Below are 72,089 nucleotides of genomic sequence, written 5' to 3' on the forward strand. Positions count from 1 at the left end.
AGCAAAGACTAAACTAAACTGGGAACAAACTAACTACAGAACACGAACCTGGACATGAATGAGAGCGGGCGGAAACAGATGATGGTTGACTGCAGGGAAACACACAGATGAAACATGGTGGAAACACAGACGGACCAGCAACTACAATGACAGAGGACACGACTTAAATACACACAGAGAAACACAGGGGAATTACACACAGCTGGGATTAATCAACAAGACGAGACAGAGGCAAAACTGAACACACTCACATGAGACGCAGACCTTCACAATAAAACAGGAAACGAGAACACTACACCAAGACGCAGACCTGACACTGAGACAGACAGAATGACACATGGAACCTGAACTAAACTAAACGTGAGATACAACCGAGAACAAATCCTTAAACATGAATAAACAGAAACATAGAATTCTAATAATAATACTCATAGCGCCCAAAACCACAACAAACATTCAAAAATAAAGTAATCAATCAAAACTCAAAATACTGGGTCGAAACTGACCCAGAACCGTGACACACACAAAACAAAAGACTGGTTTGGCATCTCTGGGCAGTTGTTGGCTGCCACTGGATGAAAAGAGAACCTCCTTGTGATTGCTGCTGTCACCCATAGTTTGCATGGAAACACTAACTAACCACCAAGTGGAAGTGCAACCAACACGTCTCAAAAGGTACAACCTTTGAAATTTAAACTCAAATTTAAAAAAAAAACAACATAAAGAGAGAAAAACACAAAAGTTTAAAGTAGAGTATTGAATCACTTTATGTCTCTTCAAATGTGGAATTCTGTTAAAAAAAATCTAAGAGGTATTTCCTTGGATGGAAGATACTTCCAAACTATAATGAGAGAATTACAGCATGATAATGTACTTGTATTTGTATATGTAGTTGAATATGAAACAGTTTTTAGAGGACGGGGCTGCCCTGTTATTGCATCATGCACATGCACAGGATATTTAGTGTATATGATAGTGTGAGAACAACAGAAATGATGCTTTATGGTCGTAGAGGTCAATCGCGACCCATTTTAATTGAATTAAGTAAACAGTGTATCACCCATCATATAACAGCTGGGCAGTCCTGAGTGTTTATGTGGAAGTTATAATTAAAGCCAGAACGACGGTTTTCTCTTTAATCATAAAACAGTGGATACAAGCATCTCTCAGTCTAATTGTAGCAGAGTCTCTGCAGCAGTCTCACTCCAGAGAGAGATGAGAAAACTAAGTAACTGTGTTTCTGGCTGTGATTTTACCACTCCACTATTTATATCTACAGACACGGTGTTTCAGTCAGACAGCAAAGTGTCGCTCCAGGCTAGCTTCATAGCAATCTTCCGCTACTTCTCTCAGACTGTCATCTTCGTGTTGTTGGATTGATTTGTGGGATTGCATCATCAGGCTTATCCTGTTTTTCTGTGCTGTTTCCTCTGCTCACGCTCTCGCTGCAAGAAAATAAAAATACTCAACTTCTTTGTTTTGCTGGTGTCGTTATATTTACATTTAAAAAAAAAAGTTTTATCATGAAATTGTACTTTTCTTTAGCGCTCCTCCAGATGAACACACGGGTCGCGCTCCTACACGACATTCCTAGCTCTGGGTCGTTTTGACCGATTCCCCTAACTGTGCAGTTTGGCACAAAGCACACGCAACAAGACCCCGATTCTCATTTCACTCTCACCATCCCCCAATTAGACCGGAAATCCACAGACTCATTAGATCACCCAGGTTACAGAGTTATCTCATTTCCCTGCCGTCTCTTTCACACTAACAAGACAAACTCTGTTAATGCAGAGCTTCCAATTATTGCGAACGATGTGGCAGTGCTGGTAACACTGCAGCGAACAGCCTTTTGTCAGTAATTTGCAGCAGTCCTTCTTTGTGAAACGCTGACATGTAAGGCTGAATTCTTACTTAATAGAAACAGTTGTTATTCATCATGTTAAAGAGCATCATATCAGGTGTAAGTCAGGGTATTTAAGTTAATCCCTGCAATGGACCTTTAGTGACTTTTACACCTTTACCTATGACAGAGAGCACGACTCTGTGAAAGAAGCTGTTGGTCACGTGACCATTGGGCGAGTATTTTCAGCTATTGATGTTCAACTACTGTTGTGAACCTCTAACGTTGAATTGAATTGAATATCTTCTGAGGTGTCATGTCTAAAGAAGCCTTGCTGCCTACAGTGGCTTAAGGACTTGGTGGGAGGTCCCACTCCATGTGGGGGAACTTAAACAGTTATGCTAGCAGTGACAGTGAAACCTGGGGAAACAGGTAATGGCCTTCTCAGTCTGCACCTGAGTGCTGTTCAGCTGGATTTCTGTACTAAACAGAGTTCATAACAAACACTGTGCTTGAGCATCAGGGGCTCCAAAGCACACTTGGCCCAATGGCAACTTTGGGCCACAGGTGAATGATTGAAGAACTAGCCGAGATGTACTGTCGCGTAAAGCGGAGCGCAGATGTGACAGGAGCTGAAGCAGAAACCTGGAGCTTAAGAGGAGTTCTTTGTTACCATAAAGCAAGGACCTTAAAGGTTCTGGAAAACCAGGCAAGGAACTTGGAAAGGGGAAGCAGTTTTCTTCCCACATTGTTTACATACTGATATGGACAATGACAGCTTGTACTTACATTGTGCATATGACTCCATATGATCTCGACTGGGGATGTAGGTGGAGGCTGGAAGGAATACTGAGCAGTACTGAGCATTTCCTGAGTCCCACTGACACGCCCTTTGTAGATGTAGCTGAGTCTGGGGACGAGGTGGCTCAGTGAGGTAACTCAGGTAGGAGAGTCTGGCTGTATCCCAATTCAGGGTCTGCAGCCTTAATGGCCCACAAGGGCCGCGTACTCAAAGACCGCTAAGGCCGGAAGTGCGAGGCTTGTGAAATGGGACGGTCTAGCCTCCGTTGCGCTGCCCAGGTTGCCTAGCAACCATGATACTAACAGCTGGAAACGTGTCATACAGCTTTGTGTGACAGAAATGAAGGAGAAAATCTTTTGTTCATTTGTTTGTTTCTACATGAGCTTTGATCATTCTCTGTAAGATTAAGCTCAGCTATTGAACGGCGTATATTTTAAAGTAAAGGCTGTAAAACCAAGTTAGTACAAACGTCACTAATGTCACATAACTTTGCCGACATGTGGCCAACAGTAATGTTTAATGTTCTTCGTTATTAAACATTTGCACATAAATAAGTGACATAATATTCAGTACTTACTTAAAGTTTACTCTTCGGGGGCCCCTCATCCGCCGTTTTTTTTTCCGGCAAATTTATCCACACCCACCGCCAGGCTATGCATTCTGGGATATGTTGGGCCACGAAGTCTACACCGCCACAGCCTTAAAATTCAGGGAAATGAAGGACGCATTTGAGGGCCGCATTTCGAGCAGCCTTCGAATTGGGACAGCCTTCGTCGCTTCGCTGTGATGTAATCGGCCTTAAAATGCGGCCTTTAAGGCTGCAGAGCCTGAACAAGAGCAGGTGAGACACCCTGACAGGGACTAGAAAGAGAGAGCAGATTTCTCCTGTTTTGGCTTCCTGTTAAATCCAGAATTCAAAATCCTGCTCCTCACATACAAGGTCTTAAATAATCAGGCCTCATCTTATCTTAATGACCTTGTAGTACCATATCACCCTATTAGAGCACTTCGCTCTCGCTCTGCAGGCCTACTTGTTGTTCCTAGAGTATTTAAAAGTAGAATGGGAGGCAGAGCCTTCAGTTTTCAGGCCCCTCTTCTGTGGAACCAGCTTCCAGTTTGGATTCAGGAGACAGACACTATCTCTACTTTTAAGATTAGGCTTCAAACTTTCCTTTTTGCTAAAGCATATAGTTAGGGCTGGACCAGGTGACCCTGAATCCTCCCTTAGTTATGCTGCAATAGACGTAGGCTGCCGGGGGATTCCCATGATGCATTGAGTTTTTCCTTTCCAGTCACCTTTCTCGCTCACTATGTATTAACAGACCTCTCTGCATTGAATCATATCTGTTATTAACCTCTGTCTCTCTTCCACAGCATGTCTTTATCCTGTCTTCCTTCTCTCACCCCAACCAATCACAGCAGATGGCCCCGCCCCTCCCTGAGCCTGGTTCTGCTGGAGGTTTCTTCCTGTTAAAAGGGAGTTTTTCCTTCCCACTGTTGCCAAAGTGCTGCTCATAGGGGGTCATATGATTGTTGGGTTTTTCTCTGTATCTATGAAGCGCCTTGAGGCGACTTATGTTGTGATTTGGCGCTATATAAATAAAATTGAATTGAATTGAATTGAAATGGGATACAGCCAATGTCAAACCTCTGATCCAGAAGGAGCCTCCAACACAGGCAGTAATAAAATCTTATTATTTCTGTTGTTTTCTTAGTCATAGTTGTTATTTTTTATACATTACACAAAAAAAACTGAGCATGAGCCTCACAATCAGTGGGGAAATCTGTTGCATTCAGTCAGATCAGTGAGGAAAGCGTTCCAGATTAAGCTGAAAGTCGGCATTTTAAACGGGATTGTCTGATTTCCAACTCGGAAAATTGGGGCAGCCTCAAAAACTCCAAGTTAGCAATCCAAGAAGGCAGGAAGTAAACAGTAACTGTACAACGTTTAATCTGTTGTGCCTCTGTGGTGTCTTCCTGACACACTAAATAAACTATGCATGGATCAGGCTCTTTCTATGATTGGTCTGCAGCCGAGGTTTTAAGCACAAAAAACAAGTACTGTGCTGAATTGCTCGGTATTGCTAGTGATGCATGAATGACTCTACCTCGCAAGGAAGCAAAATAAATCCCGTTTTCCTTTCAGTCCTTATGATTGGAGCACGCTTCACTCAGAAGTGATGTCAGTTCTGAGTTCAGACGTGACTTCTGAGGGAACAGGAACACAGTGAAGTCAAACTCTTTTTACCTGGTGGACCACATCAGAGGCGGAGCCAGACATTTGAAACACCCGGGGCTTAGCCCTAAAGGGTAGTATGCATGTGGGATTTTTTATTTTATTTTATTTTTTTTTTTTTGGGGGGGGGGGGTGTTTAGAAATGACTGAAAAATTAATTGGCTCTGTTTTGAGTTAGGGAAAAATAAATATCACATATGCAGGACACCTTAAACTAGTTTTTTAATTAAGCAGCGAGGCAGAACAAAGTCAGGGCTGTATCAAGACACGAGGACTAATCCCCAATTCAACCAGACCCAGAACTGATCCGGAATTAAAACAGGACTACAACAGTTCAAAATCAGGACTACTGAGGACTTAACCAAGACAGAACCAGAATCAGAACTAGATGATAGCAGCACTAAAAATCATCATAGACCTGCACTACACTTATTTTTTAATTCTACCAAAGTACAATATTTAGATTGAGAAAAGTTTATATAATTATTTATCCTTGTTGTGCAAACAAGCTGCAAAACTTAATAAATGTAGAATTTGAAAAGTAACAAACCTAAAAAGAAACACGAGATACATGAGGACCTATGATACGGTGATACTTTTGGTAAACAACCATTTGACTAACATGTGTGTCTCACCTGCTCTTGTTCATCTGTTCTGTCCTCATTCTCCATCTCCCTCTCTGTTCCTCTCTCTCTCTTTGTGCTGACAATCATCAAATATACAGTTGAAACCACATATTTACTCTTCAGATAAAAACACTTTTTTAATTGTAACATCAAATCAGACTAAAAGTTTATTTTTTTTAGATTGATAAATATAAAAAAACATATTTGTTAACTTTAAGAGTAAAGAGAGAAACTGTCTGTATTTCTTAATTGTAAATGGCACCAAATTGTATTCAAACTGAGCCACACTTATGGAGCTCCACAGTTCTTTTCCTGGTGTTTGTTTTGGTTGACATTAGAGCAGGGCGATATGGCCAAAAATATTTATCACGATATATATTTGAAAATTTGCGATAACGATATAACTGACGATATAATTGATGCGAGACAAAATACAACTCCACAACATTACTAGCGCAAAAAGACAACCTTCCATTTATTTTCACTTAAACAAGAAGCTGGTTTTTATGTACATTAAAGCTTTATAAAAATGTAACAGTGCAAATGCAAATTCCTTGCTGAAAGTTTAACCAAAAGGCATTTCCAGTAGAAATGGGCTGACATATCCTGAGCATAACCATGTATAATATCCACTGAAGTTAAAAAGAGGTGCTTTGCAACATTAAACTGCAGTGTGCAGTACGTATTTTTCGGACCATAAGGTGCACGGGATTATAAGGCACATTAAGTGAAACAAAGCAGTCAGATAAATCAAACTTTATTAAACTCATTCTTCTTGCTTCCTCCACTTCTGTACCATTGATTCATTAATGTTGAATTCTCTGGCAGCTGCTCTATTCCCATGTTGTTGCAGTATATTAATGACTAACCTCGTATTGTGGATGGATTATCTCAGTTGTTCTCCTGACTGAAGTTTGGTCCGTTTACAGCATCCTGCCATGCGATTGCATTTGTTTCTAACCATGAAGAACCTTCACGTTAACTTTTATAAGTGGAAAAGTGTTAGTGTTCGTCCTCCAGCTTCACTGTTTATGTTATGCTAACATAGCTGTGTCGCTAGCGATCACGTAGCACATCATTATATAGCAGCTAGCCCAACTTCAGTAACCCTACAAACGTCACTGCTGTTTAGTTTCCTGTCTTCATTTATGTTGGAAGTGATAGCAGAGCTGTACGTTTGATTTTTTTCAGAAATCTCTCAGTCAGAACATGCTATATCATGCTTAGGTAACTAGCGAAACTAGCGAGCTAATTTCCGCTAGCTTCCTGCTAACTTCTAACTCCGTTAAATGTAATAACTTTTGTTTTCATGGATGCCTGGAAGTTAAACTTTATAGTTACACCTGGTAAAGCAGCAATGCTGATCGTTTTATTAAAGATGAAAGAATTTAGACAGTTTTTAACTCTAAGTGATGCTGCAGTGTTGTTTGACCTGAAGCATACGGAGTTTAGGACCCAGATTACTCCCAGATTTAAGAGCATCTTAGTCCGACAAATATGACAATAACAACGGCCGCTTGCATGTTCTGCAAAAAAATGTGCTTTGTTGTGTATCTGACGGACAAACACCAAACCAGTTCCACATCACTGAAGTTGCACCATTTTTACAAACCAATTCTGGTTCATCTGTTTCACTCAACAATCGGCCATGTGCGTATGAAAACAAAGGCACTGCGCATGCGCGTTTTACTCCCATTCTATCGCGATATTTCATTTTCCTATCGTTGCCTAACATTATACCGGTATTACCGTGAACGGTATAATATGGCCCAGCCCTAGTTGACATCTCTTGATGTTCCCATGTCACAGAAACAGGCTCTGTGTTTTGCCTTATATGCATCCACAGCTGTGCCACCAATTTACTCACATGGACTCTACGAACCAATCAGAAGCTTCTTCAGCTCAGAATGGAATCGTCTGGAGTTTCTTATTAATTAACAATAAACTTAGTGTATATGTGCTCCTAAATTTGATGAAAGTGATGATAAATAGAAGCTCTGTCTCTCTTTATTCTGACATTTAACTAATTCAAAAGATATTTCAATATTTATCCAAAACAAAACAAGTTTACTCTAAATGACGTTGTACAGTAAAAAAATGTTCTTGTGTTTTCCATAAAGTGTAAATATCTGGTTTCAGCTGTGAATACACACATGTAAGCTGAGACTCTCCAAAGAAACAGCATTGTTGTTGTTCGGCTTTTCATTTCGCCATTTGTTGATTCACTTGAAGAGCAATAACGTAATATTGGTCAAGTGATCAGTTTGATATCTTTCGTGATGCACCGTCATATTTACATTATTTGTATGGTACGAATGATTTGCTTTGGTACCTGGTCAAACTTAAGCTCTCCTTAGTATGGCTGGCTCCGTCTCTCCAACCTCCAACAGCGCACTCACAGGCGGCAGCTGCCCCGCCCCCTCGCTCAGTCGCTTAGTGCCTGAGCTCGGATCATACCAATATCAGGGGGGATTCACGCACAGTCGTAAATTCCCACAGTGTGCACTATGTGCTTCGAATATTGTGTGTACTTTTTGTTTTATACAGTTGTCAGCCAGACATCTAACTATGAAAAAATTACACCCCAAAATACCCCGGGCTTCTGACAAAACAACCCGGGCTTAAGCCCAGTAAGCCACCCCCACGCTCCGCCACTGGACCACATCAACCCAGTATCACAGCAAAATGTGACACCGGTCCACCGTGAAGTGTGAAATGGACAGGCGTGCAGAAGTTGCGCTACCAGCAGGAGGAAATAATATATTTAAAGCCACGAAGTCGGTATTGAGCAAAAACATATTAGTACACTCCAGGGTCAGATTACTGCAACAAACTGCAACTTCTACATTTCATGTTTTCAAGAGGCAAAGCGTGAACGGACACTGTGGACAAGCGTGTCTATTACACACTGTGTCAGGATATCGGGTTGAGCACGTACTTTCATTCACTGCGGTAAAGTGAGCCGTCATTTGTGAGCCGCGGTCAAGCCAGCCGCCTCCTATCCGCCGCATAAATTTCCTTGCGCTTTTACACCAGTCTTTACGGTAGCGCCTTTTCGCTTTACATCCTGATTGAAAGCCTAGACTCGCGCACACACGCACGCGCGTGAACAGTCACACGCACGCGCGCACACAAATTACAATGGAACAGCTCAATACAGCCATCGTGACAGTCTGGTTGCATATTCAAAAATTCATTAAAAATCATTCTTAAAAGTTGATGCCAAGCTTTCAACACAATCCTCTTCTCGGACACCTACTTTACCTCTGGGCCAGATTTACTGTAATATTACTCAGAAATCACAGTAAACTCATATTCAGTGCAATACAGTCAATGCACTACAATTATGTTTATTTCAAAAATTCATTAAAAGTCATCCTGAATAGTTGATGTCCAACTTTCAACACATCCCTCCTCTGGGACACCTACTGTACCTGTGTGCCAATTTTCATCCAGATTTACTGTAGAATTCCTCAGAAATTAAAGGGTACTTGTATTCAATGCAATACAGTCAATACAATAGAATTATGTCAATTTTCAGAAATTCATTAAAAATCATCCTGAGTAGTTGATGTCCAACTTTCAACACATCCCTCCTCTAGGACACCTACTGTACCTGTGTGCCAATTTTCATCCAGATTTACTGTAGAATTCCTCAGAAATTAAAGGGTACTTGTATTCAATGCAATACAGTCAATACAATAGAATTATGTCAATTTTCAGAAATTCATTAAAAATCATCCTGAGTAGTTGATGTCCAACTTTCAACACATCCCTCCTCTAGGACACCTACTGTACCTGTGTGCCAATTTTCATCCAGATTTACTGTAGAATTCCTCAGAAATTAAAGGGTACTTGTATTCAATGCAATACAGTCAATACAATAGAATTATGTCAATTTTCAGAAATTCATTAAAAATCATCCTGAGTAGTTGATGTCCAACTTTCAACACATCCCCCCTCTGGGACACCTACTGTACCTCTGTGCCAAGTTTCATCCAGATTTACTGTAGAATTCCTCAGAAATTGCAGGAAACATTTATTCAATCTAATACAGCCAATACACTACAATTGTGTCAATTTTCAAAAATTCATTAAAAATCATCCTGAGTAGTTGATGTCCAACTTTCAACACATCCCTCCTCTGGGACACCTACTGTACCTGTGTGCCAGGTTTCAGCCCGATTTACTGTAGAATTCCTCAGAAATTAAAGGGTACTTGTATTCAATGCAGTTGGCCAATACACTACAATTATGTCAATTTTCAAAAATTCATTAAAAATTATCCTGAGTAGTTGATGTCCAACTTTCAACACATTCCTCCTCAGGGACACCTACTGTACCTGTGTGCCAGGTTTCATCCAGATTCACTGTAAAATTCCTCAGAAATTAAAGGACATTTATATGCAATTCAATACAGCCAATACACTACAATTATGGAAATTTCAAAAATTCATTAAAAATCATCCATAATAGTTGAGATCCAACTTTCAACACTTTCTTACTCTGGGCGTCCTACTGTACCTCTGGGCCAAGTTACATCTCAATTCACTGTAATCTTTATCAAAAATTGAAAGAACAATTATATGTCAATGCTGGATGTGTGTCCTTTCTAAGTGACACTAAATAACAGAACTCAGGCACATCAGGGAATAATACAAATGGCGTATTTATTAAACAAAAACAACATACAAAATATCTCTAACCCATACTACATAACCTAAAAAGAAACAAAGGGACACTTAGAAGCACAAGGAAACAATACTGAAAGGGCAAGAGACACAGTCCAAACATAATCCACAACTAAAACGCCAAAAGAACAAGTCATCCCACATAGCAGACGGGTCTTGCCTGGATCTGGTGTCAAGCCGGCACTGCTGGCTGACTTCTGGCATGGTAAGATGGCACTGTTTATGTGATGGCATGCCACATTTGGCCTGATTGGGTGAATGTGACATGTTGTATAGAGCACTTTGAGTAATATGGGTGAGTAAAAAAGTGCTGTATAAGAATCAGTCCATTCACTGTCTGAACAGAGTTTCGTCATGTTACTTTTGCACTATTATGTTCCAGCACATGTTGTTATTACATGGCTTACATGGCTAAGGTACACATTAGGCTGACATCTGGGGCCAGAGCTGAAACTGTTCTGGGCCAGCACAGGGCCAGCAGTGTGTCTGCAACTGGCCTTGTGCTGGCTCATGTGTGGGCCACCTCTGGTAAACCAGATCTGGGCCACCATAGGGCCGTCATTCTTTGCGGTACGCAGGCCATGTGTAAGCACATTGTGTGGGACAGATCCAGGCCCTACCAATTTTGCTATGTGGGAGGAATTATGTAAAAATAGAAACATCATAAAAATGAAAATGAACATAAAGTAAAATGTACTGAAAAGAACATCAGTATGGCCATCATTATTTGCTTGGAAAGTCTAAAGTTCCATGGCTTTGAACAGCCAGAGAATGCAATGCCCAGCTTAGAGCGACTAAAAGTAACTTCTTTTAACATTCTGTCATTCTGCTTCTATATCAAACATCCACTAAAAATAGTCATTTGAAAAAAAATATTCGCCACTTTTCATCAGTTTGGGTTCCTCTGTTTATAGCAATTTTTAGAAAAGAACCCAATACCTTTGTCACTATACAGTTGTACAGTGAGATACAGAGCATCTCCTACTCATTGCAAACATGCTGGGAGGGTGGCTCTATCCGCCTTAGTGCAGCTGCTGTACCATACTGTGATGCAGTAAGTTAGTAGGCTCTCAATGGGCGAGTGGTGGAAGGGTGAGCTGTAGTCCACAAAGAGCATTCTGGCGTAGCTCTGCCGCTGTTCTAGGTGACTCAGCACCGAGTGGAGGGTGATGGCATCTTCTGTGAATCTGTTTGCACGGTATGCAAACTGGTGGGTGTCGAATTCTGGGGGGAGGTAATCCTTGGTGTGCTGAAGGACTAGTCTCTCAAAGCATTTCATGATTACCGGTGTGAGGGCCACAGGGCAATAATAGTTCAGGCTGGTGATGGGAGACTTCTTTGGTACTGGGATGATTGTGGCTGATTTTAGACAGGATGGGATGGCTGCTTCATCCAGTGAGAGGTTGAAGCTTCTGGTGGAGATGAGGGTGAGCTGGTGGGCACATGGTCTTAGCACTTTACCACTTATTCCGTCTGGACGCCTTCCTGGGGTTCACTGCTAGGAACACTCATCTGACATCGTGCTCCGTTACAGTGAATGGAGCGGTGCAGGAACCAGGTGAGGATGAGGATGGGAGCAGGGCTGAGGCAGATGAATGCTGCTGTTGTGGTGTTTCAAAGCGGGCAAAGAAGCTGTTTATGTCCTCTGCTAGCTGCACACTCAGGTTTTCTGTTTTCACAGTTCTGCCTCTGTGGTTTATGATGTCTATTATTCCATGCCATGTGTTGTTGCTGGACAGGTGGGACCCCTTTTCAGGTCAGCTCGAGCAGACCTGTACAGAGCTCTGTCAACAGACCTACAGGGAGTGCAGAATTATTAGGCAAGTTGTATTTTTGAGGAATAATTTTATTATTGAACAACAACCATGTTCTCAATGAACCCAAAAAACTCATTAATATCAAAGCTGAATGTTTTTGGAAGTAGTTTTTAGTTTGTTTTTAGTTTTAGTTATTTTAGGGGGATATCTGTGTGTGCAGGTGACTATTACTGTGCATAATTATTAGGCAACTTAACAAAAAACAAATATATACCCATTTCAATTATTTATTTTTACCAGTGAAACCAATATAACATCTCCACATTCACAAATATACATCTCAGAATCAGAATCAGAATCAGAATCGTGTTTATTGGCCAAGTATATGTGCAGACACATACAGGGAATTTGGTTCTGGTAGATGGTGGCTCTCAAGCACAGCAATGTAAATCTCACACACACACACACACACACACACACACACACACACACACACACACACACACACACACACACACACACACACACACAAGTGTCTATATATACACATTACACATACATACACAAAGCTATGTAAACCAACTATAAATAACGAATCTAACCTTATATACATAAAATACAGAAATGAATGAGGTGGAATGAATACTACAAAATGTACATAAGGTGCAGTTGCAGTCTGGCAGTGGGAGCAGTGTGACAGGTCAACTGTTAAGAAGGGAGATGGCGAGGGGAAAGAAACTGTTCCTGTGTCGGGTGGTCCTGGTCTGCAGGCTTCTGTACCGTCTGCCAGAGGGCAGCAGATCAAAAAGTCTGTGTGCAGGGTGTGAGGGGTCTGTGATGATTTTCCCTGCCCGTTTCCTGGTTCTTGAGAGGTACAGATCCTGGATGGAGGGCAGGGGGGCGCTGATGATCCTTTCTGCTGCCCGTACAGTCTGCTGCAGTCTGCTCCTGTCCTGTTTAGTGGCTGCTCCATACCAGACTGTGATGGAGGAGCACAGGACAGACTCAATGACCAGTGTAGAACTGGATCAGCAGCTCCTGTGGAAGACTGTACTTCCCCAGTTGTCTCAGGAAGTACATCCTCTGCTGGGTCTTTTTGAGGATGGAGTTGATGTTGGTCTCCCACTTCAGGTCCTGGGAGATGGTTGTACCCAGGAACTTGAAGATCTTCACAGTCGACACAGGGCTGTCTGATATGGTGAGGGGGAGCAGAGTTGAGGGATGTCTCCTGAAGTCCACTGTCATCTCTACAGTCTTAAGAGTGTTCAGCTCCAGATTGTGCTGACTGCACCAGAGTACCAGCCGCTCAACTTCCTGCCGGTATGCAGACTCATCACCATCTTGAATGAGGCCAATGACAGTGGTGTCATCTGCAAACTTTAGGAGTTTGACAGCAGAGTTATTGGAGGTGCAGTCGTTAGTGTAGAGGGAGAACAGTAGTGGTGAGAGGACACATCCTTGAGGGGCACCAATACTGAGGGACCGGGTTTCAGAGGTGATCTCCCCCAGCCTCACTTGTTGCTTTCTGTCTGTCAGGAAGCTGGTGATCCACTGACAGGTAGCTGGTGACACGCTGAGCTGGGAGAGTTTGGAGGAAAGAAGTTCAGGCACAATGGTGTTAAAAGCCGAACTAAAGTCCACAAACAGGACCCTGGCATAAGTTCCCGGGTGGTCAAGGTGTTGCAGGATGTAATGCAGCCCCATGTTCACTGCATCATCCACCGACCTGTTTGCCCGGTAGGCAAACTGCAGAGGGTCCAGCTGGTGGCCTGTAATGTCTTTCAGATGGGCTAACACCAGTCGTTCGAAGGATTTCATGACCACAGACGTCAAGGCGACAGGTCTGTAGTCATTCAGTCCTGTGATGGTGGGTTTCTTGGGAACAGGGATGATGGTGGAGCGTTTGAAGCAGGAGGGAACTTCACACAGCTCCAGGGATCTGTTGAAGATGCGAGTAAAGATGGGAGCCAGCTGTTCAGCACAGGTTTTGAGGCAGGAGGGTGAGACGCCATCTGGTCCGGGGGCTTTCCTGGGCTTCTGTTTCTGGAATAGTCGGCTCACATCCTGAGTGTGTATTCTTAGTTTCAGGGAGGAGGAAAGGGGGGTGAGAGGTGTGGTGGAGGTCGTTGAGTCTGGGTTGGAGAGGGTGGTGGTGGTCGTTGAGTCTGGATTGGGGAGGGTGGGGGTGGTCGTTGAGTCTTGATTGGGGAGGGGCAGGGTGAAGGGGGGAGAGGTGGAAGGTGTGTTGGGGGTCAATGTCTGAAGCAATGTCCCTGGGGAGGGGAGGGTGGGGCGTGGGAGTCTGTCCGTCTCAAACCTGCAATAGAAAGTGTTTAACTCGTTGGCCAGGTCTTTGTTTGCTTCAATAGTGGGTGGGGGGGCGTCTGTAGCTGGTGATTTCCTGCAGGCCCCTCCACACTGATGCAGGGTCGTTGGCTGAGAGCCGTTCTTCCAGCTTCTGGGAGTAGATCCTTTTAGCTGCTTTGATCTCCTTGGTCAGTGTGTTCCTGGCTTGCTTGTACAGGACCCTGTCACCACTTCTGTAGGCGTCCTCCTTGGCCTTGCGAAGATGTTGGAGTTTAGGAGTGAACCATGGTTTATTGTTGTTGTATGTGCAAAAGGTCTTTGTTGGCACACACGCGTCTTCACAGAAACTGATGTATGATGTCACAGTGTCCGTCAGCTCATCCAGCATCTCAGATGCAGCTTCAAAAACAGTCCAATCAGTGCAGTCGAAACAGTCCTGCAGTTCCTGCTTTGCTGTGTTAGTCCACTTCTTCACAGTTTTGACTACAGGTTTGGCACGTTTGAGTTTTTGCCTATAAACTGGAATAAGATGGACCATGCAGTGATCAGAATGTCCCAAAGCTGCCCGGGGCACAGAGCGATAGGCATCTTTTAGAGTGGTGTAGCAGTGATCCAGTATGATGTTGTCCCTGGTGGGGCAGACTATATGCTGTCTGTATTTAGGGAGTTCGTGGTTTAGGTTTGCTCTGTTAAAAGCCCCAAGAATAATTGTAAAGGAATCCGGGAATTTCCTCTCCAGGGTAGTAATCTGGTCAGCCAGCTCGCCCAGTGCGTTGTTCGCGTTGGCCTGTGGAGGGATGTAAACTCCGACCAGCATGAAGGAAGAAAACTCCCGCGGTGAATAAAAAGGTTTACAGTTGATGAGAAAACTTTCCAAGTGTGGGCTGCAGTGTTTCTGTAACACTGTGACATCAGTACACCAACCTTCATTAATGTAGAAGCAGACTCCACCACCCTTTGTTTTCCCTGAGAGCTCTGTTTCGCGGTCCGCCCGGTGAAGTTGGAAGCCCGGCAGATTTAAGACAGCGTCTGGGACTCGCTCACTGAGCCAGGTTTCAGTGAAGCAGAGGGCAGCAGAGCGTGCAAAGTCCTTGTTAGTCCGGTTTAAGAGCAGTAATTCGTCGACTTTGTTTGGAAGAGAGCGGAGATTCGCGAGGTGAATGGAGGGGAGTGCCGTGCGGAATCCTCGCCGACATTCAAAAACAAAACAACAACAAATCAGCGACCAATATAGCCACCTTTCTTTGCAAGGACACTCAAAAGCCTGCCATCCATGGATTCTGTCAGTGTTTTGATCTGTTCACCATCAACATTGCGTGCAGCAGCAACCACAGCCTCCCAGACACTGTTCAGAGAGGTGTACTGTTTTCCCTCCTTGTAAATCTCACATTTGATGATGGACCACAGGTTCTCAATGGGGTTCAGATCAGGTGAACAAGGTGGCCATGTCATTAGTTTTTCTTCTTTTATACCCTTTCTTGCAGCCACGCTGTGGAGTACTTGGACGCGTGTGATGGAGCATTGTCCTGCATGAAAATCATGTATTTCTTGAAGGATGCAGACTTCTTCCTGTACCACTGCTTGAAGAAGGTGTCTTCCAGAAACTGGCAGTAGGACTGGGAGTTGAGCTTGACTCCATCCTCAACCCGAAAAGGCCCCACAAGCTCATCTTTAATGATACCAGCCCAAACCAGTACTCCACCTCCACCTTGCTGGCGTCTGAGTCAGACTGGAGCTCTCTGCCCTTTACCAATCCAGCCACGGGCCCATCCATCTGGCCCATCAAGACTCACTCTCATTTCATCAGTCCATAAAACCTTAGAAAAACCAGTCTTGAGATATTTCTTGGCCCAGTCTTGACGTTTCAGCTTGTGTGTCTTGTTCAGTGGTGGTCGTCTTTCAGCCTTTCTTGCACTGAACATAAGTTCCCTGCAATTTCTGAAGAATATTACAGTAAATCTGGCTGAAACTTGGCCCAGACGTACAGCAGGTTTCCCGGAGGAGGGATGTGTTGAAAGTTGGACATCAACTACTCAGGATGATTTTTAATGAATTTTTGAAAAATGACATAATTCTATTGTACTGACTGTATTAGATTGAATAAATGTTTCCATTAATTTCTGAGGAATTCTACAGTAAATCTGGGTGAAACCTGGCACACAGGTACAGTAGGTGTCCCAGAGGGGGGATGTGTTGAAAGTTGGACCTCAACTACTCAGGATGATTTTTAATGAATTTCTGACATTTCCATAATTGTATTGACTGTATCGGGCTGCTACATTGTAATTTGTGCGCGCGCGGGTATAGTCTTTCAATCAGCACATAAAGCGAAAAGGCGCTACCGTAAAGACTGGTGTAAAAGCGCAAGGAAATTTATGCGGCGGATAGGAGGCGACTGGCTTGACCGCGGCTCACAAATGACGGCTCACTTTACCGCGGTCTTTCATTCTAAGCGGGCTGGATGAGTGAAACTCGCCTTTCAGTCTGGGAGAAGAATAAAAGGAAGTGCAATCCCAACAGGAGTCTGTTACCATGCTGTTTGAGCTCAAACTGAAAATAACAAACTGATGAAAAGTGAAAAACAGAAAGATTTCTGTCTGTTATCTATTACTTTTGAATGAGTCGTGGCAGGTTTATATCAGTGGGAAAAGCTGTAAATCTCATATATAGTCAATATTAGTTAAAAGTCCCTCACGTTTAACATAGTGTCCCAATTTTGGCATCAATTTTACATCCCTGCTGTAAAAGGTTCGTGTGGACTTCATTTCCCACAATCCATTGCTCTGGGTCATCGAAAAAGTATTCATGAGAAGACCGAATATTTTATTTAGAGAGCAATGCAGAAAGGCTTGTTATTTATAACCAGATGTTTACAATAAGGAACCGTGTGGCAGCTGTCTGTGAGGGGACGTTGGTGGAAACGCGCGTTTGGCCGCTATTTGTTTCGTGACGCGAACATCTGGCTGAGTTTTGGTTGTCCTGCTCCGGCCACGCGGAACTACAGTCACAAGTGAAACATGTCCCACGGCAGCTACAAACCTGTGGACCGTGTCATTTTTGACATGGATGGATTGTTATTAGGTCCTGAAACGCATTTTTATCTTCTTCTGGTGATGTGTTTTAAGTGCTGAAATCCATTCATTCACTCGAGTCGTGTTCGAGTCTGGTGAAGACCCGGTCCACCGCAGCCCGTGGAAAAACATTACTGATGTGTCGTGTAAAGTTTTTATATATGTGATGTTGAATTCGGCACAAATCTAAACCACCAGTCTGTGCTATCAACTTGTTTACCATAAAACAAACCAGTCTTTACACGAGTGTAAGTAAACTTGTGTTACCACTAAACGCAGACTCTGTAACTAAGTTACTTATACCTGGCAAATGATTCTGCCTAAGATGATACCGGCGTTTGGCCTGTTTTAAATGGGTTTTAATGAATGTTAAACACTGATAATGTCATCAGGTCAGATGTGCTCGTTTGTTTGTGTACCTGTAGGTTTGTGGTGAACACAATGTTCAGTGACATTTAAGTAAAAGCTGTTTATTTCCTCATTGTAGACACCGAGCGACTTTACACCGTGTCCTTCCAGGAAATATGTGACCGGTTTGGAAAGCAGTACACATGGGACGTGAAGACGTCAGTGATGGGGAAGAAGGCTCTGGATGCTGCCCAGATGATCCGTGATAGGCTGCAGCTCCCCATGACAGCTGAGGAGCTGCTTGCTGAAAGCAGACAAATACAAGAAAAGATCTTTCCCTCTGCTAAACTCATGCCAGGTAAATCTGACTTACCCTGACATTTGACATCAGTTACTGTGTTTTCCAGCTTTCTCTGAGCAGACAAACAGCAGTAAGATGCAGCTGTTTGTGCTAAGCTAAGGCTACTTTATTGTCTCCTGTAGGAGGAAACTGAGCGTCCAAACGGGACAATAGCAAACAGTAAAAACACACGTAATTTAAACTGCCTTTCACTGGGTATTGTGTAGGCTGTGGATCTTCAGGTAGGAGTGCTGCTCGTTCTGTGTGTGAATCATACCAGTGTGTGGAAGTGTTGTGACCGAAGGCTCCTCTCATCCAGTGTGATAGCTGCTGGACACCTGTAAACACCTGCATGAACATTAGAAGTCAGACACAGACGCGCATCCATCACGTGTCCATTTGTGTTACATTACACTGGCAGTTCATAATCACATACACCAACAACTCCCTGGATTTCATCCAGAAAGCCGTGTCATAATTAAATTATTGCAGACAGGATTTCATTTGTGCTGCTAATGCTACTAAACACAGGCTTAGTGAAACCTTTCACAGACGCTCCTTGTCTGCTCTTACAGGCTGGTGCTGCTGACGGTCATTGTTAAACAGGGAAACATCGCTTTAGTGGGCAGAGCTTAGTCCAGCTGCAGGTCAACACATGACAGATGTTCATGAGTGGATGAACAGCAGGGACTCTGCTAATCTTGGAGCTTTTTATACATGTCAGTAAGTAGTTTAGTTTGAGTGGACTCCAGTTTAGGTCTAGAGGTTTGATCTTCTGCCAACTGTATATGTGACCCCACAGTGACACAAGAAGAACTTTGATCACATGTTTTCTGCTTTGTGTGGATTAAACATGATATCCATTACTGGGCACGAGAGGCTTGAATCACAGCCAAACAGACTCTGACCAGTGGATGACTTCTCCCGTGTGTTCTTAGACCGGAGCCTATCACACTGCCCATGTTACACAAGAGCTTTAATGCATTTTTGTTTCAGTGTTGAATTAACTCTCACAGAGTTGGTTTCAACACTTTTTCAGGGTTTATAGAGCCAGATGTAAACGGACATGTTCAGAATAGTTAAATATTTAACACAATGCCAGTTTGTTATTTAACTCACAAAAATGTGTTAAAATAACACTAAAAGAAGACAAATAACTGCGCTCAGAGCTACTTTCTTGCTAGTTTCACTCCCCCAAGTGTCAACACTGAAAACTGTTAAAATTAATAAGAATTCCAATAAACAAATAAATTTCCAAATAAAAGTGTATTTTTGCCTGCAGTCATTAATACAGCTGAATGAAAACACCGTAAACGAAGGTATAAAATACAAAGTTTCACCTGAACACTGTTTGAATATCAAATGGTTTGTGAAATTTAAACTCAAATATTTTGAATCATACGACTTTCCTCACTTTGTACTGAGTGCATGACCATGGTCATCAACCTTTTCTCTGAGCAGTTTGTCACAAGAAAAAAGATTTTTTCCCAAAAGTATTTGGCAGAAAAGAGTCAAGACTGCAGCGAGGCAGCGTTATAATCAAAACTATCAACTTTAACTCGACTAGCTGAGAACAGCTCGTTTGATCTGGCATTCATTTCGTTTGATGGTGAAGGTTTCCCAGTGATAAGCTTTGGCCGTCTGATGCTTTTCAGCACGTGATCTGTTTCTGTTTTTAAAAGACTTCAGACCTCACACAGTCCACATGTGCCAGGTCTCTCTTGAAAATAAGGACTAATGTGGAATCAGGGCCAACAGCACACGGGTAATGGATCATTCAAGGATGCTTAGGTATCAAGTTTCTATGTGGTTACAAGTGTTTCAATAGTTTTGGTGCTCAGCAATCAAATGCTATAAATCTACTGACATACCTGCAGTCGGAGACGGGGAGAAAACGACGTTCATTATTTGAAGTAACAACACCAACAAATTCCAGTTTTCGTCTGCTGCAGGAATAATGTCACCAGACACAGTGGGATGTTCCCCACATGACACAAACCATTACCAGCTCTCTCCAAACTAAGTCCTGTTCTGTGTTGTGTGAGATATTCAAAAAGCAGTTTGATCATGCATTATATCAGATCAGTCGTTATTACAAACACGGACATACTTTTAATATTTCTTTTTAAACAATATAAAGACTTGAATTGTTTCTTGGAGAAATGCATGATCCTCTTAGGCTCATCCTACTGTTTGAGAATCACTGCTCTCAATCAAACGACAGAAATGATGTTTACTGCACGACTCATTAAAACCAGGAATTAGGTCCATTCCTAGATGATCTCCAGTGAGCTGTGAGAGTGTGCCATATACCTTAGCCCTCGGCTCTGTGCAGATCTCGCGTGTGGAAAAGTGATACCAGATGAATGTTATTCAAAACCAAATGAAATTTTGGGGCAAGTTTCGTACAATAAAATAAAGACGTCTGGAGCCAAGGGGATTGTTTCTCAGTCATCATAGTGTAGCTGAATTTGTAATGTGTGTGTTTTGACTGAAAACTAAAGCGGAGTTTTAAAATAACGTGCATCAGAAAAGTCAGGCTCTGATCTACACGCCTTTAAGAGCACACAGATGTCTGGATTTCTGCACATGAACCTCAGTCTTTCTGAAATACATATATACATATATATGTATTTTATACATATATAAAATACATATATAAAAGTCTGTATAAAAGTATCCCTTACAGGTACTTGATCATAAGTACTGGATTTCTGCTTTCACCTGTTGTCATTCTCACTCCCAGTGTTGTTTCAGCTGGGTCTGAGATGTAGGCAAATGTAGGCAAAGGCTGTGCAGCGGCACAAATATGAAAACAAAACCCTGAAACATACACACACGATTATCAACCAGGTGAGCCACCAGGATGGTAACTATTTGTCTTCTTGTGCCATGTGTTGTTTGGTACTCCTGTAGTACTCCAGTTGTACTCCTGTAGTACTCCTGTAGTACTCCTGTAGTACTCCTTCACCGCCACCTCCTAGCACAGATTCAACTAGCAACAAAAACATGGTATTAAAAGCTTTTCTGAGTGAAATGTTGGGAACTTCATGAAAAACCATCTTTCTTACAAGCTGTTTAGCTGATGTTGCGTCACGTGCACCCTCAGTTCGTTGTGTCTTGTTAGGAACCTCGTCTATGATTATAGTTGATGCACTTGAGCTGAAGCTCGAGTGCGACATCCCAGAGCAGGAGACGAGGAGCAATCGGAAAATTCTGAAGGAATAGAAAAACAATCAGAATAACTGTTAATGTTGGGATGCAGAGGGCCTGGTTACACCTGCCTTTGAAGCTCACTGTGACAGTCAGCACCACACTGCTTCGTCCAACAAGGTCTCTGAATATTTCCACATCAGCGTCTGTCCCTGTTGCATCCCTGTATATGACATCAGGGGGCAGGAAACATCTCTCAGTAACTGGAAAACAGTATAAATAAATTCATGTGCTCTTGAAGGCAGCACTTTTTATAGGTCACAGGTAAAAATTATCCATGTGAAACGCATTAAATCACCACTCAGTAACCATCAAACAGACACATTTCTTCCCCTGCACAACCTGAAGTCCAAATTTCAAACTTAAAAAGAAAAAATGACTGTTATGCTCTGCAGGGGAATACATGTTGGGAATATTTCTTAATTAACAAAACACTTTGTTAATTAATGTTTTAATGTTATCCTGTAAATTGGTGAACCAGTATATTATTCCTACATTAAGACTAATTCTGCAACGCATGTACCACCAGGTGTGGAGAAACTTGTGCGTCATCTGCAGAAGCACAAAATCCCCACTGCAGTGGCAACCAGCTCAGCCGGCGTGACGTTCAAATTGAAGACGAGTCAACACAAAGAGTTCTTCGCTGTCTTTGATCACATTGTCCTGGGTGACGATCCAGATGTGAAGAATGGCAAACCTCAGCCGGACTCCTTCCTGGTGTGTGCCGGCCGGTTCAATCCCCCAGCTCCTCCGGAGAAGGTGAGGAGTGCACCGTCTGTTCGTCATTCGCAGCATTCGAGATCAAAGTAACAAAAATCTATTTTGTAACATTTGTTTTTGTTTTTTCACAAAACTCTTCAAAAATAGGAACCAAAAGTTCTTTACGTTTATAATTAGATAGTGAAATATTATTTAAAATAATTAATATTAAAACAATGTTTCAAAAAATAGAGTTTTTTTTGTCCTCTTATTATAATTTTTAGTTGTCTTAGATTTTCATGTAATAGATAATAGCAACATGATTTTCTATTAATGAGATGATTTTTGTGTGCAGGTGAACGATATTTATTATCAGCAGGTGGAACAAAATCTTTACAGTTAGAAAAACATTCTTGTCTGCTTTGCCTCGAAATGTTTGATCCAGTGCGTTTATATAGTGTGTGTGTGTGTGTGTGTGTGTGTGTGTGTGTGTGTGTGTGTGTGTGTGTGTGTGTGTGTGTGTGTGTGTGTGTGTGTGTCCGCAGTGCTGCTAATACATTGAAAACACACAGACAGGCACTGATACTCACTAACTCGCTATTCTTCTCTTTAATGATCTTTAAAGATGTTTCTGGCACAAATATCTTTGTGTCTCATAAAGAGTTATTTCAGGATGTAGAACACGGTAACGAGCGAGAACAATCCACTGAAACGTCGTCACATCAGAGGATTTCCTGTACTGCAAGTTCTCAAATTCAAACTGAGAGACAAACTAAATAAATAAATGAATAAACAGTGGTTATCAACAGAAACCACTGTTGGGCTGCTTTGCAAAAAGAATTTACAAAGGATCACATCAAATGCTGAAACAGGGAGAACTGATATTTTCAAGCCTCCTTCCTGCAACACCTTTGTGTGAGGACACTGCTGTTGTGATTCGGTGCCGTGTAAATACAGTTAAATTCAATTGAGTTGAAAAATGCTAAAAATGAATGGTGCTACTGAGGAGACGTTGGCACAGGACGTGTGTGCTCAGCACAGTCCACTAACGCTGAGCTGATTCCACACACTGGATGAAAGTCATATGTAGAAAATATGATCCCAGAGATGAAAGATGCATCTTCAGTACTGCAGTAGAACTGCAGTCAACAGTAAGTCACACAATGTGAGTCTTTTATCTAGTTGTATTTAACTGCCAGTGTGTCAGCCAGGAGCTTTTTATTTGCAGCTAATGTGTTCCATTTGCAGTAATGCAGACAGGACCTAATGTCAGCCGCTCTCTGCACTGACAGGCACACACATCTTCTGCAGCACTTTGATCAAAAGTGGGAAGCTTTCAGGGTTCATGGGCTGTTTAAGATATATTTTCAGGCACTCTGGAAGCCATTTGCAGCGTTGAGTCAGTCAAAAATAGCTGCCAAATATCTCCCTAAAAGAACCAAATAACAGTGAGAGCTGACCTACTTTATGATAACACTCTCACTCTAGACCACACGTTAAATCTGCTGCTGATTATTACACCGATTCAATATGTGTTCAGGGATGTTCATTGTAGCTATGAACCCTTCATTTCATGTAGGTACAATATTACGTACATATTCATAAAAATTTATCTTGGAGAGTAAACCTAAGCAGCATTTTTAATCCTTCTCAGAAAGGCGCATGATAATGATCACAGAATATGTGCTCAGCTGAAGCGTGCATTGACTTACAGACACTGCTGGAGTAGCAGATAACCTCGAGGTTACATGAAGGCTTTTGCTGTTTGTATTAGCTAACTCGGCCAATCAGATGGTTCTGTGTCTCCTCTCTGATTAGCACTGGTTTTGGACAAATAGACAGAGACTGTTCCTACTGCTTTGACTGGTCCCAGAGACACAGTCACCTCTGTAAAATAGAAGAGGTGTTGGAGTACCAGGAGCCACCAGAGGTGGAACCTTGATCAGAGAGGTGACCACAGCCAAAACAATCACTCCAACACTTTCAGAGATGCAGGAACATGCCAGGCCTTTACACACGGAGTCCATATGGAACAAAAACCCTATTACAAAGACTTACCCAGAATACTGGACTCTGTAACTGCTGACTGGAGGGAACACTGGTGGAAGTAATGCGAGCTGAATGTCACCTTTGAACCCTGGAGCTTTCAGCACTGAGGAAATGCTCTTCCAACTTTTAGTTTACTTCAGTTTTTCCCTGTGGAAACAGGAGTCTTGTCTTTTTTGCTGGGTTGAATTTCCTGGTTGGGGAGGCTGTGTAATAGCATCTAGATTTCTGTCACAAGTTTTCATTTATCATGTTGAAATTACTACCCTTTGTCAGCATCTGCACGATGCTGTTCTTCACTTGTTTCTTCTAAAATCGCTCCCATGCTGTACGCGAGGATACTCAGTGGTAATTCTGCTGCTACACTTTAAAGCTGAGTCTAAACGGAGTTGTCCTTTGCTTGTGAATGGATTTTATTCAGATTTTTGCTTTGACTGTCGTGAATCAGACCAAGGATGTTGCCCTTTTCTAAGCCCTGCCTTCAACTAGCACATTTACTGTCTTCACTTTTGTTCAGGACAGCCAGGAACAAACGTTGAACTGGCAACATATCCTTGGAACATAAAGCCTGAAGAGGTTACTGCATTTTAATGTGGAAAGAATCTTTTATGTGAAATATTTCTTATTAACAGATGCCCACACGCATTACTCATCACATTCAACACTAATGCAAATAATTCTCCATTTGAATGATTTTCCTGGCTTTATAGAAATGACCAATAAATGACACCGTTGGCTTGGAAACATGAAAAGTGAAAATGAAACGAAAGCAACAACAAAACAAACATTTTCATTCTATGAAGTGAAATGTGGGTGCACTTTATGCATTTGTTGGTTGGCTACTGTAACCTGTAGCCACTTGTAACCACTCACTTCCGCTACATATTCTACTATGAAAACCTGAACTGTGTGCATACATGTCCTGTAGTTTATATATATGAAGATTTTACAACTGTGGTGTGCAATCAGCTTGTGATGTTGTTGCTCCCTGCTTTGAAGAATGAACCAGGTCTGCAACTGTTTGCAGTCAGTTGCAATAAGCCAGCAATGAGTGTCAGTCTGTGTCAGTTTGAGAGTAAATGGGGTCAAAATTACATGCAGTGTTTTTATCATGTTCGCGTTGTTGATTTGTGTAGAAGAGATGAATAGTGTATTGATAATGAACGTCAACAAGAGCTTTGCTGTGAGCATTTAGTTTGTGTTACGTTTGCAGCAACGTTGGCAGCAGGTAGGAGGAAAGTGGAGAGTAAATAACAAACTTCTAGCAGTGAGTCAGTGACATTGTTATTCAACCAGTTCTAAAAATAGCTGATGGGGATGGAATAGGCAACATGTAAAATGAGCGTGCCACGCTCCTTTGAGTGATTGTACCAGAGCACTATGGTCACCGTGTAGACGCCTCCAGGATGGAGGGCATTAAAGCCCCGAATCATCTCAAAGGCACACGACTCTCATTCGGACACATGTAGCCGATTACATGTGCGATCCAGACGTGGCTGCACATTGGCTGCTGTTGCCTGATTTGGTTTTGAAATGTATTTTGATGCAATCACTTTTGTGTTACAGTTTATTACTTGACGTCACCGTTTCTGACATGATTTATATTAAAAATAAAACAGAATTACTTTGGATTAATGTGGCAGCTTTATTGCCTTCATCAAAAGTTTTTATCTTATGTTGTCAGACAGAATTTCAAACCCGCAGCTGTGCCCGGCATAAGTGTTAACAGTGTTTGTGTTGTTTCACTCTGCAAATCATATCGTTTCCTGCTTTTATTTAATCAGCATTTCTCCTCATGACCCAGTTTTCACTGAACAGTGATATCTAGTTGCATTGCTTTTGTCTTTGCTTTATTCCAATAGGAGCCTCACACATTCCCACTGCAAGGAGTAAACAGTTTCCAGAAGTTGCTGCAGAAGAAGAAATGATGCAGTAAATTAATGAAATGTGCTTATTCCATAAATTATACAATATTTATTTAGGAAATGTGTAGTTTGCCAGTCTAATTGGCTATTCACGTGCTGAAGTAAGACACTTATTTATTAGCACTTGTGTGTAAACGGAGGTTGTAAACTAGTTTTCCACGTCACACATCAGATGTTCACGTTCTGCAGGTGCATCATCCATGAAGGTATAACTCTTAGCTTTAGTAAAACGTCGCAGCCATTTTAACAACACACCCTACATTTATAATTAGGTTGTGGATAATATGAAAACTACAGTGTAGACAAAACAGAAACCTTTCAGAAAGGTAGCAATAATGGGATTTACGGTCTAATTTTAAAGGGAAATTTGTGGCTTCCAATAGATGCATCGCTAACTCTTCTCCCTTTAAAGCATTTTGCTGCAAATAGGCCTGCCTGTGGCATGGTGCACCTGATTTTTTTAATCTGGAGCCAGCCACTGTTAGAGCTGGCATTTTTCTTGATGAGATATGAAACTGCGGCTCAGAGGGGAATCGACAGAGTGTTCAGTGGAATAACGAATGATGATGCGTCACTCCCTGGCTCCCACTCCGTGACAGAGGAGAGGAGGAGGGGTTAGCGGCAGAGACATGAGACAGAGGGAGAGAGTAGGAGGTAAACACAAGAAGCAGCAGTATGGTAATAGCACACATCCAATTATCAGCTCTTTCTGCCCTCCTCTCAGCTCTGATGGAAAAAGCACGTTCCTTTTAGGGCGCTGTAAAATGGGAAAATCGGACAAAAAGCAAGATCTCTATCAAACACGTGGACAGATACGGACTTGGTAATATAGACATTTGGTTTATCAGCTGTTGTATGTGTTTCCAATCCTCTGAGACACATGCTAGATAAAGGACAACGGTGTAGTTCGTCATATAGAGTTATAGGCATATAATGTTTAGTCAGTAACGTGGTGGGTAACTGTTCTCACTGTTTCAATATGGGAGTAAAAAAGCTGTAGTCCTGTTCAGAATGATTTTTAAAACATGTCCTACAGTGGAGTTTAATGGGATATTCCCAACACCGGAGGCAGAGAAAGCCTCACGCCCCCTCACGGTGAACACTGTAGCTCACAGCTGAGTAATGTGGTGTCGTGTCTGAGGTCACCAAAGTAAAAGAAAAAGCTGCGCTCTGTTTTCGATGGAAACAGAAACATTTTTCACAGCTGTGAAGTAACACGGCTGATGAAACAGGAGATGTTACCAAAGGTGTGCTCGGCAGCCGCAAGCTGATGAAACGTGAACGTGAGCTAGTTTAGCTCACACAGATAGAAAATTATTAATCGTTCAGGGGAGGCTTTGTCATCCAGATAATCAGACCGGGTTCAGTTAAGACATAAACTTTTTTATCTGGACAGTTGGTTCATTACTACTTTGGCAAAGCTTAGCGTTCACCCGTTATACCAGCACATCGTTCTCTGTAGAAGGGTGGCATGAAAATGTGCTTCAGTAGCAAGGTCATTTTTAAATTGCTAAGTGCTCATTGTTTCTGCAGTCAGAGCGTGCAGTCCCAAAGCATTGTAGATTTTACTGTTGATTCAACAGTGTGCGTGTCATCCAGCCTCCTGTTTTTGGGGTTGTAGATTCTGGTTGCGCTGGTCAGGTGGATTTTTGTATCGGTGAGATTGAAGCGAAACGCCATCAGGGTGAAGAGAACAACAACTGATCTGCACCGTCTCACAAGGATAAAGAAGGTCTTTGTTACCCTGTAGTTGAACACTTTTCCTGGAGAAATGCTCCGATCGTGTTTTCATCCTGCTGTAGAGCAATGGTGAAGCCTGAACACAGCTCCAAGAAAACCTGTTAAAAGAATAAATAAGGGCTGTCTTCTCCGAACATGCCTTGAAGCGAAAGATTTGGTGGTCTATAAAAAAATGTAATTACATTGAACTGAAGTGTCATGGACTTGGACCCACTACTTATCCAAGCTTGATTATGATGCTTTTCTTCACCCTTCAGTTAAACTGAAGATGGACAGATTTCCCTGAGGTAACATTAGATCTTTGGATCAGTGTTCAGGTTCCCAGGTAGAAATGTTTATTTACAGGTTATTGCTCAGAAATAAAACTTCTGTTGATTTGACGATATCCTTTCTTTAAGGAGACAGGTTGCTGCAAACTACACCAGCGAAAAGAACCACGCAGCGTAACAGAGCCATCACTGTAGGGCTCCAACATGTTGGTCGTTCCTTTGTCAGCCATCTGTACATCATACATGCATGTTTTGTCTTTTAGTGTCAGTCCTTAGCAGTATTGTCTCATCCCTGGTGTAAAAATCTTTAAAAGAACAATCAGTGACGAATAAGCGACTAAATAAACTACTGACTTTCTGACATTCTGAGGCCACTTTATCAGCTTTTGTGTTCACTTTTCATTTTTACTACAAAGATTATTTCTGAAAACATAGAAAAGCAAAAACCGTGTACAGTGTAGATGCATCCTTGTTCCGACACACCTGAATCTAATGAATGGTTTGTTATCAGGCCAAACGTGATGGCTGCTGAGGAGGGAATCCAACCATCGGATTCAGCTGTGTTGGAGTAGGGATGCGTCTAAAAGCTGCAGGACTGGAGCTGCACACCCCTGATTTAAAATATTAGGCAGACAGGATGAAGTGTGATTGCAGAGGAATGAAGGCAGCACATACTATATTAGCCAAATGGCACATTCTTGCTCAGTACGACATCCCATGTGTTCCACAGTTGTGTTACCTGTCAGTGGGTGACAGGTAACACAACTGATGCTCCGAGAACTCACTTGTAATTCAGTCTGTGTGTTTCTCACTGCAGCCGTCTTTCATCCTTTACTTTAATTCATCTCCCAGTGTGAAATATGACATGTAAAAACAATATTCTGATTTATTTATTCATGATATGATCAACAGAGTGTGAGTATATGTAAGAATGTTAGATAAAAGCACTGTATGAATGTGTGATTGGGTGAATGAACGTGGGTAGAGTTCTTAGATTGAGTAGAATGCTGCTTATATGAGTTCCTGTCTGTTTAGCAACAGGTAAACATCACAGAACGTTAAAAATAAATAAATAAAATAAACAGGGAGAATGCTTTTGCACATTGCACTACGCAGGTTAGATTTTCCTCTTGATCAATTAAACAGCATTTTGTATTTACTCAGATTGTCTTTAAAATTCAAAACAAAACAGAATATTACAATTTTGATTGATACGCTTGGAAAATGTGCTGAAAGCAAAAACAAAATCAGTCAGATGCTTTTTCCCAGCACGGTTTTTCCCTGGTTGGTCAAGCTGATGGAGTACTGTGGTGACAACGTTGGGCTAACGGGCGGGTGGCGTGGACACCTAAGTTTGTGAATGTGGTAACTGAAGAACGAGGTGACATAGGAAGCTCAAATTGATACCCTGGGTGTATCTACTAAAAAGCTTGGATGGGTTCGCCCTTGAGGTTCTTGAAGTCAGGCTGACGCGAGCTTTCGTGTTGTGCTGAGACAGGCTATTGGCTGCTAGTTGGATGGGATTGCTTCATTTAGCCATTCTGGGCTAAATGAAGACTACACTCGGCGACACACCCGCCGGGGGTCAAACTCTGGTAATTGGTGATTCTGTTCTCAGACATGTGAAGCTAGAGACACCGGCAACCATAGTCAGTTGTCTTCCAGGGGCCAGAGCAGGCGACATTGAAGGAAATTTAAAACTGCTGGCTAAGGGTAAACGTAAATTCAGTAAGATCATAATTCACGTCGGCAGTAATGACACCCGGTTACGCCAATCCGAGGTCACTAAAATCAATATTGAATCGATGTGTAACTTTGCTAAAACAATGTGGGACTCTGTAGTTTTCTCTGGTCCCCTCCCCAATCAGACCAGGAGTGACATGTTTAGCCGCATGTTCTGCTTAAATTGCTGGCTGTCTGAGTGGTGTCCCAGAAACGATGTGGGCTTCATAGATAATTGGCAAACCTTCTGGAGGAAACCTGGTCTTGTTAGGAGAGACGGCATCCATCCCACTTTGGATGGAGCAGCTCTCATTTCTAGAAATATGGACAAATTTATTAAACCCCCCAAAATATGACTATCCAGAGTTGGGACCAGGAAGCAGAGCTGCAGTCTTACACGCCTCTCTGCAGCTTCTCTCCTCCTGCTACCCCCCAAAAACCCATCTCCATAGAGACTGTGTCAGCTCCCAAACAGACAAAAACAAACTAAAAACCAGCAACAAACAACTTAAACATAAACAATTGCAAAGAAAGAACAATACAGTATCCACATCTGAACCAAAGAGTAAAACGGTGAAATGTGGATTATTAAATATTAGATCTCTCTCCTCCAAGTCTCTGTTAGTACATGACTTAATAATTGATCAACAGATTGATTTGCTCTGCCTTACAGAAACCTGGTTGCAGCAGGATTATTATGTTAGTTGACATTTGTGATATTATAACCCTGCTGTTTCTTTCTTTTACCACTCCCTTTTACAACATTTCCTTCCCCCCTCAAAGTTTTTGAGACATATTGTTGCCATCAAATTCAAAATGAGCTAATATTTATCATAAAACATTAAAATGTCTAAATATTAAATACTCGTTTTTTTTCTATTGCAAAAGAAATATGGGACTATGAGATTTGTAAATCATTGCATTATGGTTTCATTTAAATTTCCCATTGGAGACCAGATTGTTTGGAACTGGGGTGAATTGTTACTTCTAACCAACGCTGATCTGGACGGGCCATTGAATAGAGGCTTTTCCTTTTCATCAACGTCGTGTGTTGTGTTCGAATCCCTTTATAAATCCCAAACTGAAAATAAAAAGTAATAAAACATAACAAGTACAATTGCATTAAAGTACATTGTAATAATTTCCAAACAACATACATTTTCCTGGCTATTGTGATACCACTGTGATACCAAACAGTGCAGTGTGATTTTAGGAAGGCTTGGTCTGAGAAAAGAGAGTCAGGTACGGTTCTTTGGTGAATTCCCTTTTGGCCAGAGGAGCTTTGGATGTGTAGATAATGATGCTGCAACAACACAGCAACTATGATTGGAGTCTCACCTCCATACTTTTATTGGCTTTCACTCCTCAGAAACCATCAGGGCTTTGCAGGGATTCACATAAAGGATCAGCGCTGTGATCCACAGTGAGGAGCGAAAGATGTGGATTTCCAGCTGTTCATTCATCACGTAATTTATTTGTCTCTTGTTTGAATTTGACTTGGCCCCATGATCAGGTTCACTTATAAAACAGATGAGTGTGTTTTGATAGAGAAGGTGTGATGTTATAGTGATGCCTTCACTGTCCATAGTAAACTTCAGTGCTCATGCTTAGATGGTTTTTTTCTACTTGCTATAATCAAATTGTAAGTTTTTGGAATAAAATACAAATATTATGTCAGTTCATGGCGTAAAGTGCTGTGACGGCCGAGCCCACGCCGCAGCCCTTTGCATTTCTCTTATCTATTATAATACATGATTTGCTTAACTACACCTGGATACACCAGCCTGCCCTGGAAGGGTGGCTTTGACATTTTCAGGCACCCATGTTTGCTTAGTGATGGTTTCTTGATTTAATCTGTGGACTGTCCAAAGACGTTTCTTTCCCATTTGCAATCTCTTTAAATTCAGCACAGTAGTAAGTCCTCTGCTTTCAAAATTGTCTTAATTAATGTGTCTTTTTTTGCACACCAGTTTCACAGAGAACCTGTTAAACTGGTACTTTAATGCCCAGTCATGCCCATAATCCTACTCTTTCAGAAGGATTGCAATAAAACTGTAGTACTGCTTCTACACATCCATACTTTTCTGTTAAGTCAAAAAGGCCATGACATCTTCTCTCTCTACAATAAAGTATAAACTAGCAGCCTACAAAAACAAAAAAGGTTCAAATGCTTTAAAACAGGCATCTGTTCAGAAAACATCAGCAGTTCATTTAACGAGTTTAACGAAATGGTTTCTCTAAAACATTGATTTTGAATATAAAACTCAACCTATGAAAGTTTGACAGCTGAGACATCCTTAGCTTATGAAGCCAGCGTCTGTAGTCACTGAGCTCCCTGCAGTTACAGTGGTCAGGGAAAGGCATTAACCGCTGACACGTGCAGGAACGCACACTTGGATTCAAAGGTTTTCATACCACTTGTTAGTGAAGAGCATTCAGACACACAGCTGCAAACTGTTACAGCACAAATATATGATGACTACTGCGTGAAACATCAAAAGAAATAGTTTTGAATGGCAAACAGAAAAACAGTGAAATAATAATTTCATATTTTTATTTGAAATATTGTCTGACCTTGTTTTTAAGTTGTATTTTACCTTGTCAGCCATGATCTCTTCACACAGGAATGCAAATCCATGATCGTAACGATCTGCATTTTAATAGAAATTCTTCCTAGTTTTTGTTCTCCCCTTGTTGCCATGGGTCAAGTGGATTTTTTCTCTGATGCTTTATCTTCTTAATTTACAGTTTAAATTGATTTGTAACATCTGGCCTCGTGGATAAATGAAGCTACATAGCAATGAAATTTGTTTTCTAATCATATTGCCTAAAGCAAGCACGAGTACTGCTCGTAACACAGAACCCAGTGCAACTCCATAACTAACTTTTGCGTGAGAGGCATTCCCATTTAGATATACAAACTGGAGTCTATTAAACATATACACTTCAAAGCACTGCAGCACCATTCCTGTTATTCCCATGGCATGTTTGAATCTCTGTAGTAAAATATTGTGGCCAACAGTATTGACTGCTGTTGCACTGAGGGCAAGCATAGGGATGACTTCACTGTTAAAGGCCATGAGAACGTCATGGGTGACCTTCACTAACGCTGTTTCTGGGCTATAAAGAGAGGAGAGCAATTAAAACTGCTGTTCTTAATCATATTCCAATTGGAAAGCTGTCAATATGTTTTTTCAAATTGGTAACATTTTATTTGTGAAGAAATTCATAAAGTAAATTACTAGTTAAAGTTAATAGAACACATGGCTCAACAGTTTAGGTAGCTGGTTTACGTCGCTGCATGCATTACCTTAGTTGAAAAATGCAAAATGTAAATGAAGTATGAAGTATGAACATTAGGGCTGGGCCATATCAATACAGTAATGCCGGTATAATGTTGGGCAACGTTATGGGTAAAATAGAATATGGGTAAAACGCGCGTGCGCAGTGCCTTTGTTTTCATACGCACATGGCAGAAAAAGCATGGCGGCGACGCAGAATGAGAAGGATGAAAGCGGATCGTTGAATGAAACGATGAACCTGAACTGGTTCGTAAAAATGCTGCAGCTTCTGGTTTAGCTTTCGTCCGTCAGATACACAACAACATTTTTGGCAATGCATGCTAGCGGGCCGCGGTTATTACCGTGTTGTTTGGAAAATACGGCACACTTAAAATCATCCTTTGATTTTTCTGAAAGTCGACAGAGCCCCTTATAATCCCGTGTGCCTTATGTATGAACTCTGGTTGTGTCAGATGTTTCAGTACGACTTTGCTAAACTACGAAGCCGCACCGCTTGATGGATTGTCGGAGCATTACGGCTGTCGTAGGCGGAGCCTCTCGGAGTGATACGTACTGTGCTTCAACATAATGTTACCGTATTGTGTGTGTATAACCTCATGTTATACATGTCAGGTTAAGAGGAGTTTTTCCATCATGAGGTATGGATATTCCTGTTGTTTGGAAGTGATCTATGAATGAACCCTTAGGTTTTGTTTGTGAGGGGAAAACATTCTGCTATTTCAAGTTGTTTAATTTATTTGTACAGCATCAACAACAGTCGCCTCAAGCCGCTTTGTTTACTTGTGATCTCTTGCTGTGTGTCTTTTGGGTTATGTCCATACCCACTGCACTGTATTAGGATTATCAAGCAGCTTCCTGTATTTTAATAATGTGGTCAGACTGCATAAATGTACATTATGGTTATTTTCCTTGGAGGCTGTTTCTGCCATCGACGTTGTTTTTTACCCAAACAATCATTCAAACTTGGCCTCAGGGAGGCAGGATCCTCGGATCGACCTTTGGACCAATCAGTGTGACATTTGAGACACAATGCTAAAACATGCATTTGCACTTGGTCTTGTGTGCCATTGTGCGTATCTGTCCATCATCAGCACTGGCTTTATTTCTGCTCTCCTTAACAGAAATGATGAAATGGTAAACATCCTTGGCTCATATTGCTCTAGGCTTCATCATCATTTGAAAGATTCAATGGGCAATCTATCACTGTCACTTATTCACTCGCCACTGCAGGCAGCATACAAACACACACATAGGTCCTGTATGTTGCTGGAACGCGTTCATATATCTATTTGTAATCTATATGTAAGTGTGTCACCTTGTTTCACGTGTTTTTAACACCACTGTCATGTTGTATATGTCTTACTATCACACGCCTCTTGAGAAAAACACAACACCTCTCATCATCCTTATAAACAGGGACAATTACAACAGAATTAGATTAGGGTTAAAAAAGTCTTTCCATGAGGCCTGTTGTATTCCTCATTATGTTTCTGAAAATGTATAACAGTAACATGAAAAGGATAGCACATACGTCATTACACTGGTAATACTGAGTGTCTAGATGCCAGAAGCTTTGAAAACTAGAAGGTAATCCTAACATTTTATCTTTACAGTATGTTGTTTAAAAGTGAATTACCTGAAAATACTAACGTAGCATGTTATCATGGAGATACATCACATATGCTTAATATAATAACTATAATAAACATAATAGATTGATTTCCAGCTGGTTGGCTGCAAGCTACAGCTGGAAGACAGGCGACTCATTGGGGACTGCTGACCGTCTCTGGTCGTGTCAGACTCGTGTCTTCACCCAGCGATGCCCGTTTGCCTGTTAGCTCGAGAGTTAGCCAGAACTTCTGTCTCAGGAAAACCAGGACCATCACAGGTGGCCTGATAACGACTGTGTTGAGTCTGTTCCTTCCCGTTCCATGCAAGGCCACCTGGGTTGGCTGGCAGACTGTTTACTTAGCCTGGCAGGGTGAAGGACACTGTCTCAGCTGAACTCTGGACACGCACACACACATACATATACTGATATGCACACACTCATCCCCCTCCCTTTCAAAACGCCTTCGATGCTTGTTCCCTCCTGGGAACACGGCGGGTCAGAGCCCGCGCTGGAATGGTAGCGCTGGGCAGGATGGCTACTGTGTTTGCTTCGGATTACTCCTCACCCCCCACCCGACCCTGTGGCTGGTCACGTGCTCTATAATGTTGTGCTGTGGACATTTATCTGCTTTTTTGTGCAGAGGAGTTTTTTTGTTTCCTGTTCTCATGCTGTCCTCCCAGGAGCCCAGCATGAGTAGAGGTCTCTTTTTTTCCTCTTGTACTTTCCCATTGTAGTGTATATTTCAGTGTTTTTCTGTAACGCTACCGATCTCCGACCTGTATCCCCATGTGGTGTCTGTGTCGTGGGTGTAAGGTCGCGCGGGGGGAGGGGGTCCTATTTCACTGCAGGGCAACCTGCACGTGGCGAATAAAGCCTTGATTGATTGATTGATTGATTGATTGATTGATTGATTGATTGATTGATTGATTGACCCCTTGCATTCTGCCCATCACCTGCCCTCCGGAGGCGCCTCAGACCAGTTGTGTCTCACACGTCCAGACAAAAACATTTTCCTCCCCTCGGCCATTTGGACTGTTAACCCTTTAACACTCAGTTTTGCGTAACTATTTTTAAATCCCGGTAGCTCTGCAACTACTTAAGGTAGCGCAATAATTTTTTTGCATATGAAACCGGAGGAGTTGTACTTACATCTTATGCCATCAGCTTGTCCTCGGTCACAGTTTCCTTCCACATAAAGCTTTGCAAAAACTGCATAAAAAGCACTTGCAGCAACAAAAACATAATATTCCAGAAACACGCTTTGCCGATCTGATCAGCTGTTCGTAACACTTCCTACGTCCATCAGCGCGAACTATCGCATGTCCGCCATGACCTGCCTGAACAGAGCGTTCTCACTCCCGAGGCGTAACATGTCGACGTTTTGTCACGTCCCGCGGCGTTCCTGAGGAACGCGAAAGGAGACCTTCGGCGTTCTTATGGTACGCGGCGGGTTATGGCTGGAATCCAGTGCAATGACGCTCCCGCGGTAGTAGACGTTCCACCCCTGTATTCCAGCCCTAAACCTAACCTTATCCCTAGCCCTGACCATAACCTTATTCCTGACCTTAACCAGGACTTTAATGATGTTAAATAGCGTGTTTCTAAGCGATTTGAAGAAAAAGAGCGAACATATGTAGGTTCAGTCCAGACAGTTCTCATATTTCCTCTTTTTCCGAGGTCGTCATTTAGGAACGTGGTGGGTAGCCGAAAACGTAATATGGTGACGATTTGTCACCTAGCGTAAAATGTTACGCTTTGGGAGTGAGAACGGGTTGGCCTGAAACCAGAAGTGATGTCATTTTGAGGAAATGTAGTTTTTTTTTTTTTTTACCATCAGGGCCTTATGAGCCTATACTGGTGTTTTTAAAAGTTATGTTTGACTTTATGACTTTCTGTGTCGTTTCTGGGATGCTGAGGACTCATATTGCACTGCTGGAAATAGTTTATTTTGATGCATATGCTGTTTTTTTGCAAATTTGCAGTATAATATTTATTTTCGTTTTTCCTGCAGTATATAAAAATTAGTGTATTTCAAAAATAAAACTATGAAGACACTCAAAATAAATTTCCTGTGGTGGGAAACTATTTTGTGCAACTTTTTTGTATTTGCAGTTTTGAGGGATAAACCTCTTAAATTTCTCTAACTAGAAATATATGTTAAAAAAACAAAAACGATTTTCAATTTTATATGTAGTTTATTGCACTTTTTTGCAATTTATGTAATTACTATGCACTTAATGCAAACATATTATTAAAATTTGGACTATAATGGTTGTATTGATGTATAACAACTTGAAATGCTCCCAAAAAATGGCTCCACAGCATGTAAAAATATAAAATAAGCTCTGGCGGACTTGGTTCTATGGTAGGTCTTAAAGGGTTAACAAACCCTATCCCCCCACATCCCACCCCTGCCCAGCCACTCACCAATCTGACCCTCATCATTCAGGCCACTCACACATGGACTCATATTAGGGCTGCCACAAACGATTATTTTGATAGTCGACTAGTCACCGATTATTTATGCGATTAGTCAACTAATCAGATCATCATCCACTGGACGTAAAACTACAGCTTATTGCACCAGCAGCATATGCTCTTATATAACTATAATTAGCTTACAGCTTTAAGTGTTTAAGGTGCTAACTAAAAATAAAGACAAGATGATAGTTTATTAAATTTTAATGAAGTTTGCAGATTGTTTCGGTGAAGTTTAATAAACTCCTTGCTATCTAAAATATAACAGGACACCGGAGTATATTCTGGAGCATCTCACTGATAATCAGCTGTCTGCTTGACGTTTATTCAGCTGTGTAAAAACTATAACTTTAATCTCAGACAAACTGATTTACTCAGGAACAAATAAAATACTAAAAAAAAAAAAGCCAAACAATAACATTTTAAGTTATCTAAGTGACTCATATATATTTAACCTGAGTAGCGAAAGACGGCGGTGGGTTTGAAAACAATTTGCCGGGAGTCCGGTGTTCTCACCGCGCTAGTGACCTAGCCCCCGGCTAGCTATCGAGCTAGTGGGTAACAGACGTCTCCGAAAACGTCGGAGCGCTTTTGAAAATATGTGGTGTCCTGATAAACTGAGCAGATATTTGAGGTTTACACAGCTACATTCTCGGCTGAAAATATGTTAAACGTTTATTTTGTGACCCAGAAAGAATAATAAGAGTAATATTAAAACTAACTAGCTGCCGCCATTGTTGGAAACTGAGCTGGGCCGCGCTATGAATTCTGGGACACAGCTGCTTCTTCTTCTTCTTCTTCGGGGTTTAACGGTAGCTGGCATCCTTGTACATGCAGTGCTGCCATCTTCTGTTTCAGTCCGTTATTACACTCTTAAATCCTGCTACTTATTCCTGCGTCTTTTGGGATCTTACAAAGCTTCAAACGACGCGTCGACTATTAAATCAGTCGTCGACGATTTTGATAGTCGACGTAATCGTGACTAGTCGACAAATCGTGGCAGCCCTAACTCATATACATTTCTCCTGTTTGTCATTTATTCCTGCTCTCCTACATTTTTTTTGTACATGTGCAATGACAATAAAAGCCTATTCTATTCTATTCTATTTCCATCCACCGCTGTTCTGATCACGCCTGTGTATATCCTCCAGAGAACTGAGGAAAAAAGAATCCTGTCATTGAATTTTTTTTCCTGCCTCTTTGGAGCTAAAAGAGGACACTCAAACACATGACGTGTCAGTGGAGAGCCCGGGATGTCCTCCATTTAGTACATCAGGACTTAGTAGGGTAGCTCAAACAAGTCAAAAGATGTAAACCAAAAACAAATATCCATTAAAGAGGACATAAATGAATAGGCTTGGTTCTCTATATAGCCCTTGATGCTAAACCTGGCTCAGCCCTTAGCTTTCTAGTGTCATTAGCACTAAATTCATAAATATCCAGAGGCAGCACACATAATAGCGCTGGACTTTCATCATGTTGAGTCAAAGCAGTGCTGCTGAAATTCCACCAGCATATGAACTGTGCTACACACAGGAAAAACCTACTGGATAAAGTCTACTCCAAAATCAAATAGGGATACAGGAAGGGATGAGGATCGAGAACTGGTTCTTGTAGAGAACCGCTTCCCAGTAGTCCAATTCCTTGGATTCATTAGTTTGCCTGCCTATCGATCCCGCTTATCGGTTCTTGCACTCTCGCTACAATCAGCTGATTTCAGTTAATCAGAGGAGGAAAATAGTGACGCAGTCTGCAGCGTGGACATTAGTTTTATTATTATTGCACAAAAGGATGAGAGCGTGATGGTAAAGTGGAGACTGCTCCAGGACAGTAACAACTGCATCACACTGTTGACACAACTTGCACCTGCACAGACAGCATGCTAACACTAAGCTAGCCAAGAACCCAGAGTGATGTTAAAGCTGAGTAAATGCTGACCCCAGCACTGTGATAAAGGGAGCTGTGATTTGCAGTGAAGCTGCTGAACTTCAACAGGTAACAAACTGATGAGCAGTCAGGCTGCAGCCTGTTCATGTTTCTACAGTAGAATCACAATCACTTTCTTTTTGTGCTGGTTTTCATCTTTGCTTTGTGCTATCGGCTTTGTGTTCATTCCTATTGACTAAGAGGAAGATCACATGTGCCCTCATTGGAATAGGGTTTGGTGTTGGTGTGTGTAGCTGTAAATTTGGTTTGATGGTCTCTCTTCAAAGCTACAAAGCTGGAGGAGTAGGCTACATCTGTACTTTCCTAGCACTTCACAGACATAACACTGACAAAAACATCTGGGTGTATGCCAACCAGAGGTCAGGACCCTGCTTAGGAACAAAAACACTGCTTTTACTGTAGATCGAACTGATGTGGTACTCTGCAGTGCAGCCAGGATATATCTGGCATCATAAGTTGGATTATAGAAATAACTGTTTTCAACAAAAAACATCAGAAGTAGCCACATCACATAATGTGATTATGTGGAAGTCATAAATCACAAAGACAGGAGCTGTGGAAGGACTTCAGTGCCAAAAGCTGCACAAGGTTGATTGGATATAAAATCATCAGCACAAGTTTCGTGAGAACGGTTAGTAATGGGAATGGAAGAAATATACAATGACCATCAGTCGTCCTTGGTCTGGAGCTCCATGCACGATCTTGCCTCATGGAGTGAGGAAGATGGGGATCAGCCCAAAACTACACAGAGGGAGCTGTTTAATGATCTAAAGGCAGTCAAGATGGCAATCGATTTCCCTCAGCCAGAACACTGGAGATAGCAGATACTGCTATGGCAACCAAGGAGTGACTTAAGAAGCACATTAAGGTCATGGAGAGCGCCAGTGTCCAGACCTCGGTCCTATAGGAAACCTGTGGAAGGAGCTGAAGCTTCGAGATGCCAAGCAGCAGCCAAGAAAACAAAAGGATTTAAGAGTTTCTGTAAAGAGGAGACGACCAAAATCCCTCCTGAGATATGTGCAAACCTGGTGACCAACTACAAGAAACATCTTCTCGCTAACTGCCAACAAGCGTTTCTCTACCAAGTAGGGCTGCACGATTAATCGTTAGAAAATCGTGATCTCAATTCTAAGCAAAAAAATCGTGATTCTCATTTTATGCAAAATCCTGCAGCCCTACTACCAAGTACTGTCATATTTCGCTCAGCGATCGAATACTTATTTCACTAATGCCGTGGAAATAAATGTGTTTTATCTGGAGTTTTTGTTGATATCCTGTCAAATGTTTGTGTATGTGTGCGTCATCATATGTGCTGGTTTACAGGCGGCACTTTTTAATTAGTCCTATTTAACTTAAAATAACACTTTCCAAAAATAGATTTTCCAGACAAGCAGGAGAAAAGTAGGTTTCTCACACAGATCAGCACCCATTGAAAGCCTTCTTTATGGCTCATGGTTTCTATATTGTTTTGGCATTTTTTGCACATAGCACCTGTTGATGTTTAAATTTCAGACATACAAGTTACATAATATATTATATACTGGCATTATTGTTTGAAACATGAAGACATGAAAGTGATATAAAGCTTGATTCTATATTCATAAAGCGTATTAGGTTTGCAGTACAGTGTATCGCCTTCCCACTATTTCTACTATCTCTTTGCTTTGAATCTAAACATGCAATTTCAGTTCAATTCAGTTGTGTTTATATAGCACCGAAATACAACAACAATACAATAATACAGAGAAAATCACAACAGTCATATGACCCCCTATGAGCAAACATGTGGCGACAGTAGGAAAGAAAAACTCCCTTTTAACAGGAAGAAACCTTCTGCAGTGCCAGGTTCAGGAGGGGCGGGGCCATCTGCTGCAACAGGTTGGGGATGAGGATACAAAGACAGGACAACGACACGCTGTGGAAGAGCGCGAGGGATTAATAATAAGTAATAACTGAACACAGAGAGGTGTATAAAAGAGGAAACACTCAAGTGCTCTGTTGGGGTGATGCGGTACTGTAAGGTCATTAAGATGAGACGGGTGCTCCGTTGCACAGCAGGTAATTGAGGATGTTCCTCACAGCTCAGTAACCTGCTGTGCAATATAGGTGATGATCTGTATTAAATGACAAACTAAAAATATCTATGATTTCACATTATGGTCTTTTGTTTTAAGGTATTGCAAAATATATTGTTCCATATTTCTTCCATCATTACATCTCCATTTTATCACAGGCGAGAGCTGTTCGCACATTATTCCACTCGTGAGACCCCATGGCAGGCTTACACGCCTTAAACTCATAATGTTAAAAATGAACCTCTGTGTTAACGGCTAAAACTGCTGCTGCAGTGTAATATATTTTATATAATGTATATAATAATTTTACCTTTGGCCTTTAATCGTGTTTTCTTGAAGAACGTCTTATATGTTATATTTCTATACTTGTGTTTGAAATGCTCCAGAACAAGTTGAAGTACTGATTCAACTTCTTTACTCTAGTAAAAGTGGAAAAAGTACTCTAATACTAATAATCTAATACAAAGTACTCTAATTCTAATGAATGCATTCAGTTTGAATATTATTTAGGACACAAGCAGTAAAAGAGAGTTATGTTGCCAACATGGTAGAGGGTGACTTATCCTCTACACCTAAACAGACATGAGAGCAGTCAGGGGTGAAAGTGAGATTCAGCAAGTGGGGAAAATCCTCAGATCAGTTGTAGTGGCTCTGAATTGAATTGAATTCAACACGATGAAAGCAGATGTTTCATTTCCAGTTTACTGTATATTGTCTTCATACTAGAGCAGATACAGTTGGTATAACAAATTCAGTGAATTAATCTGTGTCGTCTGTATAAATGTAAATTAACTCTGCTACACTCTGCTAACCCAAAACTAACCACAGGTCATCAGGACTTCCTGATGCTTGTTTTAATCAGCTATCACGACCGTGGTATTAAATTGCTCCTTATTACACAGAAACTATGCACAGGTGTCATTACTATTTTTTAGGTTTGTTTTAAAAGGTTATTATTTGGTTATTAATGTGTTATTAAATAGAAACAGGCAGTTTTGCATTTTGCAGCTCAGGTATTTCAGTGGTAATAACACTGTATTATCTTCTTGTTCCTCCCTTGTTACCCTATTATTAACAATTTATTATGGAGTTGTATTTCCATATTATTACCCCCAGTTTGTGGGTTCTCATTATTCTATTACATAAATTTCAGGGCAGTATTACTCAGCTGTAACCGCTGTTGCTACCTTGATATTAATGGGTATTAAGTGGTTTTTACTTTGCTAATTGCATAGTAATAACATAGAAATTACCATATTATTATGTTCTTGTGTCTGCCGTGTTTCCCTACTCTGACCTCTTTATTATAAAGCTTTAATACAAAACTCCTACCAGTTTTAGTTTGTCAGCAATTCTCAAACCTACCGAAACATGACAGGTTGACATGACAGGACATGTTGTAGAAACATTATGTCATGTAGAAATGTTAGTCCTCTTTCCTTTTCTGGAGTGCTAGCTAGATGCTGATTACACAGTAGCAGTGTTGATGAGGGTTAGAGTCACCCAAATGGCAGCAGTGCAGTCCTATGTTATTTAAATTGCTTGATTTTTTTTTTAATTAAAACTGCAAAGATGCTATTGTTTTTGTTGCATTAGAATCTTGATTTTTCTCTGATTTCGGGGAAATAATTGTGCAGAGTAAAAATGGTAAATGGCCTGTATTTGTACAGCGCTTTTCTAGTCCGTAAAGCGCTTTACACAACCATCCACACACACATTCACACACTGGTGATGGCAGCTACATCGTAGCCACAGCTGCCCTGGGGCGCACTGACAGAGGCGAGGCTGCCGGACACTGGCGCCACCGGGCCCTCTGACCACCACCAGTAGGCAACGGGTGAAGTGTCTTGTCCAAGGACACAACGACCGAGACTGTCCAAGCCGGGGCTCGAACCGGCAACCTTCCGATTACAAGGCGAACGCCCAACTCTTGAGCCACGATCGTAATTGTGCAGCGTTCTTGAGGGTAAATGACGGCTAATCTGTAGCTGCCTCCACCAGTGTGTGAATGTGAGAGTGAATGAATAGTGGAATTGTACAGCGCTTTGAGGGTCCTGAAAAGCGCTGTATAAATGCGATCCATTATTATTATTTATTATTAATCTCTGGGTAGAAAGAAATTATATTTCAGGTTGTACGCACTGTTCACCTCAGTCGCATTAATCTTGTAGATGAGAGCCTTGTTTACTGAACTGTTGTCCATAGCCAGCAGCATAGACTGTAGCCAGTCAAGTTGCCTCCAAATCACAGCATGCAGGCATTTGCTGCTGTCACATTATTGCACCATGCTCCTCTAAAGGGGCAATGTGTTTGCATTAGAGGGCCAAATGTGTGTGAGCCTGTAACAAATGTCTGTGTATGAATCTGCCCACAGCAAACACACAGCTCTGCCTCACTGTACTTTGTCTTGACTCGTTCAGCAGTGTGTACTCGAGTACACAGTGAATCCAGATTGTGTTGGTTCTGCTGGTTCTTGCGTGTTTGGGAGCAGGCCCCAGGACAGGTTGTAAATCTTACATAGTACCTTTTGAAGAGCAGGACCAGTGGGCGCTGTGTCTCCTCATAACTCTGCTCATGGGGATCTTAAGTCAGGAGGCTGGGCGGAGTCAGTTGGAAGCTTTGAATTTGGATTCCCTGAAGATGGCCTTCGTGTGTAATTATGTATAATGTACATTGTTTTTCCTTTTTTTAACCTCTGGGAGTTCACCACTCACCTTTGTACCATTTGGACTTGATCAACTTGAACTTCAATAAATAACTGGAAACACTGGGGTGGTCCAAAACCTTTGACCAGTAGTGTATCTAACATGCATATAATCCTTTCAGTGGTTCTTTTTTCTTTTTGCTATTTCTGTTGATCCACAGATTTGTTTTGTGCAGCTCTAGAAATTTTTAGTTCATTTCTTTAACTTTTGACTTTTGTAATCCACCCAAGCTATTAGTCTGCTGTGCATCTGTGTCTGTTTTCATCCAGTTCAGCACAATCAGGAAGCAGATTTAAAGGTCATTGCATGAGCTCATTGGATAATTACCGTTTTTAATTGCTCTCAATCAAGGGAATTAGCAAGAGTGCTCTGGACTCTGAGTGTTTCCACCACCATTGTTCAAGATCCTTCAGTTTCAGGATTAGTGACATCACAGAAGTCAATTATGTTTTAAAGAGGCTTGAGGATGCCCCTTTGTTCAGCCTGAGCATTAGACTTGAAATGAACAAGAGTTTTTAAGGCTTCAGTAAAGCTTAGCGTTTGGTGACTCCTGTAGAGCTTAAGATTCATTAAACTGCAACTTCCTTTATTCACACTCAAGTGCTGTTTGGAGCCATAAGCCACAAAAAAGAAAAAATGGAATTGAAAGAGAAATTTGTGATAAAGAGAAAAAAGAAAGTACACCCTCTGTCAGTTGTAAAGATATAATAAAGAACTGTCCAGCCCATACCAGGTGTTAGAATGAAGGTAATACAACCTGAAAAACAACTCATGTCGCATTTCGCTATATTTGTTTATTCATCAAAGACTAAGCCAAAATGTAGAAGCACTGTGTGAATAAATCATAACCCCTATTTCAGGATAAAACGCATAAAACAACAAAACTCAGTTTAAACAGAGCATTTGGAGATGAAAAACAAAAACACAACAGCGCGATGTCATTGTGAGGCACCCACTCTTCATTAAACAGTGGTCCATTCTCTGGGAACGGAGGAGACCAAATGTTTGACTTTAGTGAATGAATGTTACTATTCACTTAAACCAGGAGCACTTTTTTATGCTTTTCCTACACAAGTGCTTTCTATCTAACATTCACACACATTCATACTGATGCATAATAGACATCGTCTATTTTTATGCTGCTGAAAGAGAACAACAGGAAACAGCGGGGCGAGAGGCAGTTAATTGTAGAAAATCACCAAAAAAGGAATCGTATCTAGCTGTCACTGACTAGCTGTCACTGATGCATGATAATATACTCTGCTTATGCATACAGGGTGTGTACAGCCCTTTAAAATAGTGTATTTCCACTTTGAGCTCTACCGCAGCGGTCCCCAACCTTTTTTGCGCCACGGACCAGTTTATGCCCGACAGTATTTTCCAGGACCGGCCTTTAAGGTGTCGCGGATAAATACAACAAAATAAAACCGGTACCGGTACCGAAAAAAAGATTTGTTCATAACACACGTGAAAAGACCCAGGAAAGAAGAAGTGGAGAGCAACTTAGGGTTAGTATCTTGGCCAAAGATATTTGGCATGCACACTGCACCAGCCAGGGATCCATAACTAGATAATCTGGTCTACCTCCTGATTTACAGCCAGCCTGATATTTCTAGAGTTCTGAGTCCTTTTGTGACCTCCTGGATGAGTTGTCAGTGTGCTTTTGGAGGATTTTTTATAGTCTGGCCACTCCTGAAAACATTTTGTGCATTATAGTTTTACAGCTGATCAAAAACAACAATACTTTTCCCCAAAACAGAAATCAAAGTTCCAAACATGAACTCAGTAATGAGGAGCTCCACCGTTATTGTTGATCACTTCAAAAATCCGTTGTGGCATGCTCAATGCAAGCCTTTCCATGAGGTGAGTGGGAACATTTCTCCAAGTGGTGAAGACGGCTACACGAAGGGCATCTTCTGTCTGGAACTGTTGTCCATTTTTGTAAACGTCCCTCACCATCCATCCCCAAAGGCTCTCAGTTGGATTTAGATCAGGGGAACACGCAGGATGGTCCAAAAGAGCGATGTTATTCCCCTGGAAGTCTTCAGCATACCAAGACATTTTGAACTATTTATTGTTCCCAACTTTGTGGGAACAGTTTTGGGATGGCTCCTTCCTGTTCCAAAGTGACTCAAGAATTCCCATAAACACACTCATTCATCCTAAATATTGTGGAAAAGCCTTACTTGAAGACTTTAAGCTGTAATAGCTGCAAAGGGTGGGCCAGCATCATAATAAACCCTATGGATTAAGAATGGGATGTCATATGTGTGTGGAGGCAGAAGAGCAAACAGTGCATCTCTGTGCCAAACTGAAAACTTTGTCTGTTGTTGCTGACATTTATTTTGACTAAAGGATGAATTTCTCAGATCCGTTTGCGTGCTATCAGAATTCCCTTTTTTCCGAAGAGTTACACAGAAAGTCTTGAGGGAATTTGATTATAGAAATATTCATTTGGATGAGTCAAGGACTAACAGTTGAAGGTGAAGATCAGTGCACCCTCACACAAAACACTTCTTTTTCTAATTCTGACAACGTTTTAGATAAATCTTGAACAAGATCAATTAACTGTGCTGATTGTACTGATTTTCTGCTGCAAGTCTGTGTTTACTGTTCACTTTACTGGTCAAGTGTCATGGGCTTAATTTCAGCTGCGTTTAAATAGTTCACCTCCAACATCACCGTATATTTTGGCATGGCAGTAGGCCAGGGGTGGGCAACTCCAGGCCTCGAAGGCCGGTGTCCTGCAGGTTTTAGATCTCACCTTGGGTCAACACACCTGAATCACACGACCAGGCCTCTGGAGAACTTCAGGACATGTTGAGGAGCTAATTTAGCCATTTAAATCAGCTGTGTTGGTTCAAGGACACATCTAAAACCTGCAGGGGCACCGGCCCCCGAGGCCTGGAGTTGCCCACCCCTGCAGTAGGTAGTTTGTTGTGTCTACATCTGCACAGATGTCATTCTGTTTCCAGCTAAATCTCTTTGAATAGTTGGGATTAAATATTCCTCCTAAACCTGACAGTGCTGCACTCTTACCACTGTTTGCTTCTCTCCTGTGATTATTGAACAGTGAAAGCAGAACGACCTCCCAGTGAAGGCTGCAGCTGCCACACTGTCCTTGCTGAACATGTGCATAAACCATTTTTTAAAGGCAGTTAGTCTGCGTGTTTTTTTAAAAAATGTTTTTACGTAACATCTTGTTTTGTGTGTTATTATTAATGCTTCAGCTATTATTACTATGTTCAGTTCCAGCCTGTTTGAAAAGAAAATGGAAAAAGAAGTTTCTTATATATTTCCTGTGGTAAATTCAGGAGATCTAGTTTATTTATTTGTTTGTATTTTGTCTTTTTTATATTGCTTAAAAATAAATTGTGTCCACAGTAGAAATTTCAACCTCTAGCTCTATGAGATGTGATCATAGATGCATTTGCTCCTGTGGGCTGTGTGTTGATAGTGTCCAATTCGTTAAAACAAATATACTGACTTACACAGGATTGTCTTGACTCCTGTGCGGCTGGTATTTTCACATACCACCCTAGAAGTCCTGTCAGGACCACTTGCATATATGCTCTGCAGTTGCACCATGGACATGCACAAACATCAGCTTTACTGTGAAACTGATGACGCTGTCAGAGCAGTTTGGTCATAGTGGATTCCACAGTGCATTAACTCAGCAGAACCGCTGCTGAGCATCACACGTCATCATGCAGCTGCCCACAGTGCAGTGAAAACCCACGATCTTTGTTTACCACTACCTCTAAACTGGGCTCCCACCTGACGGTGTCGTTTTCCTCACAGTTTGAAGGTGGTCATTCTGACAGACAGTAGCACAGCAGGCAGATTCTCAACCACTTGAGCACCATTGAGTCTGTCATGGACCCTGATATTGTTGTATAACCATCACATTTTCATAAAATAGGAAAAGATGAAGAACTTCTGGGTAATCCTTAGTGACATGAAATAAAAGCAATAAATTATTGTAGAGTCTGTAACTTAAAATCACCTTGTGGCTGTTGTGATTTGGCGCTATCTAAATAAAACTGAATCTACGGGGAGGTTGAGGGGGAGCACTGGCAGCTGCAGTATGTTTGAAGTTTTGGCCTGCATTATGGCTCATCAGGGTCATTATTCTTAAAATAAATGGATATTCTACCTGACAGGATTAAGCAGAGTCAAGCTACAGAGAAAAAATTAATTATACTTTTATATAATTATATAATTTTCTCTCATGTTTGTGCCATCTGAGGAGGTGAAATCCAGGTGAGTATATAGGATAATATCACTGTTTTTCTTTTCTCCTGTCTTTGCCCAGTGCTTGGTGTTTGAAGATGCTCCCAATGGTGTAAAGGCAGCACTGGCAGCAGGAATGCAGGTGGTCGCGATTCCCGATGACAACCTGGACCGCAGCCTTATCCAGGAGGCTACGCTGCGACTAAGGAGTATGGAGGAGTTTGAGCCGGAGCTCTTTGGCCTGCCAGCATATGACTGAAATGGCTCATACCCCAGCACGTAATTCAGGAAGCTAGTAACCATTGTTAATTGATTGGTTGTTAAACAATAACTTCATAAATGAGTAAACTATTAGTAAATGGATGGGCACCGTAAATCTGCAAATGTAAATCTGTATTACACCTACACATCTTACTTACTAAAAAGTTGAACCTGATGGTTCTAATCTTTGTTCCAAAGGGAACCGTTCAGCTTAGGGTGGTGGTGATGTAAACTACGTCATGTGACTCGTCTTATTATCGTACTCCTGTTATCGAAAGGCTCATTTGAACCGTACAAAAATCTAATAAAGAAAACATCAGCAGTTTGAGTTGAGCCATGTTCAGGTTCTTCACTGTCACCTGTAAAATACCCAGAGTAGCAGGCACATTGGCCCTTATTCAATGATGCACAATACAAACACACACGCACAAGTAATTGTCTTACATTCGTTAGGTGACTTTTTAATCTGATAATTTAATTTAATAATGAATGGTTAATATTAGCGTCGGTGCTGTTATCCCGAAGTATATATCCTCATATTATGAACTGTAGCTTCTCGGAGGAGTCACTGGAAAAGCTTCAGATGCAGGTCTGTCATTCTAACACAGTATCACCTTTTGTGGTCGTCTGGATGTGGACACATCGCGAAGTTGAAGTTGTTCTTGTCATACACTTCGTCTAAGATGCCTTTTTGAAATGTCAGAGACAATCCTCCTCTGCTCAGTGTGATCCAGTGAAGAGGCTGTGAGTCGTCCTCACTCCTGAACTGACTCCATCTGCTTGCAGAGCAGGCTTTAATGGGGGAACCCTGGAGCAGGCTGGAGGAGGCTGGTGCCGCAGCTCCTCAGTCTACTCCCATCGACTCCCCTTTCATAGCCTCACATCCTCAACAACAAGGTCGTCTCAGCTGTTTTTTTCTTCTGTGCTTGTTGCTTACAGAGTCGTCACTGTCTCTGGGCCTGAAATGTGATTGTTTCATTTTCTGTGTGTCTTCATTTCTTGTTTCCAGCAAGGCAAAGGTGTTTTTTTACATTTTGTTTCCAAAAGAATTATGCCTGAAAAATAATACCTGACTTCATTTTCTCCACCTTCCTTAAATGAATAAATAAATCCTATGACAAACCCAGAAGATAATACGTTTGCATTCGTTCCTAATCCCTAATAATTTTCTTCTTGACTTTGATTTCAGATTTAATTAGTTAATTGGTTATTTTCAGACTTGCATACATTTCTCAGCACAGCTTTTCAGAGCATAGAGTTCATGAACACATAGCAGCTGTGCGTCATTGCTAATTTATTTAGGCATTTAAAACATTTCATATAGCATCAGTTAACGTGTGAAATGCTGACGATAATCATGAGGACCAAGTGTGCACAATCACTGCAGGATTTAGAGCGGTGCTGCTGAAGGGAGGAGATTAAGTACAAGACAAAGCTCCTTACTGTTTACGGCTTCATATGAACGACCCACATTTTACCAAAGAGACCAAGATGAAAGAAACTACAGAGTATTTGTGCTCTATAAAAGTAGAGATGAGAGATGCTGCCACCTGCCAAAGCTAAACAGCTTTGAGAGGTGATAATAAAAAAGGCCCGTGGTGTTTCATCCACTGTAATGGGCAGCGGGGTTTGTGGGTCTGTAGGTCCAGCAGTGTTCAGTTTACTCGTCACGCCACATATCATCTCTCGCACACTTACCTACATAATGTAGCACTAGTACTGCATTTGTCTCTCTTTGTTTAAATGTCTCAATCATCACATTTAATTTTAAAGAAGAGCATTCTACAAAAAGACTGACATAGAGGATGCACTTAAACCCACTTTAGAGAACTCTGGATTTTAGGTATTGCAGAAAGAGTCCGTGGAAGTTGGATTTATGGATATCAGTGAGGGGATCTGGTGACTCTATGATGTTGTGGGGTGTTTTGCGTGGTTTTATCCCGTAAGAAGAAAAGGTGAATGCAAATCAATGGAAAAGCTGATCACATTCATCCTAACGAAACTACTCACAGGTGCATTGATGAGAATGTAAGAATCACCAGACCACAGTATAATTAAATGGCTGTGGTGTTCTTTCCTGCCATGGCCAGTGCGCACTGACTGGCACCAATCCTCCAACAGCGCCTTTCTGAGGAGCATGCCTTTGTATTCTAATACATGTTTGAAGATCCTGGTTTTCTGCTCTGGACTAATACTTTTTCAGATCCAGCATTTGTCACACAGCCATCTTTAGGTCTTTTGGCTACAGAGTGCTGTTATAAAGTCTGTATGAGCGCTCGAGGCAGAGCACAAACAAACAAGCGAAAACAGGCAAACAGCAAAGTGAGTTTCTACTATTTCCCATCTCTGCCAGTCACCCTCGCCTTTTATCGTTGCCACAAACCTTTTCGACTTCATTTCTGCCTGTGAGCGAAGAGGGCAGGAGAGAGCCTGGAAGAAGCGCAGAGATAGCTCGCTGACACGTTTCCCAGGCCCGTGTTGTCGTCTGTGCTCACCACTGATAGGCTGGCGTGGCTGTGGGACACATTCATCTTCAGTGTCAGGTTTTATATCCGGACTTTATCAGCACTTAGACAAGCAGCTTCTCCACAGGCAAAGTCAAATCACTGGACAGCAGAGAGACATTGTACAGATAACCTCATTTAAACATTTTTCTTCTTAGTGTGTGCCACGCAGTGACGCTCTCTGTGACTGAATATGGAAAGTACTGGATAGGCAGGCTCATCAGATTATGCCGGCAAGCCGTCCTATATTTTAGGACTTAGTTACTGAATGTCATATCTTTGAAGAAGCAGGGATGCATTTTTCTGGAAGATTTGGAAAGAACTCATATTTCTGTAATGGGATTTGAAGAGAGAAGAAGTTGCCACCTTGGTGGAAGAAGTGCTGGCTGTAACCTTTGGGAGCCTTGGACATCAACTCAAGGAGCAGTAGTGTAAATATTTAAATTCATTTGTCCCAGAAGTAATCAGAATCCAAAAGGTTTCATCCTAGCACACTGCACTACTTCTGTACATTGCCAAGTCCTTTTGTTAACAGTCCTCGAGGAAGCCTACTTTTAAAGATGTGAACAGAACAAATAGCTCTACTCTGTGCGAGAAAGCAGAACTTTTAGTTTTTAACCCTCAACACCCCACGCCAAAGCGTCTCTCAAGCCTGCCTATCATCAACAAACTGGCTGTGGCTAAACTGCCAAGAAGGCTAGCGCACATAAGAATGCCAACATCCAGTAATAGTGGCTCTGCTGGATGTCATTTTGTATTCTGTTGTCAAAATGTGCAACCGTACTCAAACCAAAAGGGATTTTATGGAAATGAAGATACTGAAGGTCTCTGACCGTGAGAGGGACTCTGCCTGGTTATAAGATGGGACTCAGTGTTTCCTCAGTGATGCAAATATAGCTCATGTTTTATTCAGCTTCAACTCGTGAAACAATGCAACTGATGACAGGAGCAGGTGATTTTGGGAAGAAGATTTATGAATGCAAAAATGTTTTTAATGCACAATTAATAATAGGCAATTATGGTAGTAAGGACTTCTTGGGTACTACTTTTCCTTGTACAGAAAACCTTCACATGAGCTTTCATATCGTCCTACATCTTTAAAAAGTCTTCCCATGTCTCATTTCCACCACATATGTAGTTTTAATAGTGGCTTTAAAGAGCAAACAGCAGATTTAGGACAAAGCTTTATAAAAAGACGTGACAAATAGTGTTAAACAATCTTTTGACTGACAATTAGAATTTTTAAAAAGCACTCGATACAACACAAACACGAGTACTAAGATCACTTGTGTCATTCAATGTTCCACTTTGACTGAAGTCATGGCCGCCATCTTCTGTGGCTGAATGCTGTGGAATCTGGGGATGATTTCATGTAAACCCAGCACAGTGATATATATGATTAAATGTCCTTGTGGGTTGGTGTTCGTTGGTAAAACATCAGGTCTCTGAAAAGCACAATTTCAGAACATAGGTGTCATATTAGAAATCATCAGTCAGGTTTAGCTGCCAACCTTTTTAACCATATGAATCCCAGTTTGTCTTGTCTTTGTTGTATTGGCACTGAGCATGCACACTTCCAAAAAGACGAGGGGACATCAATGCTCTACTTTTAGAGCCTGAACTTTCTTGGATTTTCACTCTGGACATTTTGGCCCCAACAGGTCTTAACGAAGAACTGGACATTCTTCTTTTTCTATAATTCCAAGTATTACAGTGTAACATAACTTTGATATTTTCTCTATATTTCTTATGGATTCATGTGTTTTAGTTCAGGGTCATGTTGTCGTTACTACAGCTAATAATGAAAGCGCCTCTTTAAGAGTTCGTCATGGAAATACCTGATGGCATTGTAAGATCTTTTAAATGTTTTTGGTATTGTACATTGTGTATACACATTTTTATGTCTTCATTGGATGCATTGTGGTTTCTGTTCTTTTTATTTAATTTTTATCATGATGATAAAGTGCTTATTACAAATTTTTAAAGGCCATAAAAAATGTAACAGTAAAATGCAACATTGTGGCAAACGAGAGATTAATGCTACAGGAAATCATTACATGGTGGTTTAATGCATGAAGCGGTAAAACAAACATTTTAAATCCAGTTGATTATTTTATCACTGAGAGTGCTCTCAGTGCTGCTGTTTGTTTTAAGCTATGAAACTTTAAACTGGATCCATTTAAACGTTAAAGCTTCCTGTCCCACAGCCTGAGAAACTGTTGCAGTTTGTGGCAAATCAAAGTGAAATCAGTTTGACTGATTGAGCAGGTAGTCTTAGTATGTTCCTGTTTTTCCAGCTGTGTAAAAATGACACTCAGATCAGAATCATGTAAAAACAACATTTTCTAAATCACCAAATTGCTTCATTTTTGTTCTTGTGATGATGCAGTGCACAGTTTGTGCTTCATTCAGTTGGTTGCTCCACAGAGATTGTCATGGTACGCAGAAAATGTACCAAGAATACGTGTTCATTTAAACTGATTTCACTTTGATCTGCAACAAACTGCAGTGATTTCCATCAATTAGACAGGACAGTTAGCCTTAATGCTTAAACAGATCCGGCCTAACCTTTCAGAGGTTTATAATGGAGCCCTCACCTTAAAAGCAGACGGCATGAGGGTGGGAATGGATGTTTGTATCTGTGCCTGTATGTCTGTGTCTATATGTCAGGTTGGGTATCAGACGCCACCTCTCTGGGGACATCTCAGGCCCTCCAAGGTATGGAGGCTTATCTCCCCCCACCACTCCCCCTGCCAGTGGCAGACGCCCTCAGACATCGTTGGTGATTCTTTGTGTCCGTGGATGGGCGTCCAGGTACACACCGGCTCACTCCTTGGTGGCTGCTCGGGCCACTTCGGAGGTGGGGTGCCCTTGGCCTCTCGGCCTGGGGCTCGGTCACTCAGGCACGGCTGGCTGCCGGCGGAGCTCACGGCGCGTCACTGCAACCCCCCCTGGCGTCTGCTCCAAGGCTGCTGAGTGAGCCCTCATCTGGGACTCTCTTTCTGGGACAGTGGCGCGGCTGCCCCTCTGTTGGTCTTCCTTGGTCTCTTGTGTTCTGGGGGCCTCTGGATGTCTGGAGTTTTGATCTCCTCCACACCTGCTTCACGCCCTGGAGGACGGGGCTGTGGCCCCCCACACCCTCTAGCAGATCATTACATGAAGGAACCTTTTAAAAACAAACGCATTCATGCTCACAGGTGTACACACGGGTGATCACACCCACAAACTACACCCTTTTTGGCTCCTACCTCAAAGCACACTGTGTTCTGTTGATCTTATGTGCTGCACAATAATGTTTAATATTTAGTATTTACTGTCATATTCCCATATATCATTGTGATGTTGTTTATTCTGTTGCTCTCTTTTTTTTGCTTGTTTTCTCTTTGTTCTTTCTCAACAGGTGATCCAGGTGATCGATCGATGTATTTTTTGTCTGTTTGTTTTGTTGGTTTTTGCCCTTTATCCCGTCCCTCTTCCTCGCTGTTTTTTCCCCTCTTTCTTTCTCCCTTTTCTTTCCCCAGTCAAGTCTGTCCTGTGTTCAGCAAATGAAAATAAAATAAACAATAAAAGCAAAGGTGAATCAAATGGACCAATATGGCGAGGCTGGGATGGTCCATTTGGTAAAGTAAAGCCGTTGGGCATCTTTCTTTGCCTTTAGACAAGAATTCTGATGAAAAAGAGCCAAACGGGACAGGCGGAAAAGAAAAAAGAAAAAAAAAGCAGGCAGCAACACAGAGATTTTAGTGATAAAATAATTTGCTGGAATTAAAAATTTTACTTCATCAGTCTGTGATACATCACCAGATTAACAGTCATCTCCTGTCCTATGTCCTTAATCACATGTGGTAATGACTCTGGAGGAAGTGGCTGTCAGGGCTAGTGCCTTGGCAGGCCGCATGAAGGACCCAAATGCAGGACTATGAGACTTAGAGGGATGAACTTAGGAAGGCAATTTTATTACGCTGTGGCACAAACTCAAAGGCACAGGGAGACACACAGTGACATGTGCTGTACAACACGACCATGGACAGAGGAAAAGACAGGGCTTAAACACACAAGGGAGTAATAAGGGGATGGAAAACAGGAGGGAAACACAGCTGGGACAAAACGAGACAGGGAGGAAGCAAAAGCACTGAGCACGTGACAGGAGACTGTCAAAGTAAAACGGGAACCACGAAGAGTTCAACTTGTTGCTGAGACATGGAGCAACATGTTACTGTCACATGTCTGAGACATGACTGACTGGGGAGAAAGAGGGAACGTGGAGCACAGAGAGTAACAAACTGCGCCATGGAGAATGGGGAATGACCACGGAGACAGAACTAAACACACACGGTGACCTATTAAGGGAGGGAAAGATGGAAACAGGCTAAATAAACAAGAACTCACAACCAGAAATACAAAGGATTAAACAGGAAGAACAAGGACGCTAAACAAAACTAAAACGAGAACATAAGAAAACTAGAAACACTGAGTCATCGACCCTGCACCATGACGGTGGCACTCATAGGGATCATATTCTGGGGAAGAAATCTACTTTACTGGATGCTGCAAAGACCATAACCATCCTCACGATTGCCCATGTTTATCCTGATCGCCCATGTTGGGGACAACGCACAACGTCGTTAGGGGAAGTGGACACTGGAGGGGAACAAGATGCTGATGCTGTTATGGCCCTGTCCATAATCTGTTTTGGTGGCTGTTGTTGTCTGTGCCTTTAAGTCTTTGCAGGTCCCGGAGTGGATGAGCTGACGGCTGCTGATTGGTCCCCTGGCCATGTGATCTTCATTCAAATCCCTCACCAGCAGTTGTCCCGGGGCAGCCACTGACAGCAGCAGCAGACCTGACCCTGGCCTCCAAAACCTGAGACTTTTGTGCCTGTGACTTTGTGCGACTTTTTTGGAGTTTTGTATATAGTGTGTACATTAGTTTTCATTGTAAATAGCCTTGTAAATAGCACTGCAACAGAAGGGGTGAGCTGCCTTATTGTTTTTCCTTGCACTGTTTTCTCCTGTTTATTTCAGTTAGGGAGTTAGGTGTAGCGCTTGTCTTTTGTTTGATATTTGATTTCACATAGGGTTGTAGATAACACCTCCTCCTGACTTAGCTTGTTTTGTTTGTTATTTTGGCCTTTGTTCACCCCGGAGCTTCATTTTTGCAGTGCAGAAAAATAAATCACGATTCACTAAGAAATTGGTTTCCCTTTGTGTATGGTTTTGGGGACCAGGGCGGGGCAATTCTTTCAAACTTGTGTTGCGTTCCTGTACCCCTAGACTGGGGCGTAACAATGCTCACAGTCGAGACAAGAGGACGAGACAAGCCCTGTGTGATGGAACGTTATCATACATGCAGCTCAGTCAAACGGCAGAATAAGCTAATGTTTGTCTTCCAACTAAATCCAGGCTTTGTTATCTTCAAAGCTTCCTTTTTTGATGCTACTGATGAGTTGCAATCTCATCAGTAGCATGTAGCGCTGTAGCATGTCAGAGTGATCACGGTCTTCTAGTCTTGTTTTTGCCACACTGTCCAGGAACCTAATTGTGTTTCTGTGAGTAAATTTGCTCTGTGATACATTAATAATACTGTGTGCTTTTAATTTGGTTCTGCACTGCTCTGCTCATTATTTATGATAGAGACTGATTCCTGACTTCATTTTTAATCGCACCTATTCCACCTTCCACTCGTTTCCACTTGTATGGCACAGTTACTGTTAAAGTGGCATGGAAAAATGATTCTGCTTCAGAATCACATTTTGCTGTATTAATATTGGGTTTTTTTAAGATTATTTCCTGTAGGAAGCTCACGGGTCAATAATGATGCATGAAGGGAAGAGAGAGCCATGAATGGTTTACATGGGTGTGTCTGTGAAGGAGAACAGTGACAAACTACCCAGAACATCAGCATCTCATTTCAACGACCCTCAGGGTCTCTTTTTGGGTTTCTCTCTCCTCATTTTAGGAGTGAATTATATGCATTAAAGGTTTTTTTGTAAAGCTCGTAGAATGTAGCCAAAAGAAGATGCTCCACTTCTTCCATTCCAGTAGAGCGCCATGAGCCCAGCAGCCCTCTGTCTCACAGAGATCGAACACAATGTAATATACATGTACCCAGCTGTGAGTAGTTTAAGGGGAAGCAAATGATGATGCAGTAAAAGTTTCTCTTGGCTCATAAAAAGAGCATCAAGCTTTGAGGCGAGCACATCAGGAGAGCTGGTCATAACTGAATCCCTGAAATAAGTATGTCTCCGCTCTGCACAACTACATTTCGATAGTACTGTACACACACAAAAATGCACAAAATCTCTATGGACCACAGTGTTTTCATCTCCAAAAACATCTGTAAACATTTCCTCTTTATTTGAACCAAGAGTCACCTGACACCAGTGTTGGTCAAGGTCACATCAGGCTTGTGAGTGTTGGTGGTAAAGCCCCATATGTGCACCTATCCTCTTGTAAGATGTCGAGAGCTGCTGTCAGGGGCTTCGTCACAGTGCAGTACTCTTTCAAGAATTGGTACTTCCATCAATTAAGGCACTTGATTCCCAGTTTTACACACAGGGGATTAAGTTCATTCAAGGTAAATGTGTTGGTTCTGGAAATGGCCTCGTACAGGGAATTCCACCTTGTGGATGTGGGTACACTTAGCTCCCTCCACCTGTTCAGAGGCTAATGTCCATCGATTAGCTTTAGTCCAAAGAACAGAGCATTTTGCAATGCTACTCCTACATACAGCCTTGGTGTCAACATCGCTTGTTGAAATCAGTTAATTGTGTGCGATGCACATCTGTAGTGTGGAGGGAGGCTAACCTGTCCATCAACAGATGTGGCTGAAAGAGCTTCTTTGACATCAGTAAAAGTCAGTTCCACATTCAGACTCCAAATCACAGGGCTGACATACTCTGAATGCTTTGGCAAAGTTGGATGCATTATTCGATACAGTGGCAACGACTCTGCTGTGCAGCCCATATGATGAATGGATTTCTTCAATCCTTGCTCCACTTACGTCACAGGTGTGGCTGCCTCCAAGTCTCTTGCATGCTAGGGCGGCTTTGTTGCGCTGTAAATTGGAATTAATCCAGTGAACTGTTACACCCATAAAACTTTTATTATTCACCGTCCAGATGTTAGCAGTGGTGGAAACAAAGTCCACCTCTTTGAGAGTTCATTATGTCGTATTCTCTCTCAAGATATCCTGCAAATGACTTTCTCTGGCAGCTTGTTATGGCCCATCTAGGGTTGGCCAGACCACAAAATAAGGGTGATCCATCCTCGTCAGACCCCGAGCAGCCACATCACACAATTGGTAAAGTTTGATAATGATTTATTTACAATAGGTTGATTCGTAAGATTATTTGACACAAAAGGAGCTGGTTAAAGTTTTGGGGTGGACCTAACGCCAAAGCAACAAACAAAAGGAGCCTGTCTCGAGGATTTACCAAACTTACCTAATCAAAATAATCAAACCAAATGACAGCAACTTGCCTCCCTAAGTATGAAAAACAGGAGAAAACTATTATCAAACAAAAAGGCAGTCCACCCTTACTCCTGTAGCAGGTGAACAGCATTGGGCATGTTACAGAAGGTCTGCTGGTTGGGATAACCTGAGGATGAATGGCTGGCCGTCCATGGCGCTGTCATCATATAAGCTGTCTCCAGCTGGTTAGCCAGTCCGTATGGTCCATCCTCTGGATCCACCAGTCAGGGAGGCGCCTGCACACTGAGATTTGCATATGACACAACATTACGGCCGCAGTCGTAGCACCGCTTTTAGTCGGTATTTTGTCTGCAATGCGTCGCAATGACTCTGAGCCTACAGTGGAAATCGGACACTGCGCTCCGTGTTATCTGTTGCTGATCTACACATGTGTTTGTTGCTACCACGGACGTGCCACGCTCATATTATCATGATGAGACACTCTCACAAACAAAATCACCTTTTAGCAACGCAGCCTGCTTACTTGAAAGTAACAGTAATCTAATTACTTTCTTTCCAATAGTAATCCTTTACTCGTTACTGGAAAAAGGAAATTGAATTACAGTAACGCGATATTTTTACTGTTTACTATTACTGCCTAACTCTGCCTGGCACACAAGCAAAGTGTCTTGGATGTGTGTGTGTTAAATTACTTGCAATTAAACAAGTGGAAGAACATGCATGAATAGAGACCTCGATATTTCCAGGTTGGACGACACATTGCCTCAGAACAAGGACATGAGAAGCCAAACAGGAAAGATAAGATGAGGGAGAAAGAGGCGCCTCGTCGAAGCCAAACTGACGGATAATTTACATGTGATTTTGCTGATAGTTAATCATATTTAATATTGATCAGAATATAAAAGTATGAGTTTAACCAGTGTAATGAATAAGTTATTTGAATGCAGGCCTGTCACTGAGAGTCTCTGTGTCATGATCCTGGGTTTTGTAGCCAGCATTTTCTGGACTCAGTTGTCTGTTAGATTTTTTCGGTCTGGCATTGTTGTAGTTTTCAGTTCGGCTATTATCTTTGCCTAGGTTATGTTCTCACTCTGCTCTGGTTAGTTATTCACTGGTTCCTGCCCCCCTGTGTTCCCCATGCCTACTCTGTGTTTCTGTGATATCTCCCATGTTTAATCCGTTTTGTCTTTCTGTTTACTTTGGCCTGTCAAGTTCTGTTTCCTGTTTTATTTTGATAGTCTTATGTCCTATGTGTGTTGTGTTTAGTTTTGCTTCCTTCTTGCTTGTGCCTTGTTTTCCCCTGCTGTGTCTATTTCCTTGATAACCTCATGTCTATTTAAGTCCTCAGTTTCCCTCAGTTCTTTCTCACGTTGTTGTCATTCCCTCCTTGTGTGTATGTGCGCACACACATGTCAGTTTGCTGACTTATGTAATTGGTAAGTTCTAGTGTTTTTGTTTTGGCTTGTGTCTTGTGGCTTGGTATTTTGTTCCTGAGCTCCAGCAATAAAGCAGTTTGAGTTCAGTTAAGCCAGTCTGCCAAATCCTGGATTTCGGGTCCTCTCTGCCTGCCACACACCCCTACACGACACTATAGAGTGGCCTGTTTATGCTAAATGATGTGTGTCTGTGTGAGCAGGAGGTTGTGAGGGGAGAGTGAGTGAAACACTAAGTAGACAGTAATTTCCAGAGAATGTCTGACTTTAGTATGTATGACTTTATATTGAGTATATTGTGACAATCCCAGAGTCATGAAGGAAAGTAAGAAAACATATTCCTATGGTACAGAGTTAAAAAGACATCATGTTGAAATCATAAAGAGTCATGATATGAACATGGCATAAACTGAATAAGACAGTGTATTCATATGTGACTGAATAGTCACATGTAATGGAGGTAATCACAGATCATATTAGAGTACAACATGGAACAGAACAAAATGTAGCGATTTTAATTAAGTAATCTCAAATTCGGTAGCACTTTCTGTTAGCAGTAAAGCATATTTTCACTGAAAAACCCCCACTTTCAATATCAGTTGAAATGTAAGCTTTATTTGAATTACTCTCAGGGCTAAAGTTACTGTGGGCAGGTCTTTGTGGGCCTGTTTTAGTATGGCTAATTGCTCTGGCTAGGACTGTTTGAGTTGAAAGGCTAAAGATGTTCACCTTGATACGGATCTGAAGCTACACAGACTCAAATCGAAAGATATTTGTAGCGCATTTTAGGATTTAGAAATGTGTTGGATAGAATGTAGAGTACTGTAGAGACACTGACACTGCCCTGGATGTAGTAAAGGCCTAAACATGTCATAAAGTTAGGAGTAGACTTTTAGGAGACCCTTCCCCACCTTGGGCTGTGAAAATAGAACAAAGAGAAGCTATAGCTCAGGGGGAATTCCAAAAGGGTTAAGTTGGTGGGGGTCTCAGTGCTTGTACCCTGATAACCACGTTTTGTAAAGAAGTTCGGTGTTTGGAGTCTTCTCTCACCCCCATTCTCTGCGACCTGCTGGAGCGGGGGGGCTAGGAGGAGGAGTTGGCCGTCCGACTGCGGTCTGGAGTGTGGGGCCTCCCTGCTGCTGCGGAGTCGGGGCGGTCTGCTTCTCCCCACCGCAGGGAAAAGGGTAACACCACCTGTGTCTGGGTGCAGTTCCCCCCCTCCAGGGGCAAGGGTACCTAGACCCGGGGCTTAGAGTACGCTTGGGGAGTGTGATCGTGTGTACAGCGTCTCTTTATGTCTGTTTCCAGGGATAAGTGGGTGGGGGTCTCAGTGCTTGTACCCTGATAACCACGTTTTGTAAAGAAGTTCGGTGTAGCTTGGGTGAAGGGAGCCCTTTTTTATGACCGGCAGGAGGGGGGTCGCTTCTATAAAACTGTTTGTAACAGACAAGGAAGTTGAGATTTGCAGAGGCATTGCCGGGTCATGTACATCTCCCTTCTAGAAGATGCATGAGTGAAGATGAATAAAGGATTGGTGAGGTAACTACTGAGTTCCGGTGTCGTCTCTGGAGGCCTGAGGAATAAAAAGAACTGGGGTGAAACTGCTTTACGTGACAGTGTTTCTACAGCACCAGATGTAGAAACACTGTCCTAGCAACACAGTGAAGAAGAGACAGAGGAAGGTGAAATCAACGTGGGAAGAGAAAATTAGCCCACAGAGACAATTAGAAAGATTTGTTTAGAATCAGATAGTGAAGATAACATCCGGGACGTATCATTATCCAGGAATGGCAGTTCATCTGGACTGGAAACTACTTCATAGCATTTATCAATGTCAAATTTCAACAGGTATGGAATAAGCAACTCTTAGGGTTTTTTTAAGCAGTGTATTCTCTTGAGACATTATTAAAGAAATTGCATATTTTGTATGATTTTTACCCTTAGCATTGGTAGAATTAAAGGAATTAACTAATCAGAAAGCAAGTGTAATGTAATACCTGAAATAACAGAAGAAATTAGTCCAAGAGTTCATCATCCAGGAAGTCACAAAAGAACCCAGCAGATCTAAGGAACGGCAGTTACCTCAGTTAAAGTCAGTTTAGAAGATTCAAACATCCATCCATCCATTCGCTTCCGCTTATCCTTTTCAGGGTCGCGGGGGGTGCTGGAGCCTATCCCAGCTGTCATAGGGCGAGAGGCGGGGTACACCCTGGACAGGTCGCCAGTCTGTCGCAGGGCCAACACACAGGGACAGACAACCATTCACACTCACATTCACTCACAGATTCACACCTAGTGGCAATTTGGATTATCCAATTAACCTATCCCCACAAGCTGCATGTCTTTGGACGGTGGGAGGAAGCCGGAGTACCCGGAGGGAACCCACGCAAACACGGAGAGAACATGCAAACTCCACACAGAAAGACCCCAGCCTGATGGTGGAATTGAACTCAGGACCTTCTTGCTGTGCGGCAACAGTGCTAACCACCGTGCCACCGTGCTGCCAAGAACAACAATTTAGGCCTGAGATGTCCCCAGAGAGGTGGCGTCTGATACCCAACCTGACATATAGACACAGACATACAGGCACACACAGACACAAACATCCATTCCCACCCTCATGCTCTCATATGCACTTACTCCACACTCAACCAACATGGAGACAGACATAAAGAGACGCTGTGCACACGATCACACTCCCCAAGCGTACTCTACAAACCGGGTCTAGGTACCCTTGCCCCTGGAGGGGGGAACTGCACCCAGACCCAGGTGGTGTTACCCTTTTCCCTGCGGTGGGGAGAGGCAGACCGCCCCGACTCCGCAGCAGCAGGGAGGCCCCACACTCCAGACCGCAGTCGGACGGCCAACTCCTCCTCCTAGCCCTCCCGCTCCAAGCAGAGAACGGGGGTGTGTGAAGACTCCAAACCTCTCTCGACCCGCTCATATGTAGTGTTGATGCATGTGTGTTCTAAGGTGCAACATGCAAGGTGTAACATGACTGTAAATTCAGACACGTGAGGTTGTGCTGAAAAGGATGATAGAAAAGCCAAATCAAGGTCTGTGGCCTGGAAATTATACCAATTTAAGCTCATGGCTAACAGTCTAAAAATGCACTTCCAACCCGGTTCTTACCTATGACATCATCAATTCTTTATCATAGGAGCAGAAGGAGGACATCCAGGCCGTTTATTTTTCAAAAACTGTAGCTAACTTTTTCTTAACATCCCTCAAATTCCTGGGTCGCATTGTGTCAGCTGCAGGTATTCAGGTGGATCTGGATAAAACTAAGAAAGTGGCTGAATTCCCAGTTGCATCATCAAGACATTCCAAATTTTCCTATGCGTGGCCAGATGGTAGCGCCAGTTTGTCCCCAATTTCTCATAAATGGCTGAATGACTGAATACATTAAAACGCCGAGCAGCAAATGGAAATGGACACAGGAGTGTTGCACTGCACTGTCTGGTCGCCCCACCCATCCGAGAACATGTAAACGTTGACCTGCCCTTTGTGGTTTACACTGATGTTAGTGACATGGGCCTGAAGAAGACAGAGGAACAAGGAGGATGTCCTGGTGAATCCTGAATAGTGGAGAAGGTAACTATTATGCTGTGTTATTGGCCCTGCAATGATGGACATACTTGGAATGGGAATTTTTCACTGTGTTCACAGATAATTCAACACTATTATGGGTCCTTGATGTCCAGACACCTAGTGCATGTCTACAGGGATTCACTTTAAGGAATAAAGGAGGGAAAAGTACAACACAGTTCCAGATGCCTTGTCCAGATGACCACATGACCACATTGCTGCCCATTTACCACCAACCTGTAGCGCTCAATTCTATCAAAGGAGCTGCTCAGATGAAATAATCCGGAGGGCACAGCAGGATGACTGTTTTGTTGTTTTCTTTAAAATAAAAACAATAATAATCACCAATAAAATAAAATAAAAGTCAAAAACAAAAGCATGGTAGCCAAATTTAGTCATGTTTCTTCTGCCCATGATGCACAGGTACATATTTACGTCTCATGTGTTTTATTCTTCACACTCAGTGACATTGTGCTTTGTTCTCACTGTTTCTCAGAGATATATTTATTTATGTGACATGAAAACAACAATTTTATAAGTCATGAAAAAGGAAGGGTGTACATCCATTTAAGATCGGTCTGGAAGTCAACAATATGATCCATAAAGTGCATTCATTGAGATTTACAAAAGAGGACCATGTACGGCTTCATAAATTTGACAAAATAATACATTTTTCTGCCTTTGTGCGAGTTTTACTTTGGGATCTACACACGATGAGGTCAAAGTCTATGTGCATAGGCCTTTCTCTCATGGTAATTTGTGAAATGTTGAAGACATTGCACCCATGAGAAATTTGATGCTTCTCGCGGTGTGGCTTGCAGTTCTCATCTGATGAGAACGAGAGTGTTGACCCTCCTGTTGTCTCTCAGCCACCAGCAGAAACAGTCCCCTCCAGTAATATGGTCCCTTTCCCAACTCCAAAAACTGAGTGCTGCAAATATGATCAGAATGGTTCCACACCCCACCAGATACGCAGTCAGCCATGTTTAGGACATCAAGTCATCATTTTAGCTCTTCATGACACCATCGATTGAAAATATTGTACTTTGAATGACAATAAGGGTCATGTGGGACAAGTGGATACAGGGTTTACCCCTGCTGTACGATCTAGGCCTCCATGTGACTGTTGACCAATGCTTGTTTGTGTTTCATGGCTGGTGTCTATTTTGTCAATATATGCCGAGCAAACCTGCCAAATATGGCATCAAAACACGGGCAGCATGTGATGCACAGTCCAGCTTTACCTGGAATAAGCAAGTTTACACAAGCACATCCCCTGGTGAGGGACCTGGGAAAGAAATCAGGGCAACAGAGTGGTGCTTGATTGTGGTAGGTATAAAAAATCGATTTCCCCGATTCAAATCGATTTTAGTTTGAGTAATGTGATATTGATTCATTAAATACTGAATCAATTTATAATTCTATAATTATAGAATTGGGTATCCAGGGGATGGTGTGCTCTTGGTCCTACAGATAGCCTGAACATGTGCAACAAATACTTTAGAGGGAATTGGCGGCCATGCTAGAAATTGGGGTAATAGAACCCCCACGTTGCTGGGTATAGCTCTATAGTTCAGATGAGTCTATCCGGTTCTGTGTGGATTGCTGCAAGGTGAATGAGGTTTCAGTTTGATACCTACCCCATGCTCTGGGTTGCTAGGCATTGCTTGTACTGGATTTGACCAAGGGCTACTAGCTACACCACCTTCTTTCCAGAGTCTAAGGAAAACACTGCCTTCTCCGCTAGATACAGGTTGTACCAATTTGTCAAGCTTCTATTTGGCTTGTTAGGAGCCTGGAAACATTTCAGCATCTCACGGGTCAGGTGGTGCAGCCACCCACCGTATATGCCGATGTCTATTTGGATGACGTCATCTACAGTAACACCTGGATGGAGCATGTGCAGTGGGCGGCTGAGGTGCTGGAGTCTCTGAGGCAGAAAGGGCTCATAGCGAACTCAAAGTGTGCGGTTGGACGGAAGGAGGTACAGTACAGGCGGACAAAACTGCAGCCATTGCATCCTGCCAACGTCTCAGGAAGTTAAATAATGGTGCAGAGGCTCCAGCCTGTAACTCTACCCTCCAGATTTTTAGAACAGTGCCCCACATCCTATTTCTATGTCAGTAATACCAGTATTTTAACACAACATTACAGATCTAAATGTGGAGCCTCAAAGGAGAGAATGTTTGCCCAATACCAGACACAGACTATACCTGCCATGCAGGCATTACAGTTTCTTTGTCCAGTGCAGAGTGCTTTGTAGTGTCAGAGCAAAGCAAAGAATTTCATACATACAGATCTCAGTCAGAAACAAGCCTATTACCTCAGTACCTCCAGCTGCCTGAATATGATCAACTAATACTGTTATTATTGTGCCGAGTGGCTAGAAAAGGCTCTTTGGACATTCTGTATGAAAGGTTTAGATGGCCAGGCAGTCAGCAGCAGATGGGTACTTTGGGGAGTGTCCAGGTCAATGGAAGCATTTGGCTTCATCTGCAGAGAGGTCAACAGCTCTCAAACCATGGCAACAAGTGTATTACACAACTCAGTTGTTTCTACTAAACTCCTTGTGTTATGGTGTTAAAGTGGTAGTTGAAATTCATCTTATATGCTTTTATGAACTTGGCAGGAGGGGAGAAACAAAGAAAAGGTGACAGCTTTAGAATTAAATGCCTGAGTTTGTAGAGTAAGTCAATATGCAGTAGAGTGGCCTCTAGCTGTCCACACAGGGTGCATGACAGAAGTATCAGTGGTGGGCAACAGATCTGCTGGACGGAGGAAATGAGACAAGTAAACTTTATTTCTTTGAGTATCAGATTTGTCTTTAAATACTAAATGATTCTTCAAGCACTCTCGCATAACAAACAATAACTGGTGATGCTTATAGACTAGAAAGGAGGGACTCACAATGTCAAACTCAAAGGTTGAATTTTGACCATAAAACTGATAAAAGACACAGCTGACACTGCTGACGCAAAAACACCCCCGCTGCTGAGAACTTTTTATTGAACTGATAAACTTTTCCTTCGCTCATAAACATTTTAAATGCACAACAATTAAATGGTTACTTGATATCTCAGCTTTTTACTGATGAACAGTGTTGGTCAAGTTACTTGAAAATAGTAATTAGTTACTAATTACTGATTATTTCTCCAAGGCAGAAATCCCGTTACTTTATTGATTACTTATTTTCAAAAGTAATTAGTTACTATTTTAATTAGTTACTTTAAAAAACCACGATACACAACCTGAATACGTAATAAAGCAACAGACCTTTCAGCCCAGTTCTATATTTTCTGCATAATAGATCATATAAAATGTAATCAAATGGAAAAGTCTATTTTTAAAAACTTGTTTTATTAGTTTTAATCTTTTAACTTTATGCATCAAGCAAAAATTAAACTATACGCAACGTTCTCTGACTGTGTTTAACATTTAAACCTATTGTCTGCACATTCCAGCAGATAAAATATAATAATGTTTTGTATTTACACTCACTCTTTGAAATAGATGCAAGTAAAACACAGCAGAAAATAAATAACATCAAAGATTAAGCAGCACTGAGTCCTGTCACTCTTAAAGCTACTGTCACCTGTTTAGCAGGAGTGGGCCGGGTGGAGGTTTGCCCACAGCGGTCATGTCAGTGGGGGTTTCTCTGTGAATGTCACATTCCCGTGGCAGCGTGCTCGCTGCTCGCTCAGATTTGAAGTTTAATTTTTCTCTGTAGAAAGACGTTTACTCCCCACGCAGAGTGAACAGTGGATGCTAATGTTTTTGTCATTTTGTACAGAATCAAACTCAAAGTAATGTGATTACTTCCAAGCTTTAAACTCTGCGTGGTCGCACTCTCTCCTGGATGAGTAGATATTTCAGATCTGCACACGTCTGTTGCTGCCCAACAGATTACAGATTACAACTGCCCGTCTCTGCTGGTGAACACTTAAAGTTTATAAAGCTTTAACATTGGCCAGTGGTGTAGGTTTTTCACCATAACCTGTGACAATTCTTCAGGTTATATTCTACAAATATAACCTCAAAGTCCAATAAGCATTTACAGCATTTTGAGATTTATTAATATAAATTCAATTATTCACCTTTTTAGTGTCCAAGACATCTCTGTTGACTGTCAACCCCATAACTCAGCAATAGTTTTGCCTCTAATGTTATTGTCTGTGCCTAGAGTGGGTTAATAGATGGAGACAAGTTTGTTTAAATGTGAGTTGAGGTCACGAGATGTGATGAGGCCAGTGTAATGTAGATTTATCTGGAAACATCCTGGAGTATCATCCTTGATGATATCAGTGCACATTATCAATGCTATCATAAGCTAGTAGGTGTTGAGAAAACCAGTGTGAGGCCCACAGAAAACAGCCTGCTAGCAGCAGGAGGTTCTGGCCTAGAAACGCTGTTCATGTATACAGACTCTGATTATCCCCAGCGAGGACGGGGAGATTCAGTGATGGCACAGACTTTGAATTATTTTTAAAAAAAATGTTCCTTTGTGACAAATAAAACGAAGACAGAAATAGAAGCAAATCTCCAGGGTCTCTGCTACCATAACACATTTAAAGAAGTTCAAGACTTCATGCTGGACAAAAAGTTTCATATAGCCATTTTCTAGTTGGTCCTAAAATAATGATTCTTTACACCAACTCTGTGGCACTCTCTGCAGAAAATGTATAATATGCAAGAAAATATTTACTTAAAACAGATTTATTGATAAGCTTTTACAAAAATATAAAGAAAAGCAGGTGAGGAACAAAAATCTGAAACATGAACTCTTCCATGAAAACAAGGAACACACCTGACAGGGATAACAAAGACAATGGACAAGAGAATACTGGGACAATACACACATGATACCAAAGCAAGAGGCAACGCGTGAGGGATCAGTGGAAAACAGTTTCAATTCAATTTTATTTATAGTGCCAAATAACAACAACAGTCACCTCAATGCCTTTAATATTGCGAGCTAAACCCTCTACAATAGCCGAGAGAAGCCCCAACAATCATATCAGCCCTCATCAGCAAGGACATGGTGACAGTGGGAAGAAAAAACTCCCTTTTAACAGGTTAATGCCTCCGGCAAGGAGGGGCAGTCATCGGCCATGATTAGGGGTGAAGGTGAGGGAGAGAGGACAAAGCCATGCTGTGGAAGAGAGCCAGAGATTAACAATAAATAATAATAAATGTAGAGCTGTGTATAACACATGGTGAGTGAAAAGGGGCGAGTGCACACTCAGTGCATCTTTCCCAGCCTACGTCTATTGCAGCATAACTAAGGGAGGATTCAGGGCCACCTGGTCCAGCCCTAACTATATGCTTTAGCAAAAAGGAAAGTTTGAAGCCTAATCTTGAAAGTAGAGATGGTGTCTGTCTCCTGAATCCAAACTGGAAGCTGGTTCCACAGAAGAGGGGCCTGAAAACTGAAGGCTCTCCCTCCCATTCTACTTTTAAATACTCTAGGAACAACAAGTAGGCCTGCAGAGCGAGAGCGAAGTGCTCTAATAGGGTGATATGGTACTACAAGGTCATTAAGATAAGATGGGGCCTGATTATTTAAGACCTCGTATGTGAGGAGCAGGATTTTGAATTCAGTTCAATACAATACTTATGTAGCACCAAATCAGTATCACAGTTACCTAACGGTGCTTTCTATTGTATGGTGAGAAACTTGGCTTCTGCGTGTTAGATAAACGGTGTTGCCTGTTGCACCTCGGATGGTGTCATTAGGGTAGCTGCAGGGTCATCAGCCGTGAGCCACCCTTCATTGATTTTTCACTCCATTAATCCTGGAACATCTTGGTGTGGTGGAGCGATGGCAGAGATGTCTCCTTATCAACCCCTGCAGCTGATCCCACGACACTTGTCTTTCCTTCTCAGACAGATCATGCAATAATACATATTTCATAGTTTGTACATTTGTCAGTTAGGACTCTAGTTCTCTCACTTTCCTGAACACTGTCCAGCATTACATTAATGTTTTTAATGACAGTATTTCAAGGCCAGTAGCACACTGTCAGTGGTAACATTAAAATGACTCTTTATTATGAGCATTCAGTTGGCAATGCTAATTGCACACAGGCATATACTATACAAATGCACTCATCAACCACTTTATTAGGTACACATTGCTGGTGCCTTGAGACCTGCGTTAATTATTTGTTGGATAAATTCGCCGAGGTGCTGAGATTCTGGTCCTTATTGATCAATGTTTTACATTTACTCAGGGCCTTCTTGGTGTGATGTTCTTCTGCTTCCCTGGCCGCTGTCTGTGGGGATGGTGTTCGCTCTGTGTTGTAGCGTCCTGATGACACCCAGTTTATGCTCCAGTGGATGATAAGAGTCAAACCTTAAATACTGATCCGATTACTCATGGCCATTGATCAATGGTTGTTGATCAGTGGTTGTTGATCAATGGTCATGAGAATTTGCATAATTAAGATTAAGGAACTGACCTCCCACCCGATCAGCAAGCACTCCAGCGGGTGGTGAAAGAAGCTGGCAGAATTATTGGAACAAGTCTGCCAGAGATCAGTAATATCTTCCCCACTCGCTGTCTGAGGAGGGTGCACAGTATCCTGCGGGACCAACATCACCCTGCGCGCCACCTTTTCCATCTGCTGCCCTCAGGGAGAAGGTACAGGTCTATACAGGCCAGAACATCCAGACTGGCCAACAGCCTGTATCCACAGGCTGTGAGGCTCCTGAACTCTCTGCCCCCCTCTCACGGACAATAACCATATCCAACTTCTTAATAGCAATGAACTGGTCTGCATTGGTGCATCATATCTTTATTCTCTTCCCCCTCCTGCCCCCCCCCCCCCCTCTTTCTTAAATAGATAACTATCATATCTGATATCATATCTCACAGTACAATAATATTGAATGGGTTGCATTGTTGTATTTTGTCATGTTTCTCAGGTCTTTGTCTGAATTTCTACGAACATTATTGCTAAGGATTGTCTTATTGCATTGGAGTCACACTGGGTTAAATATGTACACTTGGGTTTTAAGGGGTATTTATTATTTTCTTCTTTTTTTGGGTTGTATGGAAGCCCCAAACGCAATTTCATTGTTCTTGACAATGACAATAAATAATAAGAAAGCAAGAAAGCAAGCCCATTGTTCCTTCAGTGGGCTGGTTTCAGTCATTATGCAAATGTCCTGTTTATAAGGTTGAAACCTGCAAACACTGCAAATTTGTCTGCTGCTCATACAAATTTCCCCTTGAAAAATTCCAAGATTGCTTTACTGGTCTAAAATCTAATGAGTGAGGAGGCCACTGAAGTACCGAAGTTTTTTTACCTACTATTTTAGAACAGCATCAACACCACATTTGAGTGGGTGGAGTGAGGCGCGGGGTCTTCAACACACACCTGTTCTCGGTTTGCCATCTGGGGTGGGGGGCTGGGAGGAGAAGCTGGCTGTCTGGTCAAGATCTGGGCTGGTGGGCCTCCCTGCTGCTGCAGGACTGGGGGCGGTCTGCTTGTCTCCACCCCTGAGTAAAGGGAACCATCCATGGGTGCTCAGATGTGTACTGGCTCACTCCTGGTGGCTGTTTACCCCTGGCTCTGTCAAGCCCCTTCTGTGGTGTGGAGGGGCCTCAGATCTTAGGTCTCTGAGCCCGGGCTTGATCTGCTCTGGCATAGGCGGGATTGTTGCTCCAGCCCCCTGTGGCTTCTGCATCGTGGCTGCTGGGTGACCCCCCATCTGGGGCCCCCCTTAGCTCTTTTCCAGGTGGGTGGCATGATTGCCCCTCCTGTGGTCCTCCTTTGGCTCTCGTGCTCTAGGGGACCTCTAGATGTCTGGGGCCTGGCTCTCCTCCATCCCTGTTTCCTGTCCTGGGGGATGGGGCTATGGCTCACCAGACCCACTATTAGACCCTTACATGGAGAAACCTTGTGAATACAAGCGCGCACGCACACGCACACACACACACACACTCAGGTGTTCACACAGGTGTACAAACAGGTACTCACAGACACACACTGTCTGGGCTGACTGCTGCCTCCAAACATATCATGCATTATTAATCGCGTGTGCTGCTCGGCAGCTTTCAATATTTATTATTAATATTACTTACATCTATGTGTGTTGCTATGTGGTTTCCCTTCTGTGTTGTTTTCTTTCTGCTTGTTTTCTTCCAACAGGTGGTAGAGTCTTTTCTCTTTCTATCCCTCTTCTCCTCTATTTCCCTTTCCTTCTGTTAACTCTCTTCCTAACTCCTCTTTCCTTCTTCTTTCTCTTTCCCATTTCCCATCTCTTCTCCCATTCCCAGGTTCTGTCCATCCTGGTTGTAATAACTAATAAACTATGACCAGAATATATGTATATGTAATTGTTACTTATAACATGTATGTAACTTTGTAATTTTAACATGTTGTCGCCTCTTGGCCAGGACTCCCTTGAAAAAGAGGTTTTTAATCTCAATGGGACTTTTCCTGGTAAAATAAAGGTTAATAATAAAAAGAATAGTATATATTGGTGTTTTTCTTGGCCTTGAGACAATAATAATGATAACTCTGCTTGTGACAGTGCCAAACAGGACAGGGGTAAAAAAATCTACTGTTTTAGAGTCCGTGGAACAGACCAGCTCAGTTGTCTCTTTCTAGCTGACAAAAGGAGAACCCGGTGTGGTCTTCTGCTGTCCATCTGTATGGTGTTTGATGTGTTGTGTGTTTGAGAACTTGATTTTTTCTCTTTTATAAATACATATGAAGAATTGCATCTTCTAAGTCTCTCAGCATCTTCTTATTTTCATGACAGTAGAGCTGCCAAAATATTTTTTATACTAATACTGCTGATATTAAACCTGCCTACTACAAACTGCAGACCTGCTGGTGGAATCTCATAGCATGAACACCATAACATTTAGCTGT

The 72,089-nt window shown here is 42.1% G+C and overlaps 1 protein-coding gene and 1 long non-coding RNA gene across 2 annotated transcripts; one reads left to right on the forward strand and one right to left on the reverse strand.

The window, feature by feature from the left end:
* Positions 1-870: 870 nt before the first annotated feature.
* Positions 871-7,895, reverse strand: LOC146642948 (uncharacterized). Its single transcript, XR_014909647.1, has 3 exons — positions 7,840-7,895; positions 5,517-5,583; positions 871-1,445 (listed from the first exon to the last, which is right to left on the reverse strand). It is a non-coding gene; the product is annotated as an uncharacterized LOC146642948 (long non-coding RNA).
* A 9,242-nt stretch (positions 7,896-17,137) lies between these two features.
* pudp (pseudouridine 5'-phosphatase) lies at positions 17,138-49,253 on the forward strand. The gene is made up of 4 exons (XM_085398874.1): positions 17,138-17,343; positions 17,821-18,039; positions 21,764-21,993; positions 48,070-49,253. The coding sequence occupies exons 1-4, from the start codon at positions 17,280-17,282 to the stop codon at positions 48,244-48,246; spliced, it is 690 nt and encodes a 229-aa protein (XP_085255000.1). The 5' UTR covers positions 17,138-17,279; the 3' UTR covers positions 48,247-49,253.
* The last annotated feature ends 22,836 nt before the right edge of the window (positions 49,254-72,089 follow it).

The sequence above is a fragment of the Rhamphochromis longiceps genome, linkage group LG23 (genome assembly GCF_057381845.1).
Source record: "Rhamphochromis longiceps isolate RC_006_pf linkage group LG23, R_longiceps_female_GT1.1, whole genome shotgun sequence".
Classification (NCBI taxonomy): Eukaryota; Metazoa; Chordata; class Actinopteri; order Cichliformes; family Cichlidae; genus Rhamphochromis; species Rhamphochromis longiceps.

What these genes read in the sequence shown, in the direction of transcription:
- pudp (XM_085398874.1), top strand. Translation starts at nt 17,280, where the DNA reads ATGTCCCACGGCAGCTACAAACCTGTGGACCGTGTCATTTTTGACATG. An exon ending in CATGGATGGATTGTTATTAG is followed by an intron (nt 17,344 to 17,820) that starts GTCCTGAAACGC and finishes TCCTCATTGTAG; the next exon opens with ACACCGAGCGACTTTACACC. An exon ending in CTCTGCTAAACTCATGCCAG is followed by an intron (nt 18,040 to 21,763) that starts GTAAATCTGACT and finishes ATGTACCACCAG; the next exon opens with GTGTGGAGAAACTTGTGCGT.